At 44.2% G+C, this 72089-nt stretch overlaps 1 protein-coding gene across 2 annotated transcripts; it reads right to left on the bottom strand.

Moving 5' to 3' along the window:
- Positions 1 to 26670: 26670 nt before the first annotated feature.
- LOC118508041 lies at positions 26671 to 40215 on the bottom strand. 2 transcript variants are annotated; one of them, XM_036047445.1, is made up of 9 exons: positions 38889 to 40215; positions 32277 to 32396; positions 31909 to 32144; positions 31533 to 31671; positions 31204 to 31353; positions 30820 to 30963; positions 30387 to 30614; positions 29968 to 30251; positions 26671 to 28345 (listed from the first exon to the last, which is right to left on the bottom strand). In XM_036047445.1, exons 1-9 carry the CDS (start codon positions 38962 to 38964, stop codon positions 27659 to 27661), a joined length of 2064 nt encoding a protein of 687 aa, XP_035903338.1. In that variant the 5' UTR covers positions 38965 to 40215; the 3' UTR covers positions 26671 to 27658. The 2 variants fall into 2 exon arrangements, with proteins under 2 accessions (XP_035903338.1, XP_035903337.1); XM_036047444.1 differs by having other exon boundaries at positions 31909 to 32147; positions 38889 to 40209.
- Between the last annotated feature and the right edge of the window lie 31874 nt (positions 40216 to 72089).

Here is a 72089-nt window from a genome sequence, read left to right as displayed (position 1 = left end):
AGGATAATGATGCCCATTTTTCAGCCCACTTTCTCACACAACCACAGCACGTAGCCTTGGGAAGATGTAGTTGGCACGTTTCGGGTGACGGAGAATAACGACGGGGAAGAAGAAGTGGTGGCGGGCCGGCGAGTTCCTGAAGCCGGCTTGTTTGGCCTTTGGCAGAAACATTATTGCACACCTGGGCCACACCGGAAGGAACGGACACTCACACTGCACCGGAGCATCGTTACCGTTGATGGGGGTAATGGGTTTGAATATATTTAGATTAACAACACACACACACACGCGCTCACTGGTAGGACACGGCTCGTACGAGCGCTCTCACAAACATGCTGCTGGATGGCTATCGGTTGTACTTGGAAATGGGTACTTTTCCCAAAAAAGGAAGGAAAAACGATACACACATTCATAAAGCCAGCCCAGCAGCAGTGGTGGTAGCAGTTTTGCCCGTCCAGTTATGGTCACTCGTTATATCTTAACGAGCCTGCCCGATAAGGCGTGTTTATGTGCCGGGAGATGTAGTTTATGTGGGGCCAAAAATACAGACACCGACGTTTGAGACCGATTCGTTGGACTTGAAACTCTCCGGTATGATAAACACGATTTTTCATCAGTGGTAATCATGGCAGATAATAATAAACCGAGCAGCACAGCCACACAGCTCTAGGCCAGAGAAGAAAAAGGAAAAAAGGTTCAGTAGTAGTTAATTGTGATGTCGCTGTACACGCCGGTGTATGTGCTGACGTGATAAAAACCGTTGTCATGTTTTTGCTCGTCAGTCAACACTGTTCGAAAACTGTGTTTTTTTGCTCTACGAAAATTGATTTCTTGTAACAGTGATTGGTTCCATTCGATTGCTTATCGTCGGCGATGCTTCACTGCTAACAAGCCGTAACAATTTCTGGGCCCAAAACATTCTCGGCCGCATTCCTCTTACCCTTACATATTCGACACGAATGTTTGTGCTGCTTTTTGAGAAAGGATTTTCTAACCTCACACACACAGTCAGGGGGAAAAAATGCTAGAAAAGTGAAAATAGACGATTGAACGATGGCTATTATCGTATCAAAGACGGGTTTACCATTCTATTCACTAGAAGAGCTGCTTCATCGATTGATCTTTAGAAATAGTGTTATCGTGATTGCATTTTTGTTAAAATCCTAACCCTCCCAGGGCGAACGTTTGGAAAGCGCTCTGGATGAAAAGTAAATCCCTAACACTGATGATAAATCTTTGATGAGGGAAGAAGGCATACCGTTTTGTTTACTTCAAAGGTATGCTTGAGACCTTTTAAGCAACGCTGGACCTCGGAAGGTTGGTTGGTTGTGTCCTTAGAAATATCGTTCGAAGGGGTTTTTTTACTGAAGAAGGGATTAATAAAAATTATTGGTAGAAAAAAATGATCTAAATTGTTCAAACCTGAATTCAAATAGTAACTATTAACAAATTAGAGGAGAAATTTTAACATCCAAATTCCCAGCTTGAATAGACATTTTTAAATTAAAAGCTGAGTAAGGAAACAATTAACAATAAAAATATTCAGTATAAGATTTAAATTTTTGATTTTGATTCAAGACTCAGTGATCGAGGTGATGGTGCCGCTGGTCTTCACACAACGTCAGAAATGGCAGGCCAGAACCTTTCGGGATTGTAGAGCCGAATTTGATTTCATAAACAAAGCTAGCTTGTTATCAGTTAATATTCAATTATAACCTTCCTTAACCACCTTAATCCAACAAACCCTAATTGCAACAATTGTTGTCCATATTCCTCAAATCAGCACGACTTTACCGAGCAAACCTCATCAAAATATTACATCCAGCATCGTCTCACCCATTGTCAACCGATGATGATGATCACCGACGTATAGCACCATACGTTAAGCTGTTTGACAAAAATGTCTAGTAAAACATGCTCAACGACCATCATGTACAGGCATCCTCAGTTCGCCAGGTTGCCAGGCACACCCGGGCAGGCCGGGCAAATCGATTCAATATAAATGCAAATGAGCGTGTACAGTGGTACGAGTGGCCAGGCGATGAAGTGTGCTGCCGAAGGCCTGTGCTAGAAAAAGAAGCATCCTTACCTAGGAAGGGCCGGATACTAGCCGGTATCGGATGAGACAAGGGTACTTACGCGCGAACCGTTATCAATCTAAAGTGCTTGCATTAATTTGTGTCACGCTCGAATTTGCCAACACTTATGACCGGGAAAAGGTTCTCATGCATGGGTGTTTTTAAATTGAATATCCTTTTTTTCCTGCCCCGGTTTATTAGTGTGTAGCAATTTTCAGCCCCCTGTACGCTGCTAAATGTGTGCATCTTTATGCTTAATTAGCTTAAGCTTTTAATGGCTCTTTGCTGCATAACGAGAGAGGTTTTGGTTTTTTTTAACACTTTAATAATACTTTAACACCTCAAGTTCAATCTTCTTTATCTTAATGATCATAGTCTGCCAAAGGAATGCTAACAATATCACTCGATGCTATCATCTTCCGAACGATAAATATTGGCTTGAGCAAATTTTCCACCCAAAGTATTGCTCACTTTAAAGTTAGCATCATTAATCATTTCCCCACTTCTACGTTCGTTGGTAGCGTTTGCAGTGGCGCCCGATAATTATAGGTATTTTGTCAACACTAACGAGTTGACGCGAGCTGAGCAACAAAAGCCAATACCTCGCTTAAATTTCGACAAACCCACTTTTCACACAGCGTGACAGCGTGTTTTATCGGTGCCACGTGCTCAACGGGAGTCCAACAAAACGGTCAACGATTGATGCCATCGCGTGGGTTATGGATTTTACTGTTTTCCGACTGCGAAACGATTCAACGCAACGTTCGATCATTATGCGTTCGAGCACGCGTACCGGTGAGGGCCAAGTGCTACTCTTTCAATTACTCCAACGTTCGCTTGTTCGTGAAGGGTCGATGAAAAAGGGCACAACCGCACAACTGCAGAAATGCAAACGATTGGCCTGGCAAGGCCGGAACAGGTTACCGAAGTGCAGGACGGTAACAGGAAAACTTATTTCACCTTAACCACAATCCCAGGACCAGCTGACATGGCCAGCAGCAGTCAGTTGCTCCATTGCGCTTGTTGTGCTGTTTTTCTTTCCCGCTTTCCATTGCTGTCCGGAAAACTTTTGTTTGGTTTCGATGGTAGAGTTTGCCGTTGCCCATTTCACCTTTCGATATGCGGGCGGAGAAAGTTTACATTTGTATCAGTTTGCGGATGTACTGGGGTTTGTATTACAATCATCGCTTTCAATGCAACACTTTACATCCAAACTCTCGTTTTTTGTTTGTGTGTGTGTGGGAAGAAACTTTTTGATGAAACACTTTGCAAGCCTTTGTTTTGTGTACATGGAACGTACTTTTTGTTGTACAGAGAGAAACGAAGGGGGGTGAGATTACACAAATCCGGAATTTTTGAATAATTGATTTCGATGAGTTTCGTTTCGGACAATTTGCTGGATAAAATTGAAGTACAAACTTTTGCTCCTCTAAACTGTGATTTATGAGTAGAAAGTGTGAAATAATCATAAAATATTTTTTATTGAAAATAATCCAAAAATTTATTTGAAAAATCATTTACGTCAATAGTTTCATCTTCTGTGCACCGCTTGCAACACATCAACAACGATAGCCCCGAAAGTTGAGCCGAAATCAAGCTCAACCGTCGGACGATGGACACTGCTCGGTGCACACAGAGCATTTCTTTGCTTGCTCAGTGGTTCGTTAAGGGTACCCCGGAACACCTGTACCCGGGGAACGCAAGTGCCCGGAAGCGCCCGATACGGTTCCTGTGTGCAGAAAAACTTTGAAGCCATTTAGTGGTGTACGGTATCACATTAAATGGGTAGGGCCAACGGGTCGCTCGGCAACTGGAAATGGCTAAGAGCAAGGCAAAAACGTATAGGAAGTTTAGGCTAAAAGTTCTACAGCTTCTACAGCAAGTTGCCTTGCAGTGTCCCCCGTATGGACAGATGGTGCTGGACGCAAGTAGCACCAAACCTTTGTGGCTCGATGTGTGTGTGTGTGTGGCTGACCCGTATTCGAAAAAAAAACCCAACAAAAGGCTTTGGGTTGTGAAAATGAAATTAAGAAAGGTGATGAGAAAAGTGAAAATGCAGCCGAGAAGTCGGTGTTGCGTTTCATACTTTGCGTACCGAAGCTTTTATTAGTTTTTGCAATTGCAGAAGAGATGTACCAGCAGCAGTAGCAGCAGCAGCCGGCTATGATGATCGTGCCTTGATCCTACGAAGCAGCCCCCGTGAACCCGTTCACCTGGAAACCTTTTTGCTGCACGACACAAGAAACGATTCCTTTTCCGTCCGGCACTTGAAACGGTAACTAACGTTAATTGCGGTACGGTCGGTGCAACGGAATATGAGTGAAAAGCTTGAATTACTCATGACAGCAGCAGGTCAAGCTGTTCCCGCCGGTTGGATGGTTTGTTGGATGTAGCCCGCTGGCGGACGATGGTTTGAGAGGTGTGCATTGGTAGGAATGGTCCTTAGATTCCTTAACCATATGATGATTAACAGTGGGTTACAGAAAGTATTCGTCTACTCGTGTTCTGACCCCAGTAATCATGCCAAAGTCAAAACTTACGATAGGGATTCTTGGTTAGTGCATCAACAAACTTTTTTAAATCAAAATCGGCCTTAGTTTTGTATCAAATTATCCATTAGCAATCGTCTATATTCTTCGTGTCGTATTATAACTCTACTCTACTTGCATCCCTACTCCCGCAGATAATCGTGAAAGTATTTTTATGCTTTAGTTTCGATATGAACTCTGCCGTCTGTAACTCCTCAGCCGTTAAACAATTCGCCCATCTTATCCAAATATTTGATATAGCTTTTGTTGATAAAAATACAAAAAAATCTCTTCTTGGCCTTAAGTCATGCCTGCCATTTCTGGCTTACTAGACTTAATGGTTCCAATGGTTGGATAGTCAGTCCTCCCTACAGTTACATTTATGTACATCAAATCTCCTGCAAGCAACTGCTCTATTGTAATCATAATTTAAGCTTCTTTTATTTTATTCCTGATGTGATACGCGATTGCTCCAACCCATCAGGCAACTTGGGACCCCCAGTGGTGGGTCAAGATATTTGGAGGACCCAAGCGGAATGGCAGTTGAGGCCCCTCAAATTGTGATGTTAGAGGGAACCAGCAGGGTTTTTTTCACTGATGGCCTCATCAGTCCCGGGACCTGACCGACAAGGGCCCGGGTGGCCGCTCCTTTCGCTCCTAGGTTCATCCGTCACTGGGGACCCCAAGTCATTCTCTGATAAAGGGTCATTTTGAGACATTAAAGCCATCAATGCATGATTGGACCATTGACACAGAACTCGTAGTCATATTTTGAAATATCATATGATGTTTTGCACAGGTTTTATGAGCGATAAACTTTCTCTGACAAAAGATTCTTTACTCGTTTGTTTGGTTCCATGCATGCTCATTTTGTCCTTCGAATGCTACAAAATAAAAAAAGATCATTATTACTTATTACTATTCAAACTACTATAAATTAACTGAATATGAAGTATTAACAAAGAAAGAACTCGCTGGACTAATTTTCCTTGGCCGTTAGCATTAAAAAACCCCATAGACGAATACTTTTTGGACTCACTGTACATCTCTCCTGCTGAAGCACGGTGATGAGATACTTAAAATGGTTTGCTTATAGTTCTTCTTGAAAGCTTTAATGCCTTTCACTCCATTCCGGGTGCAAAAGTACTTGAAATAATTCACAACCACCAATCGATATAGGCATATTCAAATGCAAAAAGCCCAATAAATAGCTTCACTGCATGAATAATGTTATTTTAACTTAATAACTCATCGGTAACATTTTACAGCCCACTTTTTTATCTCGTCTCTCAGTCCCTAGCTCAGCTGCATCAAGTACAATAAAGCTTTTCAGTCAGCTTCTCCTTTCTCCCTCGCTTCGCTTCCCCTAATGCAGTCCTCTCGGTAAAGAAATTGGACGTTGCTGTAGAAACGCGTCATTAATTGCAGCATACTAAAGGCGTCAGGCAAGCAAACAAAGAAAAAAAAACCCGGATTGGAGTCCAGGGCTGACGTATCAGTCTAGGAGTCCGAGTCGTGGCGCTAACGTACTGAATCGGTGCCAAGCGACCGGACAGGATTAAATGGGAGTCCATAAATAATCACCAGACACCGCTACCTACCAGCCCGAGCTAGGTAACTATCATCAGGCGCAGAAATAAACTCCGTCCAGCAAGGCTGGCCACCATTAGCTGTGCGGATTGGATGCATCGAACAGTGGCCCGGCCGTGGCGCAGCTGCATTCGTTGCCAGTTGTGAAATAAACTACAGAGGGAGAGAATATACGAGAGAGAGAAAGTGATGGCGACGCGGAGAGAAAGAATACAGAATGCACCAGAGAAAACAAACAAACAAACATCGCTGAATACAAAATGCCGCACCGGCACGAAACAACAACAACCTATTGTTAACAGAGTGGGAAATGTGTGTTCCGTACCAGCGCACCTACACATACAAACACACATCCCACAAGCGTTGATGAAGTCGCCCTTCTCCTGAGTGTGTGTGTGTGTGGGTATGTGAGGCTGGGTGTGAAGCCTCCATTACACCAATAAATTTATTTTACTGTGCTCACCTTCTCCTCCAAAGTGTCGCTTTCCCGGACATATCGTACGACGTTTGCATTTTTTATGGGCACAAAATTATTATTATCATAATAAAGTTAACACAGGCGAACACGTTCCACACAGGACAGGAGGAACATCAGCGGCAGCAAAACATTTTCCCACCCAGGGAACCGAACACACATTTACACGTGTGCCATTTAAAAGTGAATGAAAGAAAAATCAATGGCACGTTAGCGTTACTGATTGTGACGTCCGAGGAAAAAGGAACGGCAAAAAAGGAGCTTTATTTTCTCCGAACACATTTTATTTTCTCCATTTTTTTCGTTTAACGTGAGGTTTTTGGAATACAGAAAAACCTGAAACCGTTCAGTGTCGTGGGAATACAGGATGGCCTGTTGATAGTAAAAATCAGTACGTGTACTCACATTGTCACCTTTTTCCGGATGCTTGGCACGATGCTGCTACAGCACTGATTATCGATTTCTGCATTCTATTTGGGGGTTACTGGGAAGATTAATATACTTGCTTTTTTCAGTCTCTCACTTGTCAGTCACAAAATCCTCGTGATGATTGACGCTTCGGCTGTCAGTGAGTCTACCATCAGTTGGACAGCCGGTCTGTCAATCGGTAGGGGAGGGAGACCAATTTTAATTATTCTAATGCATTCGTATGCGTGTGTCACAGCGTACACGTGTTTGATGTTGGCTCAGCTTTGATGCCTGCAGCGTTGATTAAAATTTTGCATTTCTTTCGCTCGAATAGGAGAATAACGACAGTGATGCCCAACGAATAAAAAACCGGGGAGCATCAAATACACCTTAATAACGGACACACACACGCACGCATTCCGGATGAGTTATACCTTCTGCCTGATCAGGTTGATGTACGTAGCTGGGTGTGAAGTGATCGGAATTATTTAATATGTTCATCCCATCAGCTTGCCCACCTATTTGGGCTAACCCGCTCCAATCCAACATCCTTTGTGTGTGCTCAATCGTTCTTCCGGAGTTTTTCTTCTTCTTTTTTCCCCGCCGAAGCTCTCCTCCGCTATACAATATTGATGAGATTTCTGTGTAATCAAAACGGCGTGATTTAGACCGAGTGTGATAAAATCCCGGAGCGCATCACACACACACACACACCATCCCCAGCAAAAAGGGTAGCGCGTGGGTATCTTCCGGGATGGGGTTTTTGAAAGCAGTGCAACGAATCGGGCTAGATTCGATTTTCGAACCGGGGATGCGGACGGTTTTTGGCGTCCGTCCCTGGTGTCGTTTAGCTTTTGTTGGCCACCTATCAATACCTCAGTTGGGCGCACCCGTCAACAGGTCCTTCGGCGAATGGGTTTCTGTGGTAGCTGTCGAAACGCTCGGCGCACAGGTGGTGCTGGAGCTAGCCGGAAACCGGATATTTTGTGGTGCCAGTCCTCCGGTCAGGGTTTGGATGTTTCGGAAGGATGTTGTGGTGTGCCGGGATTGATTGAAATGAGATTTCCATCATCTTATTCTCATATGTCGATGATAAATGGGTATGATTTTGCTGTGCGGAGAAGTTTTTCCTTTTTGCGTTGTTTGTGGTTCGTTTGGTGGGTTTTAACAAGCTCTCCATATCCAGCGGTTTGTTATCGTACAACTCGTTTAGTTAAGGTAATATTGGAATAATTGAGAGTTTAAAGCAAAGGGTTCGATATTCAATCGCACTTTCTTCTACCGAGTGTGCGGTTTAAAGCCTCCGACCAGCAGCTCGGCAAAACACGATTTGCACGGATCATTGAAGTCGCATTATCTACACTACACACAAAGCCACGCATGTAGCAGAAATTGAACAATTTGCTGACGCTCGGCCCGATCAGCAGCAAGCGGTCCTATCGTTTGACGTACGTGAAATACATACATTTCTGACACGCAACGAAAATCCTTCCGGATCCGGAGGCGAATGCGCCTCGACGAGTTAATCCTATTAGGCCGAAACAAATTCCCCCGATCGAAAGCCCAAACCCCTTAAACCGACCTAAACCACCTTGACGGCTTGAACAGTTTCCCTTTCGGCCCGCTTTGGGGAGCTTTCGAGCTTTGCGCCGCACACACACACACACACACAGATTTTCTCTCGCTGGTTTGCAGGAGTTTCAGCCGGCCCAAAAGTTTGCTGCCTATGCGTGGTGGCCACCGTGGCTGCACTTTGTTTGATTACTTTTGCGTTGGTTTAAGAACACACAGCATATATATGTACCGAAGTGTTTGCCCTAGGCTCGGGAAACAAGTGAGCGTTCTGTACGAGGACATTTTTCATCCCGAGTCGCTGAATGCGCCGCGAAGAAAAGTGCAGCCCCCAGTCGGTGGCCAAAACAATCTACCCCCGGGGGAAATGTGGTAGAGATTGTGAATGGAGTTTCGTGCAAGTGGGTTAAAAGTTAAGCGTGTGGTCAACTTTAATTTGTACATTGCTTTCGTGGCCGTTAAATGCTCGGTGGAGTTTGCAGTTTGTTTGAGGAGATTGAGATTTACCCGGAGGATCTCTACCATCCGGTACCAGTTTAATTAAAGCAAAATAAAACTGTGCGTGCTTTGAACATTGAAAGCTATGGTTTGTCGTGGAGTTGCAGGAAAGCATTGTCAAACATAGCTCAAAGTTGGTTGAAGGATTAACTTGATAGGAGTTTTGTTTATTATGTTTGTCATTTTTGTTATGAGATGTTTCCTGAAAATGTTTGTATTTGTGTCAGCTACTAGAGTCCTTAACACAAATAAAAGAACTATTATTTTTATACTCACAAAAATATTTAAAAACAAAAAAGGTACGAAAAATAAAAATAAATTACGTTTATGAAATAAACCACAAAAATAGAAATATGTGTGGTTACTCTTCTTCTTCTTCCTCTTCTTTTTCTTCCTTGGCACTACAACCTCGAGAGGTCTCGGCCTGATATTTCTGGCCATCTGTGACTTAATTTTATCCTTAGTGAAGTATAAAGTTATCGCCTCTACATTAGAGCAAGAACAGGCCGCTCTAAATTATTTTTCAATTCAATTTATTACTCTTTATTTATCATCTAGAGTAGGGTTTTCTAACTATTTGTTATGATATTTAAAAAAATGCGGCTGTACAGATTTCTAAACGGTTTGCAAAACTTGGACTCTCTGCACCATTTTGTCTTTTTTGATCATTTGGCTACCAATTTTCACAATTGTTTTGTCTATGACAAGCAGATAAATGTTAAAAAGATAAGGAAAAAATAAACTAAAGTGCCCAGCCGTTGACTGAGAAGATAGTCCTCAAAGTCCAGCAATTGCTCGGTTTGAAGTTTTCCGGATTTCTGTATGAGTCACGATTAAATTCCTCAACACATTCGGTGGTTAAGCCGTAAGAATTAAAATATAATTTAAAATAAAAAATAAAACACGGCTGTCAAACATTAGCGCAGCTTATACTTCAATTTTCTTAATTGATTGTTTCAAATTCCATTGATATTTATAGAATATTGCTTTAGTTCTCTATTTTTCGCTCTGTTTTGTTCTCTTTTAAGCTCATTATCAGCACATAGTTTTAGCTCAGCAATTTAAAAAAATTTTAAAATAGAACCATTTAATTTTAAATAAATAATGATAGCGCTCTTTAAGTCGAAAGTTATCGGTAAAGTTAATGTTTCACTTCGCAATTATCATCTACATAATGACAATTCTCTTTAAGAGCAATAATTAAAGAAGGAAACCATTGAATTCGATCCACAAAACGCAAAAACCGAACATTCCATCACCTCCTTCCCCCCCCCCCCCCACCCCAAAAAAAAACCAAACGACTGGAACTTTACAAATTAATTGAGTCGGTTTTCGGCGCGTTTTGTACTGCACCACTTGCGGTAAACGCTAAAGTCGAAAATTGTGTTATGAATTTTAATTAGATTTCGTGCTGTGTATTTTTGGCATATTCCTTTTCCGCCGTCAATCATTATCGCGTGACAGTTATTTCAACTCAGTCTTCGAGTTTGGTTAGGAGGAGCATAAGAGCCGAAAACTGTCCACTTGTACAGGGTGAGCTTTTGCTTTGTTGTGTGTGGTTGTAAATTGTGAGTCACACTGGTAATTGAAATGCAGTGCGTTATTGCCCTTAGAAAGCACGCACAAAAAGTTCGTTAGTGTGGTATTTGTGATAGAATATTTCAACTCACACACAAACACACTTAAGAATTTAAGAGTCGAATTCGTAATTAAAACATTCCATTCCTTTGAAGCCGATTCGACACAACTGTTAGGACTTTTTACGTATAAAAACATTTAATTGAGTTTCGTTTTCTTTATGAATCTCTGAGTCGACATGGACTTCAATTCGAGTTAAAAACTTCACGTCTCTGCACTACCTGGAACAAAAGTTCTAAACAATCCACAACAGGAAAAATCAATGCTCAAGTTCAAGTTTCAAGAACAGCTATCTTTCCTTTCGATAGAGCTCTACATAATTCTTCTAAGCTCTCCTATCTCTGGAAAAGAGCAAATTTATGTCTGGCAGCGACTCGAGACTCTCGCCGTTCGTTGCCTCCGACCCAGGCTACTGCAAGCTCTGTCTGCTGCTGCGAAATTGGTTGTTTAGACGGTATGATAAGATTTCTTGATTCATGCTTATCTAGTGCCCGGTACGTTCGCGAATGCTCACCATTCTCTTTCGCCTTTTCCCGTTGGTTTGCCCTTGGGCTGGGAGTCTCTATCATTTGCCAAACAGTTTGTGCCAACTCATCATCGCACGAGCACGGCAAGACGATGGCAATCATCTTAAGATTTCATCACTTATGAATCGTCTATCTCTCAGCTTTGAACTGTACCGTACCGAGTTCAGAGGTGTTTGTCTACCGGGAAGGTAAGCTACAGCACACCCGAAGACCGGATGGCTTCAGTGACTGACTGACACCTCGGCTGAGCTGTCGGATCGACTGGATGGCTGGCTTTTAGGGGTATTATGTTTTTGCATTACTCTCGGCAAGCTGAACTTTAATAGCTTGCTGGTGCCTATGTGCTGTGCCTCATCGATAGGCATCAGCTTTATGGAACTGATTTTTAGCAAATATGAGCATGATGGACATTTTCCGAATTCTGCATTAAATCCTACGATCTCTTATGCCTCGTGGAGTGTAGTGAACTCGAGTCGGTGTACTTCATTTCCACTAAATCAACCGATTTCCCATGAAACAAAAAAAAAATGCAATCGAAATTTTGTGAAGCTCAAAGTCAAGCACCCCGTTTCATCTCAGGCACACTAATCATTGAGCATCTCGTTTCACATTACCTATCACAGTGGACGGGCACTACTCTGCCCCCCCCCCCCCCCCCCAATCCAAAAAGTGCTCAAATTCGGATGATCTGTTTGTTTAATCAACAAGCGCTTCCATTCAGCTGGAAAACAATGCCACCGGCGATGCCTCCGCTAGCTGCGTCTGTTGATGTAGTGCAATTTTTGCCCGTCATCAGTCTGTTTTCAAAACAACCTTCAGCTTTGTGTGCGAAAAAATCAACAATCTCGCTCGCAGGCCCAACCATACGGGCCGACATTCCGCGGCAGATACTGATGCGTTTGCGATAAACGCTACCGCCTACCGGGAGGTTTTCCGATTGGTTTCGGGATATTTTCAACCGTTTGACGAATTTGATTGCTAGTTGAATAAGCGATGGCTGCCACCGCCAGGAGGCCGGGGTTTTCAGCTGGGATGAAATTTCCCACAACAATTGTTTTTTCGGCCGCGGGTTTTAGAAATAGCGTTCCGGGTGGTGCACGATAACGTTGGTGCAGACACAGGCGGACCTTGGAGAGCGAGCCCAGCGGTTTCCCCCATTGTTTGGGGGCTTCGGGGGATTCAATGAGCACGTCGCAGCCAAGTGCAATCTTTACTGACGGATGGCGCCAAACACAGGCATTTCCAATGTTGAAGCTTTCTGGATAAGATAGTTAGTTTTTGGGTGTGTGCGAGTGTTGAGTGTTGAGTGTGATGTATTACCATGTTAATAGAAACGATTGAGTTGCTCCTGTAGTGTTATTTGGAGACGGAAAAATGAGTTTTTGAGGTATCAGAGTGCGTTGCGGACCAGGAAGCAAAATTTGACCAGGAGATCGCAGGTCACGGAAATAACTTCAGACCTTAAGAGATCTGCTATTGGAGTATGGATGTGGATCTGGTCAGTTACCAGCTGGAGTTCCTCTCACGATGAGTTCACTATTTTGCTGAGTTGCTAAATGATCAGTTCAACGAATAACTAGGGATTCCACATAAGGCTATCCGTCAGCTCACGAACAACAACGCATCAGGCCAAGGCACCGACGGAATAGAAGGGATCAAACATTTTGGAGCTGTACTCGATCAGGAAATTCATAAAATTATTACTGAGGTATGGGATAACGAATCGATGCCCTGTGATCGTAGCATTGACCGACCGCACAGGGAATGCCCCATCATCTTCTATCGCATATACAAGAAGATAGATAGGCTTAAGTACAGCAACTACTCGGAGGCTATGCTAACGTCACATGCCAGATAAATGTAGATGGAAAATTATAAGGGCCCTTTGCCACCACCAATGGCCTGCTCCAGAAAAATGGATGTCATCTATCTGGCGCCAGAGAGAGCTTGACTTGCCGAAAGTTGACACTTCGGAGACCATCTTCTATAAGTTAATCTAGATCGTGCCATACGCTGATGATATTGACATTATTTGTTTGAGGCTGGAAAAACTTTAAAGTTCTAGTCCTTACATAACCCTTTGGGACATGGACTCTGTCCAACACTGGCTCAGAAGGATTGTTGGCCACTTACGATTGGAAGGATAATGAAGGAACCTCCACTATGAACTGTGTGATGACCTCACCATCGTGCAGTGAATAAGACTCGCCAGGCTCTGGTGATCTGGTCATGTCATGAGAATGGCACCAAACGACCTACAATTTTCAGTAAAGTACTCGAGATGATCGAGATGAAGTCTATGTATCCGCCAGTAGTATTGAGGATTTTTGCAGCAGGCAAAGACGATTAACAATTTCTAGGGCCCAATAAAAATGTAAAAAGGAAATGTTTAAGTCTTTGATGTTATAAAGAAAAAAAAATTTGATGCTTCGACTCCAACTTTAGATCAGCGATGAAACGTGAAGGTCAATAGTAAGCAAGAATTATGCAAAACCCTTTCGGATGAATCTGTTATCTTCATGTTTCATGAATAAAGCATAGTTGCGCACAGTTTTGCAGCAGCATATTCCAACTATCGAAGGAAGAAAAACTTTTCTCGCTTTATAATTATTACTCCCATCCTGTGCCCTGGAATCTCTACTTATGCACACCCTGCAAAACGTAACAGATCATGCATGCAAAAAAGAAACATTACCTCAAATGCTCCTTTCAACTGTCTGGCATGTCGGTGCCAGTGCCCGAGCCTGAGATTTGAGAACAGCAAAAAAAAAAACCTCCAGCAAAGCACCAGGTGTTGAACGGTACTTGGTTGGAAATATTGAATTAAATTTCCGCAAGCTGCACACTACAATAGGGCTTCCGGCTGGTGGAAATGGTAACATGATGATGAGCAGTTACGCTCGACGAGCTTGGGAAACTTGTGCTGGAAGTTAAGGGGTGGGTACAAAGAAGCTAGGCAAAAGAAAACTAGCCACATCGGGATCAGTGCGGAGCAAAATCTTACGAGCTCCATCCGCAACGGCTACGTCATTCGACCTTTTACAAATTTCTGCTCATTATGTATACCGGCCCGAAGCGTGGAAACAAAGGTACAAAAGCATTTTTCCCTATCCACGATCCACTTTATCTTGCCCCCAAGTCCCTGATAGTTGGTAGTTTTATTTTTATCTTCCCGAGCGGTTTTACTATTTGGTTTCACTGTAATGGCAGCGTTCAGTGAAACAGTCTGCCAGAAAAACTAAAGCACACGCGTGATGGGTTGAAATTTACAAGCACCACGAACTATAGGCCCCATTCAGTTGTCCCGCAAAGCATGTGATGTGGTTTAATTTAGTGTTTCTTTGTTGTTCCCCGTGGAAAGTTTAACTGTCCAACAAAAACCATCGCCCAAAAGCCATCATTTTTCGATCATCATCATCACTTACGAGCGTGTCCGAAGGGAGTCCGATCTTTCGCCGAGATTGTCCTACGGCCAACTGACATGTTTTTGCAAGACAAAAAGTCCCATTTCTGGGCCACATCCCCGTGCGTTGATTCATGTGTGTGTTTGTGGCGCTCAACAGCCCGCGATTGTCGGTATTACTCTCGTGGATATTATCATTACCATCACCATACGCCGTTCCGGGGTTGACACTGATGGAGCAACAAATTTTTCGCCACCGCATATTGCGCTTCCGGCCACAGATATTGCGAAATGTCAGGCACATGATCTTCCGGACGAGTGGACGGCTCTTGACTTGGGTGGGAAAAGAAAATGGCCCAGCTACGCTGCCCTGGCGGCCAAGTAAAAGTCGTTCCAAGCGAACCTATTGTCAATTACGAAACTGATATGCCATTGAGTGCCTGGCAAAAGTCTCAATCCCGGGCAAATCCGGAGCATGGATAGGCGCCAGCAGGCACCAGCGTAATAATGGATGGAATGTAATCAAGTGTAATGCAGCAATCCGGTAATCCTTTCGGCCAGACGGGAGTGTTTACCGCAAGAGTCAGCCACTCCAACCAGGCGCGCAACTCCCGCATACACGCAGACGTCATCAGTGAAGCGCTCGGGCGAAATTTATGTTGAAACGAGCAAGAATCCGGGAACAACAGGACGGACCGCTTTGTTCTCGCTATATCGTGTCAAACAAATACGGGAGAAATACTTTTACCAGTTTTTATGTCAGTCGTTCCATGTAATAAATAGGGTACCCGGGAGGCATACCGCACGATGCAGTCCGGATCCCCCCTACCGTTCCGTGTGCCAATTAGTTATTTATTAAAAAAGGGGTTCAAAACAGCATAAAAAATTCATTAAACACAATTTCGTCTGCAGGAACATTTCATGCCACATTTAAACATGTATGTTTTGTATTTTATGTTTCTGGCATCGTATCGCCCAACAAGCCTCCTTCTTAGCGTGACAGTAACACGGTGGAGTTGTAATTTAATGCCTCTCGCACACAGACTCGGCGAAAAGAATGCAATCTTCACACGCTCATTTGTTTCTAGGTAACAAGGAATGTGTCAGCAGTGAGGTTTTTCTAGCGTACTTGGCTCGATTTTTTTGTTCGTTTTGCTTTAACTCGCCGTAGCTTTAGTCATGCAAAAGGATGCTCGCATAACAGCGGTACGTACCGTGTAGCGCTTGAATGTTTCTTTATGCGCCAACAACTGCGGCAAAAGTGCAAATGTGCACACCCGGATGAGTGCCGGCACAGGTGAGGAAGCAGCTTGTGGCGGTATCCGTTTGGAGTATCGCTCATTTCCATAACAGTCGCGAGCAAACCACATAGTAGTGCAACAAATTCCGTTGCAGAAGTGTTTACGGTCGCACCTGCTTTTCATCACCGTTTACTTAATTACTTAGTTTTATGATTTTCGTTTGGAGTGCTATAAGGATACAGGCAGCGATTCAAAGCTTCTAAATTAAATGTGCTTGAAGGTTCACAGCGCTTCCATCCTGTTATTGTTTATTTACTACTCTTCAGCAGTCAGAAGGAGAAAAACAGTCCCCAACAAATCGAGAATACATTCACTCGCACTGCATAACGAGGTGCATTAAACTTCTGCGAAGGGTTTTGCGCCTTTGTTCCATCAAAACCCCGGTTCATCAATCACCTACCGAGAAGCAACACTGATACGCCTTCGGTAAGACTTTGACGGCCAAGATCATCAGTCAACTGGTTCATCATTAATCCATCGATGGCGAGATAACTGGTACGGGTAGGCCGCTCGCACTGATTTGCCGGTACATTATTCGCCCTCAAACGTACGGCTTTGAATGTTGGGGCGAAACAAAGCCTTGTGCAATCATATCCGATTGGTGTAGGTTGGGAACTGGTGTAGTGTTTTTCTTGGTAGCAATCCTGCTTTGACTCGGACACAATGACGATATTACTTTAGACAATTTTTATCAAATTTTTTCTTATGTGTTTTTGTATCAATATTTTCATAGTTTTTGTAAACAACTTGCTATAAATAGGATTGAATTGTAGCCAGCTACTTAAACAGATGTGCGTCTTTATAAAGTAAAATCCAAAACTGCAGTTCAAAAAGTCACATAAAAAAGCCGACTTGATCTGATATATTTACACAATCGAAACCTTTGTGCGTCCGAAGGTACCATACCCGACATATCGCAGCGCACAAACAACCCGGCCAAACTGCAACATTCGACCCAGTCTTCGCTCCCGCCCTCGGTACGGATACGGTCCGATGACAAATATTGGGATATTTTTCCGGCTCCGATTTGTTCGTACCATTTCGTGCTTATCCATGGAATAAATTACCCTCCGGGAGTGGGTCCAATATGCAATTCAAATAGTGAATCGGCCCCGCTAAAACAATGTTTTGACAGGACAGGACAGTATATAAAAAGTACCCACAAAAGGACACGGGAAGAACACGGGAGCGAAAAGAATAAAAAAACAAAATTTTTGCTCCGAATTTGTTGGTCCACTACAGTATCGGTAACAAACGTATGAGATATTAATGAGAGACTGTTGTAACGTTATGGGAGGATTTTTGTAACAGAACTTTAGGACCGGTGACTTTAAGCATTAATAATGTGGACGTACTTGTGAGGATAATCAAAACGGGGTTAAGAAGTTCATTAGGAGACGGTTAAACATTTTAACTTGACTTTATAAATTACACTAAAGTTAGTAGAGACCAGGCAATTGGCTGAGCAGTAAATGCAGTAAATAACACAAGAGCAGCTGCATACAACTCCTATGCTCTCCCACCTTTTTGAGCGTAAAGTTCATCACCAGACCCTGAAGTGTTGCTTTTTAGAAAGCTGGCTCAGCAAATATGTAGTGGCTACCGAACGGCATCTCAGCAAGAATGGCTCATGGCGTATGAACACGTCAGCTCATCCCGGACGAGATATCCTGGATGTCCAGTCATTATGGTGATGTTTAGTTCTTCACTACGTACTTGATGATAGAACACGGCTACTTCCAGGGTTATCTTGAGCGGATGAGCCTCGTTCAGCGACCCACTTTTTGGAATGTCCAGAACTAAGAGAGCAACTTAAGCTCGTAATGTTTGAGTGCCCTCGCCTCATCGTCCTGAGACGTCGTATGAATAATCAGGTCGAAGAACCTGATGTGCTCCAGTCAAAACATCAGATGCGTTATAGCTGAGAGCGTCACGTAAAGTAAAGTATTTGCATTGAAAGAGGTACGGCTGATAACGGGCCAGCGGCTCAGCAATATGTCAGCAGGGAGAACCATATTCTTAGTGGAGATCCCAGCTCTACACTGTGGCGACAGTTATTATACCTATAGAAGAGCATCCTGCCGCGGCAGGCAGTAGATCACAGTTGAAAGCTGAAAGAGTCTCATTAGCTCCTAGCTGACCAACGGTGATTGTGGAGCTAAGACTGCCGACAATCCTCGCCAAGTTGTCACAGCGCGACGCCATGACGAGTTGTCCTTAGTGACATTCGTCTATACCCCTCATTTCCAATGTGATACTCTCGTTGGTAACCTGGAAATGTTCGACGAAAGGTCCAGGTAGGTTTTAAGTCCGGCAGTACCCAATGGTTGGTTCCATGGGTCTCCATGAAGATTTCCCCAACGGTATGAAAAAGAGAGACAAAAAAGTAATAGAGAAAAAACCTTTAAAAACATTACCAGCATACATGAGCTGGAGCACCTTTGCCGGGAGCCAATTTTCCTTCATTATGTTGTCTTTGACACTTTGTTTGCCCCATTTTGTCAAGTCATCTCGGAAGCATAAAAATGAAGCGTCATGTTAAGACTGGGTGAAAGACTGGACAAAAAAAGACCAACCAACCAACCCAACAAACCACTCGTTCAAATATCTTCTTAGCCGTTGGATACAGCTGAACCATACTGCAGGGTGAGGTGAAAGTGTTTGTATAATTTAATTATGAGCCATTCCCTTCACTCCCGCGGTTGGGAAAGCTGGGGGATCTCTCCACCCAACATCGACAGCATCAAGGGGATTTCCAGCGCACCCGGAACGGGTCCATCACGTTAGGGTCACGAACGAGTTGTCCATTTTGACGGTGCGCGCGTTAAGTATGTGGTCGTAAAATGTTTCATCATCCTTTTTTTATACCTTACAACCAACCTTTTCCCGCAACAAACCCGCCCAATAGGCAGCGTTTCGCTTACGTTGACATCCACTTTGTGCTGGTGGTACTTTTGTGGTTTGGATTTTTTTCCTGTGCTGGTTTGCTGGAAAGATTTTCGTTAGAAAAGAAAACATTTTCCTCTCCCAATACTATCTGACTGACGGACGGTTGGACTGAGGCATCCCATTGTAGAACGGGACGGGCTTGCCAAACCGTTTTAAGAACATTCAAATGACGGAGACGGTTGAGCGGACAATATTAAGCGTTCCCGGCCACCGTTTTCAGCATTTTTTAAGACCCTTGGGCAAGAATCTCAACTGCAAAATAAAAAAAAACACCCCACGGACCAAATGAATGGCTTCGAATGGAATATTTTACGTGAATCTTTTCCACCACTGATATATCTACCTCCATTTGTCATTTGTTTTGCACCCGAAGCTTCTGTCCAGTGGGTGGGTTTTCCCCGGGCTTCCTGGACGAGTTTTATCCCATCCATGTTTTATTTTGCACCACCATTTGCACAGAAGGATACTGGAAGGCAATGAGGGAAAACTTTTGCTTCAACGTTTTTCTGTCTCCATTTTCGTGGCTCCTTTCGGTGGCCGGTTCACCAAAGAGATCTGGGCCGTGTGATAAAAGGCACCAGAATGGGTGACCGAGTGCGGCGGAGGGACGACGGACCAAGAAAGACATCCGAACGTTGCCCATCAACTGTCACAAAATGTTCTCGTGAGGATATTATTAATTTGAAATGAATTCATTCCGGATGAAATTACAAGTTTTAATGAAGCGAATGAATTATCGTTCTAATTGAGTGAATTTGTCACCATGGCCGCATTTGGCGAGCTGGCAGGACGGGAAAATGAAAACAACACGAGGAAAAATGTTGCGCATTCGGTTGTTTTGCTGGTTTTGTATTTTAAACATGAAACAATGGGCTTAATTGACACTTTTCTGCAGGCCTGCTAATGGACAGAGGATGGATCACAACTTTTAGCATATTTTGAAAGGCCTTGAACGTAACATTCCGGTTGACTTGGACAGTAGCAGTTTTAAAGTTTCTATAATTCAAGCAACATTTTTAATAAACCTCTTACTTTGTTCAATTTTACCAGCCATTTGCGTTGTACATGCATCGGGTATCGTTTAATATAATCACGACTAAATGTTCAATATTCATATTGTTTGTACCATTTCCACGAGACACATTTCAGAAACCGAACTGTGCTGCAAACTCCAGTGCCAGTTTCGGACGGCGGAGGTATACGCGCATTTGCATATAAATTGAAGATCCCGAGAGTTGCTGGTGCTAAGTGACCGAAAAGTGTGCGTGTATGTGAGTATTTCGAGCACACGTGCGATTGTGTAATATTCTACGTGTATTTTGCAGCACCACTCAACCAGCCACACGTGTGTGTGTGTATGTGTCGGTCGGTCGGTATTGTTGATGAAAGTTGGCCACTGTACAATTGTTTCTTGATTGTGTTTTTCAAAAAATATCAACGCGAGAGCGAAAACAATGTTCCTCTTCTATACAAACAACACACTCCCGAATCATTTTGTTTTGGGCAATTTTTTTTAAGGGCAATACGTTCGTTTGCTTCCTTTTTATTTGGATGATATGAAAAGTGGAGGGCCCGAAAAAAAATTGTGTAGCAAAAGCCGTTTGACCATTTTTTGGCTGGCGGCTACAAAGATAAGCCATTTCCTGAGGAATTTATATTTTTAAGATACGCAACAACAGAGCAACAAAAAAAAAGAAAGCATCAAAATGCTACAACAAACCACCCAAGAATGTTTTTGGGGCATACTTTTTGCTTGCCAGCCAGTTGGCTGGCCCGTTCCATAAACTACGACAGAGACGCACGGTGTGGCTTTGGTGTGCTTTTTCCTTGGCCAGCAAAGGGAAACGTACGGCTTCTCTGTCGACAGCACCGGGATATGGGAAAGCTCGCAATGGATAACATCAGTGGTAGGAAATTGAATTCTATCCTATCATAATTGTATGCCATAACGGAGCATACTCTGCCCGGGCCGCAGAGTTTTCCCCGAGACGGCTCTGTGCAAGAAATGTGCGTTGAGGGCGCTACAATTGCTTGAAGGACATTCTACAGAACAGCAAACCAACTTTGACTGTTACATATTATCATTACACATAAAAGTAACTCGGTTCCTGAAATTTCAATCTTATTAGGATTTGTTTGAAGCAGGGAATTAATACTTAAATGTGCAAGTCGAGATTTTATTTTTGAAACGACCGTTAATACCTGGACAGAGGTCCCGCAAAGGCTCTGGAGGGTCGAAATTATTGTTAAGATGTTTGCCTGAACTCTATTTAAATTTTAATTTGAAGTGTTTAACAATGCTTATGATTATTTTTGAAATCAAATACGAATGAATGTTTAACGACTTCAGACCAACTAGTACCTCAGGCTAGTGTTCACCTCCTGCCGAGCCCTTGTCAGTATTGTTAGTTCATCCCAAAGTTCATGTATGGTGCGCGCGTTCATTCAGTTTGTTTTACTTAATTATTATTCATTTAATTATAATTATAGAGCAAAATTAAGCAATAAGACCAGGCTTTCCTTCAGGAGCCTAAAACTAGAGACAAATTTAAAGTAAATTCCATCATCATCAGTAAAGCTCGTTAAGAACTACTATCTTCTTATAGGGGCGGTAGATGGTGGTAGATGCGACAGCAGCGCCGATCTACATTCGGCAGGATTGGGGTTCAAATCCCTTCCGGACAGTTCCCTGGTTGTGTGAACTAACGTTCCAACTACGTGGTATCTTTAAGCCTAGTAAGCCAGAAATGGCAGGCATGGACTAAGTGGTCATTAGGCCAAGAAGCGAGGGATTGAGAGAGAGCTAGACAGATAAATAGTAACCTTATAGTCAAATAACCAGTTAACTAAATATATAAGCCTCCTATTAACATCATAAAAAATAGTTGCACTCGTTACACGCCTATGAATATCTTTTATATAACCAGCACATAATCGCTATAAATCCGAAAGGTTCGTTACCTTTTCTATACTAAGCGACATACTATTGAAAATGATTTTGCCCTTAACAAATAAGTAGTTGGAACTTGCCGTTATTCTGATCGATGGCAGTCTTGGCAGGCATTGCATATCGTATCCTATATAGGTGCCAGTCTGTATCTCTTTGTACCCTATTCGTCAAGTATTCTTCAAGAAGTCCATTTAACATTTCAAAAAAATCGTAGTACTATATAACACTCGTTACTCAACTTTTTTTATTACTGTTCGGAGCATAAAAATTCGTTATAAATCATGATTTATGATGGAAAGTCGATTGTGCATGCTTCCATCTTCAGCAAGAGCTTGCAAGCAATCGAACAAACTCTTTCTATTGACGTCACTGATTAAGACACAATAAACAAACTGTTTCGCACATGCCACTTCAACTTCATAATTTCTCTCGGAACCTTCCGAAGCAATATGAACGTCTTGGAACGTAATCAGCAGCAGTCGATTTTCATTCCAGCCAGCCCGCCCCAAAAACACTTCACGCGTTATTTCTTTTGTGCTGCCTTTTTTCCACCCGTGGCGCAAAACGTCTCGAATCACACCTGCGCACCACTGCACAGCCCGGGTGCAGCAAAGAGCAAAGAATAATCTGCTGCCAAACAAACTGTGCTAATAAATTAACACACTTCACCATCGCTGACGGAAAAGCAATTAAAATTAAGCTTTTTGCCTTGAAGCCAGTGGCCCTGCGTGAATGTGCCCCCGTTTCACCTTGGTTACGCCTTTTTGCCGTTTGCCAATAGACTGCGCGCGTGTGTGTGTGTGAGGGGATGAACTCGGGGTGGGTTTTTCTCCCAGCCTTCCCCAGGTAGCTGCGTGAAACTTTAAGAGGTTTCTTGAGATGGAGGCGCGTTCAATCAAATGCGTTTCGTTGCGCAACACACGTTACAGGTAAATATTGAGTCGAAATCAGCTGCAGCGATCCGTTTATCCGAGAAGATGGTTAATACGGTCTCGTTAGACGAACTTTAATAAACAAGATACAGTCGGCAGAAAAGGTATAGCGTTTCTAGTGAAACGTGATTTATTTTCCTGCTCAGTGCAAAATAGAGGAATATATTGCTTTAGAGGGAATCCTTATTTTAAATTATTTGTTTCTTAATGAGGTTCAGCCTTTAATAACTTTAATTAATTTCTAATACACTGTGCCGTCTGCGTAACAATAATCCGGCCCCATTGAAGCGTAAAGTCCCATTATTGTGTTATAATCCGAACCCCATTCCAGATGCTTCGCACGTTAAACCCTTAAAACTGACGCGTAGTACAATTCATTATTTCCTCTCCAGATATGGATTGCTGTTCAAAGCCTGTTTCTTTTTTCTATGCAACAGAACATCTCTCGCCATACACAAAAGAAGTGTCTTCCATTTTTTTTTTTTTTTGTTGGGTAGTTTCAGCTCCAGAAATGATAGAAGTTCCAGCTAATCCGATTATCGGTAGGTAATTAGCTGAACCGGGTGTACCAGGTGTACCATGCATGTTTAGCTATTCACAGAGAGATTTCAGAAATGTTTACTGCCCACTGCAGGTAAGAAAACTAGCGCATATGAGCAGCGGCATATGTGAGGCTTGGCCGAATTTTGAAAGCCCCACATAAACCTCCAGAACGGATGTAGACGATAAGCACGTCCCGGGCCGGAACAGGAAAGCTACGGCACTGATTACGTTGAGGCGGATTTGTCTAATGACAGGAAATTACCTGCAACGTTCGGCCTCCAACGGGGTTTTGCAGTCACTTCTGCCAGCTTGTACTATTGTACCTTGGTCAAGCCTCTTATCGACGCGCATTGAATCAAGAAAATGAGTACATTTTTCAAACCACACTCACTCGCAGTAGGACCGCTCACAGAAATAATGCTTAAAGAAGCACACGTAGCGTCTACTTTAAACACGGAGCACAATACACCGATGATGGTGGTGGCGTACTATTTGAGCAGCTGCTGATGGCGGAAGTTTATCTGGGGACCTATCCGTTTACACTAGTGCTCGCCGGCCGGCAGGACGTTGATTTGCTGTAATGGAAGTGAAGAGGAATTAAACAGACACTCATAATGTGTCGCCTGTGCTGCTCTGGTGTCTTTCCGGCGAGCCACCGAAAGCCATCGGGCGGCGATCCCGGTAACTCTAAATGGATCTTGTCCAAATAACGCTCTGTAACGGGGCGAGATGAAGTGGAATCCCTACCTAGCCCAGTTCTGCCGCCACAACGTGACTCTCGTTGCAGTTGTTTTTCGCCGAAGGGCTTTCGCTTTGCTGGCGGCAGCCGACATCCGGAACTAATCCTAGCGGGACATGTGTTTGTGGCTTCTGTTCAGCTTTTCCGCACACAACCATTTTCGGCTCCCAACAGTTGACATACACATATAGGGAAAAAGGGGCAGTGGTCGGATGCCGGGCGGAGTGTTTGACGAAGGAATGAAGTTCCATTAGCATCAGCATTGTTTACCGTCGGCTCGGCGACTCGGGAGTGCGATGGGAGTGACAGAACTTTTGGCCAGGGGGAGGGGGAGGAGATTATTTTTATTTGATATTGTTTTTGAGTGGGTAAAATAACGCAAAATCCATCCTCTTTTTGTGCGTGCGTGTGCTTCCCAAATCGAACGTCAAAATTAATGGAAGAGATAAAGATGGCGCCGGTCACAACGCTCTTCAATCTGCTCGTGTTTTTGTTCAAGTGAAGCACTAAGCGAGCTTTTAACGGCAAATGTGACGCAGCGTTTTTTTGCTGTGCTCTCAGTATTAAAAATGGGGTATTTTAGTGGTACCCGGTTGAATTTGTGAATTAACTTAGTTGGTTTGTTTTCATACCTTTAGAGTTATTACACGTTGTCATAATTTCTGAAGCATGAAATTAGAAACCATTTGAACCGTGTGACGAATGTAATTGCTTTCGGATCACATATGCAGCTTTTGCTTTGATTTTGAATAATGTATCACTTTTTTAACACCATCTACAGGGTGTTCAAGGTAAATTTGACAGTCATTTACTTACGGAAAAAACCAAAAAGAAGCTTACCATGCTATGTATTCAAAACATCCACCTGCCACATCGATTACAGCCTAGATCTGGCTCCAAAGCCTGGAACAAGTCGTGGCGATCGATTACTTTCAAGTTCAATTGGGCCCTAGAGGTACAATATATTCCAGAGGATTAAGATTAGGCGAGTTAGAAGGCCACGCATTGCAACAGATGCTTCAGCATATTCATTTGTGTCTTCGTGTTTTTCAAACGCTTTATATGACCTATCTCGATAATAGCTGAGCTCGGCGGCGCTTTTACGACGAGTAGCGAACATCGTTCACCGCGTTCTTAACCTTTGCCGGAGCCACACTCGTATAGCGCGCAGACGCTACAATTCAAACCCAATTTCCGAGATCGGCCTCGAAAGTTACTAAAATTTGTCACCTTTTAGTATCTTTTGATTGATCGCTTGTGTTGACATGTCAAGTCAATCACGAACTATAAACAGAACCGTAACTGTCAAATCTATCATGACCACCCTGTATAACTGAAATTACATCTGCAAGCTTACGAGACGCATGTACGAGCAAATTTATTCACGAGGATAAATTCTTTTCCATCGACAGTAATTACATTTTGTACAAAAGTTTATTCGACGATCTGTTTTTATGCCATCCAAACCAGACATAAAGCTCATCCAGATAAAAATGAACGAACTTGGTTAGATAAAAAAATGCATGCAGTTCTTTAAAGCTCTCGGCAACAGAAAGCAAAAACCAACCACCCCAGTGCCGGAGTGCAATCTAACCAAGTGACGTTGGTAACAGGAGACGTGTTCCGGTACGCCACACAGGTCGGAACAACTGCTGCTTCCAGGGCTGCTGCTACAATACTTGGTTGGTGATAGACTGCAACATGACTGTCACTCGGTGTTATGATGAAAAAGAACGTCGTCAAACTCATCGCCGCATGATGCCACCACAGTGGCGGCTTCCGTGCACGTGTGCCTGCGATGGATAAAATGTAAGGAACTGCAGCGACTCAACCGCCCAGCCAGCTACGATAGGGCGTTTCGTCTGAATGGTACAATTCACTGTAAAGGAGTGCAATAGGCTGGCGCCGTTAGAGAATGTCCCTAGCCGAACGCACTCTAGGGGTAGGAAAAAAAGCTGGAGTTCGTTGTTGATAGGGCTTCCTTTTTTATAGTTTTCTAGTCTGCGCTATGCGTGACCCTGCGTGAGCTGAACTGAAAACCGCATGAAAATTGTAGCTGAAATTGCAAAACGGACATGAAAGCCCAACACGGAAACTGCTTTTTAAATTGAATACTGTAACACTTTTTCCTGTACACGGTTAGTTTGATTAAGTCTAATTAATTATGTACCTTTGCACTTCTCGCGTCGCACAGACCGAAACTTAACACGGCAAAAGAAAGTGAGATGCACAAGAAAATGTAAAAATTACATTACACCGTAATTGTATGCAACCATCATTATTGTGCCGTCGCGTTTTGTTGAGCACCCTTAATTAGGTCACTCGCTTAAAAGCACTTTGGCTTAATTAGCAATCGACTAGCTGGCTGGGCCAGTAAAGCATCAAATGAGGTTTGCCGGGTTTTTTAAAGCTCCGCGGGCACTAAAACGGTGACAGTAAACAAGGTGCAGGAAGACATTTGTATTGAAAAATTGCAGTACTTACCGTGCTGTAGCTAAAGTTTAATACAAATTAAAAAAAAAAAGAATGAAGAAGGACCTTTAGTTGAACAGTGATTTAAATTGTATATTTACATTATCTGTGCACATTTGTCTTTACATTTACGATCTCACCTTGGCAGCAGTAGTGGTAAGAATAACCCAGAAAAAGAAGAAGGATGTTTATTACACAACCGAACAGAGGTGCTCGAGTCTCTATCGCTCACGTTATTGCTTTACCGCGAAATTAAACAACAAAACGGGGAATGCATTACCTAACCCGAAACTTTACAGCATCCTGTACTCTGCCGGTTCTATATAATAGAACAAGAGCGGATTATGCTGCGATAATCGCGGTACATCAGCTGGTTTCCAATTTCCAATTTCGAAGAGCTCGAGTTTTGGATGGAGCTTCGGAACGTTCGTCGGTTCATCTCAGCTGAACAGACTGTTTTTCACAACGCGTTTTTCTCACAATCTAAAAAACATAACACCCCTAGAGCTGGAGCCATTTGTACAAGCCACGGTAAAATTCACAATTTGTTACTATGTCGCTAGTGTTACGTTATTTGGTTTTGGTTGTGTTTGTCTTCCGCCATTGCCACTGGGCTGTCTGGAGCCCGGCGGCCTAGAAGGACTTTGCTGCCGTAACCGTAAGATTCGATCCTTCGGCTTCGTTACGGTTTCATTGCGACAAATCGCCGATAAAGTTGTTACGGACGCAACGGGTAAAGCTGTCAAGCTGGCTGTTTGTTTGTAGAAGGGGGAGAGGATGGGTGGGCCTCGGGTGGGTGAGAAACCGCGCTTCTGTAAGCCGAATGTTTGCCGAAAGTATATACATTTGAAGGGGAAAGGGGTAGGAGGGAAGTGGGAAGCGGACCGGAAAACGGGGGGTTGGAAAAGATGATGAAACTGAAACTGAAACGGGGAGCGTGTGCCACACACATACTCACACACAGGTTTGGAGGAAACCCCACACCAATAAAAGGTTTAAAACGCTGCACGATAAACTATCGCACAGGTCGATCTTGACAGCTTTACCCTACAGCTTTACATCAGCCCGATTTTCAAGCCCAGCCATAAAAAAGGATGCGACTGTGCGAGGGTGGCGTTCGTCCCGCCCGTCCCCACCATCCCACCGCACTCGCCCGCACCGGCCCCATCCCCCGAACTGCACCCTTCCAGCAGTTCGCCGCCAGACGCTTTTAATGATTGATTGCGATGATACGGGTGTGACGGTTTGCTCGTGGCCGGATTTTCCACTGCCACTGGCAGCTTTCCACCGTAGAGTGGTGCCGGGCCACCGGCCGAAGGTTGCCAGCCGAGTGCGGTACATTGGCCGCAGGACGCGCTCACACCGTACGGTACGTGCTGCTGTTGCTGGTGCAGATGTTGCGAATAGTACGCAGGGCTGGGCGACTCCACCCGACTCGTGACGGCGTTCGAGCCGCTGCTGCTCGGGATGTCGGTGGCGAGTGTGATGGTGAGATTGTCACCCGGTGGTAACGGTGAGCCAGCGTCCTTGGGCCCGCGCCGGACGCTGGAGAGGGTGCCGGGCAGTGGGCCCGCCATTAGGTAGTTCGGCAGGATGAACATGGTGGTCGATATTTGTGACAGGCTTCCGCGCGGCTCCTGGGCGAACTTGAATGCAGGCAGGATGGTGCCCGTAACCGGCCCGGATGCGGCAACCGGTTGCACAAACGTTTGGGTCGGTGGTGGCGGTGGTAACGACGATTGCTGCAGTGGCGAACGAGAAGGAGAGAGAGAGAGAGAGAGAGAGAGAGAGAAAGAGAGAAGACAAAAAGCATCCAGTGAGCACATGCGGAAAAGTAGAATTAGAGATAAGACTTGCGGGTGTGAGTGAACGAACGACAAGCAAAAAAAAAGTGGGGGCTTTGGGAAAAAGATCGGGCGAATGAATAGGATTTCTTTTCCTGTCGCTTCAACAAAACGAACAGCGACACACACACACGCTGTACTTGCACGCAAAGATACTGCAATGACGTTAAATCGAACGAGAATGGGACATAGACGGTAAAGCGGTCTCTCAGTGATTCAAGTAAGATCGGTAAACCAGGGCGGTTGGGGGAAGGCTTTCGGGCTCAGGTTTGCCCGGGTAGGTAGGCACGGGTAGAAATGTTTGTGTTATGGGCACAGGTGCAATTGAATTGTGTGTAGTCCGTCAGACTACAGTATGATGTATGATTCGGTGTGATAGACGCTCGGAAATGCGTAAGCTTGATTTATACTGGCGCACCAACTAACGCCAACCGTACCAGCAACGATACGTTGCTGAGCGTTGCACGATAGATGGAATAATGGTGTCCTTAAAGTGGTTAAATTATATGTTTTTGTATGGAAAATGATAATGGTTGAGTGGATGGTCGGACCTAATGCCCGATAAGGAAGACGTAGCGTTGATATGTTGGAATTTATAGACTAAATGAGGTGCATGCAGGTTTGAGATTTATGTACAATTTTGTTTACTTAACCAAGCATTACTCAAGGGGGTTTGGGGAACGAATGAATTATAATAGGACGTGTTTGTTCCTATAAATCTTTTCCAAGTTCCCTTTAAGAAGACAAAGAAGCATTAACTCTCTCAAAAAAAATCTATCAAAAGAAAATCTACAACAAGTTATTAACAGAACCTCGTTTTATAAATATAAAGAGGAAACAACCTTCTTGAATGTGATCGACAGAGAAATCCGAGAGATAAGGATTACAAAAGATGCTCACGACCTTTTCAAGGATTAATCCTACGCAAATGATTACTTTAAGTCGAAAAACATCAAATCATCTTTTACACTTTTCATCGTTTTTTGGCACTAAAACCTTGGAAGGTCTATTCCTGCTTTTTAATTTTCAGGCTTTTAGACAAAACTTCTCGAAGCTGGATAGCCATGGCCTGCCGAGTCCATTCTTGGGAACAAATATTGGAATCAGTTGCTCTTTAGTTCGAATTTAAACCTATTTCAATTATTGTGCCTATTCGCTCTTTTCTAATAAACTTTTAATTAGAAACCTAAGTATTGTTCTATAATGTTAGAAATTACCGAGAAAAATAATGCTTCATAGACATGTCGGTACTAAAGGCAATCATTATTTCCACCCTGCACTGCTGTCAACCAGCAGCAAGCTGCTTAGCAATTCCGCTTAAAGTTCACCACTAACTCACGTCATCAGGACGGACCGGTACTGACCTACCAGAAATATGGCCACGCCACACAGATCCACTCCACTATTTAGGCAACAGTTTGAATTAGGTCTACCCGGCACCGGCCAAGTCCTGCCCTGTCCTCAACCCTTCTCCCCCCCCCCCCCCTCCTTCCCCTGAACAAACATTTGCACAAGCTTACCTCGGTCAGCTTCTCCGTTATGGCGTTCGTGTCCGGCATGCATTCAACCAGATCGAAGTCCTCGCTCGGTGCCCGGTAGCTGGACGGTGTCGAATGGCTGTCGCTTGACTCGGAAGCCTTGATGCACCGATTATTGGTTGACTGGAACAGCTTCATCTTGTATGCGAGCAGTGCCCCGAACGACACGCAGACAAAGCAGAAGAACAGTACCGCGACACCGACGATCAGCAGGTTTCCATCATCGAGCAGGGACGAATGGTCCCCGGCGCTGGCACTGTCACCGGCTACAATGATTCCCCCCGCCGCCCGCCCAGTACGCCCAGGAAAGTGTTAATTTGTGACGGTAACGAGCGTCAGCAACACGCCACGCTGACACGTTGCCAGTGTCCCGTCGGCCGGGACTCATCCGTTCAACTTACCGTCTTTGTTGAATGTGACTATATTTTCCGCCTTGACCGCTGACTCGCCGCTGCCGGCGTACTTGTTGTGGTTGGTACCGCCACCCTTGCCGACGGCCGAACCCTCGATCTGGTTCGGGGCCGGCGTCAGTTCCTCGTCGTACAGCTCGTTCGATTCGTACGGACGCTCGTCCAGTTCGTCATCCTCGAGCGGTGTGATGTACCGTTCTCGGAACACATTCCTCGAAACTAAACCCGGCCCCCGCGTGCCAAGTCGGAGTTTTCGGCAGGCACGGTGAATTGTTGTTTGAGTTCCACCAGTGTAAAAGGAGTCGGTCGGGCAACGACAAAGTTTTGCGGGAGTTTTGGGCAGTGTTCCGAGTGCGGATGGAGAAAGAAAACACCTCCGACTGAGGATCACATTTCAAACGCATTCACCCGGCGTGACACTTACCACAGGCGTAGATTACTTTCAGGTAGACCCTGATGTTGTCCGGACAAGGGTTGCCGAATGTGGAACTTTCTACCGCAACTGTGCACTTTCGGCGGCCTTGGCAGATTTCGGTGAGCGTGTGACTCGTGTGCTCCGAAAGACATGCTACCAAAGTTCACAAAGCAATGGCGATGGGGGGACAGAGAGAGAGAGAGAGAAGGAGAGAGACAAAAGAGAAGAGAATACAACAAAAAGAGCAGTTAGTATGGGGACCGGCACGGTTTTAAAGCCGGCGAAATGTCAAAGGTTTGATTGATATACGGTGGTCACCCCCGAAACCGATCGGTGACCCAAACATTGAAGTACCTTGGGCTGTCGGCCAAAGGGAATTCCCTTCCTACTTACTCTGTTCCTTGGAGGCGGCCGTCTGCGAACAGTGCGAGCTTTCGTACGCAGTTCGGCCGTAGGTGGCACTGTAGATCGCTATACGGGTGTATTGACCACACGTCAACCGGACGATGTCCTTTTCGCACGATATCAGGCTCCGAAACTCGACTGGAAGAGAGAAAGGCAGAAATTGAATCCAAGTTGCGTACGTTCGCTTTATTTGTCCAAGCTTTTGAAGAGGCTCGACATAACTTCAAACGAATCGATAGCATTTTTACCCGTGCTCGGGGAGGGAAATGCTGGAAAATGGTGGTGAATTGAAGGAGGGCGTGGGGCCGATCACTTACATGGGCGACATTTGTGATTAACCTCCACCATGCGATGAATGCCGGGGCACGGTGCTGTGGCGAAGTTCTTCGGCGTGGCCTGTATCCGGCAGCGTCGTTTCTTCTGACACGCTTCGACGACGGTCTGCAGGATGGAGTACTGCGTTGGCGAGGAGAAAAAAAGAGTAACGCATGTTCAATCATGGCAAATGTCCACCCTTTGGCGAGTACTTTTGATACGATATCGGTCGTGTTATTTTTTTCGCTCGACCAGTAACACGATATACTAAAGGTACTCGTGTACGCTTTCCATCCGCTATCGAATGACTCAAACCGATGTTGGTCCATTGAGATGCGTCAAGCAGGGCGATACGGAACATGGGATTGTAACACATACCTGCAGCACATAAAGGGGAGTGCATTTGTCTTTTGGACGCTCGACCGAGGCAAGCGTATCGTTCGTGGCCAGCTCGGTGCTCAGCAGCGTCGGTGCCGTGGGTGTATTTGCCGTAGCGTTAACTTGGGCACCGGCTACCGAGAAATCAATCGTGCTGAGGGCGGGCGAGGTGGGCTCGGGAGGGTAATAGGAACTGTCCACTTCACTATACGCGCATTGAACCGTTTCGTTGCTTTCTGCTTGATGGACGATTCAATAATAAAAAAAAACCGAAACACACACATACACATTGACAAAATGATTAAAGTTGTCCATTGTAAGGATGCACCTGGGTGGTGCTGGGGCTGGCTGGCTGTGCGAAAACTTACCTTTGGCACCATATTGGACAAGTTCCACCGAAATGCTGGTACCGATCGGGCACGACAAGCTCAGCAGCTCGTCGTCACAGCAAATGGTACGAAACGCACGCAGAGTGCTGGAAAGAAGCCCTGCAAAAACGGAATGAATGGGCGTGTATGAATGGAAATGCGTAATGAAAATGACAGTAAAAAAGCTTTCTTTTCCGTAACAATAAAGGAAGCTAATAATGAAAATTGCGCTGATATTTGCTTGTTTTCCTAGAACAGAATTCCATTCAATCTTCAAAGGTATTTTATTCATTTTCTTTATCTAGGCGGCCCGCTGATAGAGGTGAAAGTGGTGTCGAGCTTCAAACGACAGGACCAAGGTTCAAATCTCATTACGGTCTGAATGCTCAGGCCCCCCTTAGTGAAAGTCAACCTTCAGCTGCGTGTCATCACGCAGTAAATAAGTAAATACAGTAATTAAGTATATTTTTTAATGTAGTAAGACGAATTCACACCGAATTTGAGGCAATTCTTGTGGTGAGATGGTACAATATTTTCAAGACGTCAGCTTCTTCTTTCTTGGCACTTCCTTGGCACTTCAGCCTTGAGAGGTTTCGGGCTACCATTTCTGGCTTCCTGTGGTTTGATTTTACCCGTAGCTGGATAGTCAGTCTTGCGTGTCCGCTGGGTGGGAATTGATCCCCCTTCCTGCCATGCTAAGACCGGCGCCGCTTTCGCCGGTGCCACTGGACCTCCCCCCCCCCATATTCTCGAGACATTTCTTCATTTTTTAACCCGATATTAGTCAAGCCTAGACAGTGGTAATTTATGTTAATCTCTTATCTTTGTCCAATGTCAAAGACTGTTAAGTGTTTAACTGTTAAGTGAATCTCAAACTGTTCATTATGCTGCCGCCATCAAGAGCTAGTCAAAAGCCATCCGAAATAAAAAAAATTTAATCACAGAATAAAACAGTCAGGCTTCATAAAATTACTTCTTAGACTCACCGGAGATTCTAATTTAAGCTCAAGTTTTGAGGTTATACAAAGATAAAGATGAAAGACAGACCTCAAAGAATATTGTTCAAGCTTGTATTCAAGTACGTCTTCATTTTCTTCTTTGGTCCAACAACCTTCACAGATCATTTCCTGCGATTGTTGGCTTCTTTGACTTGATTATTTTTACAGTTGATAACTGACGAATCTCAAGGACTGTTATGAGGTTATTGGTAGAGAAGCTGAAGGCTTGAGTATTTATTGTTTGGAGACTGTGACATTCGACGGTCAGCTTGACGAAGTAAATGAGCACCGGGACAAAGGATGCTCCCATGAGAGTCAAACTTCGTACCCGTTATCGTATCCGTTCTGTGTTTTATGGCATTTGAAATTTACATATTGTAGTGCTGTTTGAAGTGTCATTCTGAGAATAATAAACGGTGTAAACCAGAATATAAAATCAGAAAAAATACTTTAAAACAATTTTTATTTAAAAGCATTGCTACTAGACAGACGACTGACAAGCTTCCATTATTTTAGAAGAATTCATCTGAAAATGGTGTTCAAATAAACCGCCTATATGCACAATACTTCAAACCGTCGTGTGGAATTTCTAAAAATTCTATCGATAAAATTTATCCCAACCCAAGGTTTTTCCGATGAGCACAGGGTAATGCAAAATGTATGCTTAAAAACAATTAGCAAAAAACTCTGAACAATGTTGCCGATATATTGTGCGATCCCAGTTAAAGCACCTGTTTGTTCACAGCCCGACCCCTCACACGTGGATCGGCGGGAGGTCGCTGAACTTTTGCATCGATCCCATTAAACGCTTGTTGTGCACGATGTCGATCAACGTTGATTGGTCCGTGCGCCCGGCTGTGGAACAATGGACAATTGAAAAACTTTGCCCCCTTTCTGTGGTCGGCCGAACAATGGCCGACACAGCCGCCCCAAATTGAACTCCAACAAAATGGGGATGTTGCTCACAATGTGACCGATCTATCAAAAACCCTGCTCCTGCACTCGCTGGCTGGCAACTCGGGGGGGGTGGGTCTATGAATTTTTCATCCTACTTAAAATTATTTCTTTTCCGAGAGTGCGCATATTTTACTATCGCTTGGAGTGCGGTGCTGGTGGTGCTGCCTGCCGCTTCAAACACAGGAAGCTCGGGATGGATGACGCTCGGCTAGCCTTCATTCTGGCAATATATTATATTTATTTTACGGCCCCCGGTTCGCTCCCGTGTCGCACAGCTCAAGCACGGGCTTGCGGTTTCGGGGTGCGCCCAACCAAAAGCAGTTCCAACTTTCTCGAGACTCCTCGACCGGCTTGAGCCCGGCGAGGAAGTACCGGCGTGGAAAACTTTTCAAATATTTACAGTTTTTTTTTTGTGTGCGTTCTGTTGTTTACTACCCACCGACCGAGAGGACGTGGTGGCATTTTCTTCTGTTTGATCACCACGATACTGGTGCGGCTCGGAGAAAAACGCGCAACTAGCCCGGCCGCGTACAAGTTAGATGAATATATTATTATGCAATCAAGACCACTGGAAATGACATTAGGCCTGTGGCGTGGCGCACTACAGGCGACGATGATCAAATGTAGCGGAGAATGATTTATTACCGGGTAGCCGCCAAGTAAGCAGTTCGCTTGCTGGGTGTGAACGATTTAAAAAGTTGCAGAACAGTCATCGCCATCAATCGTGCGAGCTTGTCGACGGCGGTAAAACGGGCTCGAGCCAAGGGAGCATCGGCTAGCTAATGAGAAAAATATGTTTTTCTGTTTTTAAACGCCAACATTAACGTCACGGGTGGTGGTAATTGAATAATGACCCGCCCCGTTTTTTTTTCCCCGTGCCGATCGTGGTCTTCCAATCGACAAGTCCAAATCGGCCGGAGCGCTTCCTTCGACCGATATGCGTGCGTTCGATCCTGGCACGGGACACGATGATTGGACCGAGGAAGTATGGCAAATTGAGCGCTCGCGCCGAGATTCCGTGTCACCATTCAATTACGGACTTGTAAAATTAGGTCTACTTCCCCGAAACCCCCAGATCCACAGCTAGCAGGCCCGCAGGCAAGCCCGGGACCAATTTATTTCACCGCAAAAGCGACGGCACCACGCGTCATCCACCGTAATACGATCTACGGGCTACGGTTTGACTTATTTCGCGACGGCCACAACCGTTGCCACGCTAACGATGTGATGTAGCGCTGGGGCAAAACGGGAGAATGAGAAAAAAAAAACATCCCCACCGGATACTCGCTCGCTGAGTAGCTACATTTTGATTGATATTTTGATACGATCCTTGTCAACACGATCCATCAGCGGGCAAACGAGATACCATCAACGGAACATTACCTATGCCGTATCATGTTTACGATGGCCCATCGCCATTGTCTCCCGCCAGGGCCAAACTCCCGAGCTCCACCCGGGCAAGGACACAAGGTTCATTTGATTGTACCACTCGGCCCCGTATGTGTTTCCGCAAGGGCTCGGTTGTCAATGTGTGCAGATGCCATTCTTTTTCCCGTTAGTGTGAAGGACATGTTTTTTCCCCGAAAGAAGAAGAGAAAAAAGGTAAACATTTTTGGTATCCACCAAGAAACCCGTTTTCGGCTTCCAACCTAACAAACCGTGACGAAGGAAGGAGAAAGCTAACCAACAAAACAAAACAAACTAAATGCGACCGTGACACAAACGGCTGGCAACACAGTAAATGTAGCGAATCTTCGTGCACGCGTTCGTCTTCCGGCATCGGGCGGGTGGGAAAGCTTGGGTTTCGTTTGGAGAGGTTCAGTAGCAACGTGAGTGCCATAAACATATCTTGCCGGTGGCTTTATTGCTGCCATGGTGAAACCGAACCGAACCGAACCTCCTCCCAGACACCGATTGTTTGACCCGCTAATCGCTCCTTATCATCATCACTTTCGGCAAACAGAGCGTCCCCACGCTACAGGACCTCCCAGCTCCTCACAGCAGCCACCGAAAACCTTGGGTGGAACCGCCGTGTCGTACGTACGCCAGTGGTTTCGTTTGTTTTATGCTGTGCGCAACCGATGCCCTTGGAAAGCAAAAATATCGCCATCCGCACCCGGGCTGGTAAGTGTTTCGAAAAATGTTCTAACGAGCTTCAATACATCATCAATAATGCAATTGCGCTGGGCGAATGTGACAGCTTGGGAAAAATGGATCGGAAGAACAGCTTCCGTGCGGCGGAGGTACGGCAAAAGCTTCTCCGGCCACACCGTAGTACGGCTGTTTGCGGTGTAATATTCAATCTTTCAAACATTTCTCGTCTCCATCTGTGTTCTCGCCCACGCGCCCATGCACACCCCGCTGTCACGCTCGCATATAATAATTCATATGATGAAACAGTATTCGGCATTCAGCGCCCGGTTCGATTGCAAAAAGAAAGAGCCGGAAAAGTATCAAACCACTCCATCATGCTTCATCGCACGCATAGATGAATGCGAGGGATTGGGCGACGGCGACGTCGACGACGAGGACTACTCGAGGTTCGAGGACGAGGACGCAACAAAGAGAACGAGAATAGCTCCCGATACGAAGGGCTTTGGTAAACGATATCCTATCTTTCATTTCCGATACCATTTGGATTCCGCTCGCCTGTCGCTCGATATCATGATTAACGAGACTGAGAGGCCCCGTAAACGCACCGCTGCCAGCCCCTGTAATGCTCGTGGGCCCTATATTTCAATATGGGGCTTTTGGCCAGTGATCAATCGACGGAGGTGGCTGGTGGTGGTTGTGGTCGGGTTGTACCAGACGCTCTGGTGAGGTCTGGTGGGAACATATTGAGCCACAGTTTTGTTTTTAAATCCCCCTTCAGTGCGCACAATTGACTTACTGACAGGTTGGATATATTAAATGTTAGAGCAATGTATCGCCGAACGGAACGGATGTTGGCATGGTTCGTTGTGCACTAGCGGGTTTTGCGATACATTTTGCTGTCAAGTGAGCTTCGATTGGTATCGATTGGCTAATTATTCGGTGAGGGAACATCATAACATATCTATTAAAATCATCATTTGTTAGCATCAACATTTTTTTTTCGGATACTATGGTATTCTTTTTTTCTTATTTGTCATGTTTAAGGCTTAATAAGCCCCAAGGTCATGGAGATGTTACTAGCATATTACTAGATTTATTTATATCACATTGCCTTCCTGAAGGAGAACTGCAAATTTTTGCTTAATACTAATTCAGGTTTAATTAATTTGATAGATTTCATACTTATTTAACAAGGTTTTTCTCCAAAATTTAAGCAGTCCTTAGCTTTTTACGATATCAATAATATCACCGCACTCATAACTTGCTGCAAAGCTACGAGTGTAATCAGGTTAAAAAAGATAGAATTTTCAGGAAAAGTCATCTAGAGGAAGCAGACTAGTGGCTGGGGCGATAACGGTGCTGTTCGTTATACGGCAAGACAGGGGATCGAATCCCATCTGGACTGTTTCCTCCTGACTTACTATTCCAGCTACGGGGAAAATCAAGCCACAGAATGCCAGTAATGACAGAACGAGACCTTTCGAGGTTATAGTGGCAAGGAAAAACACTAGCAGATAAAAAACACGTTTAGAGGTTTTTGTAAAAATAACGCAAAAATCATTGGTCGACATACAAAAAGACTGTATGAATTGATAAAAATAGAAAATGTTTAGGATTACTTATGGAATTTTTATTACGGCTAACAATTCAACAGACCATAGAAGCAGACCATCAGGAGTTTACGAACGGATATTGGAACGCCAGAAAGACTCTCCTAACTAAGTGAATGAATCGTTCCAGAAACTAACTCTCTCTAAGAAAGTCTAGACTAGAATAGTCTTACCAGTCTTTGTCAGTAGTGCACAATTGAACCAATCATCCGATCGTGGGTTAATCCGTCTGCTATCATACTAATTATGTGTAATTCATTTGAGCTTTCAAGCTGGCTTGAGCCAGTTACCGCTAATGCCAACAACTTCTACGAAAGGATATTGTTTGCTGAGTGGAGCAATTGTTTGTATTGCATTCAGATTCGTTTATCTTGGGAAAATTCAGGAGAACTAATCATGTTATGAATACATGACCGATTAACCTAGGTCAATAAATTGCCGTTCATTAGCAGTCATTAGTCGTCAGTATTAACAATGACTCTTCCATGGAAAGCTAAAATTAGTAGCCAATTGAAGTTTTGTACAAACAAGCTTGAAATGGAATGTTTTAGGTAACGAGCTATGTTACAGATAGTGTTTTTTCAATGCATCCAATAATTTTTGGTGAAATAATCATCTTATAAAAATTTTAAGTTATTTAAAAATTCTCAAAGAGAATGTATGTTTATTATCGTTTATAGAAAAATAAGATAGAAAATTTGACGAAACAAAATTTTATGTTAAAATTAATTACATTATTAATAAGTTTCAATTACAACCTATTCATTTGATTGGTTTGATTGTGTATGTTGTGATTGTCAATAATTGTTAATAATGAGAAACACTTGAAAAAGGTTATTTAAATAAAATAACCATGGAGCATCAATGTAACAAAAAAATAATATTGCATTCAGGGAGCGGAAACAATGGCAAGCATTCTCATACATTAATTAACTGTCGAAACCAAATCCTACCTAAATCATCTCCAGCAGCACGTTGAACAATCACTATAAATCCAATGATAATGTGCAGCATTTTGCTATTGATCATATGTACGCTCCTATTATTCCGCTCACTGACATGTTCTCCAACCCACGCACGGCTGACACACGTTCCCGTCACACTCACACGGCACGGTACATAAAACCAACCGCCAACCACTTATCAAAACTCATCACAAGCGGCGCGTTGAGGATGTAGGAGCACCTGTTTCAATAGCAATTTTTCAACCACCAAGTGAGTGGCATTATTACATCGTTGCACGGTGCGGTTGGCCCTTTTTTATTATTTTATTCGTTTCAACCCTGACACTCTGCGTGTGGTACGGTGTGTCGACGATCACATCATGATTTAACACACATACGCCATATCTCACCGAAATAAGAGTCACCGGAATATAACTCACACGGTGAAGCTAACTTTAATTTATGACACTCCATCTGCCAACTTTTCCTTCCCGGCCCGGCCAGGGCTTCGGCTCACTCACTCACCGGGGCCACACACTTACACACACACACTTTCACCTTTCACCGAAAGATCTTACACTTTCCCGAGCGTTCCGATCCGTGCACTCAAGCTGTTAGACGGCTGACAAATAAAAACAACACACTGAGCCGACGCCACAAACAGCGATTCTGTTTTATTTTCATAAGTCGACCCGGGATGGAGACGTCCTACGTGAAGCGTGAATAATCCATTACAGCCATAACTCGGAGCACACGGGTGGCGTCGGTGTTTTGCGCGAAACGCTTGTTCCGGCAAGCCTTTTGCGGCCTGGTGGCGAAGGCCTTTTCGCGATGGAGAGTTTGTTCCGCACAATTTGACGCCTTATGGTACAGAAGTTGAAAACTCATCAATCACTCCGAGCACGGATCGGAAATGCTGGTGCACTTCTTGGCTTTCCCCCTCACTGCGGGTCGTGTCGTCCAAGGTGGCCCGAGGGTCTTAAGAGATTTCGGAGAGGTTAAAACAGTTGATATGACCCATAAAAACGCACGTGGAGCAAAACGAGATTTGCGATGCCCGAACTGGACGACGACCGACACACGAGACACACGAGAAGCGGATTTGTAAACGCACCAAAACACTCTTCCTTGGGGTTTGTGAGCGTTGAATTTTATTACCACTTTTATAGAGCCACGACTACACGGCCTTAAATCGAACCACTATCCATGGCGAGATCCGTCACCCCCGATCGCTCCGTCTGCCCTATACTGGACGGTTTCCGGTGGTCCGAACCCGGCGCTTCCGGAATGCCACTCAACACACAACCGTACACTGCCAAGCACTCCAGACGACTACGCGTACGGGTGTCGTGATGTCCTTGCGACCGGAGCACGTCCTGCAGCGTTCATTCCTCACAGACTCACTCACTCACGGCCACTCACTCTCGCAAGAGCAAATGGTGGGTGAGATGTTCTCTCACCATTACAACGGTTCACGCGAAGCAGAATGTATCCAATCTGCAATCGAAATGAACTTTTGGTGGGTCATTGGGGGAACAAATTGCAGCTTCCGGTGTATGCATCTTCTCAAGGGAACTAGGGAAAGAGGTTGGAAGATGCGTTAGTAGTGGAGTAGCTTGTGGAGCTGATTTATTTCTTTGTGATTTGCTGAACGTTACAAAAAACGGTTAAAAGCTTTTCGGTCCCCGGTTTGGGACCGTACCGAGAGAGCTTCCCCGGAAGCGAATTGTTTTGAGGTCAGAAGCAACAAAAAAATCGAAACAGAAAACTCAGCTGGTGTTGAAAGTGGCAAAGAAAATGAATTATGCTTAGCATATCGATACGAGCTCGGTGTTGGGTGCGTTCCTCGTACACCTAATTACACCGGCCATCGATACAGCAATTTCCAACCATTGCTGCAATCAACGTTCCTTTCTGCTCACTAAACTAAGCAAACCGAATAATTCCACCAGCGCGCTCCAACATTGCTCACCGGCGTGTGCTTTATGGAAGTCCTGCCGTACAAACGCTCGCAAATGTTGATTTAGCAGTCGTCACAGTTAAACATCAAAATGCCACAATTATGTACGATTGCGCCTGGCACCACAGGCAGCAACGGTGTGCCGAATCGCGTGTAAACTATGCGCTCAAACGTTCCCCGGTGCGATCAGGTTTCCAGGTTGCCAATGCCGGGGAGCCCAGCGACCCGGTTGGAGGCGTGCACACTAAACTACGTGCTCGTTAATTGCAGTTGCATCGATGGCGTAAAGTAATTGCTGCCGGATCGGATTACATCATGCAATGCAGCAACGGTGCAATCGGCGAGGCGATCTTTAGAAGTCGGAATCTGCAGTGCAGGACAGGGCGTTCGCCGCTCCAGGGGGTTGCTAAATTCGGGAAAAAGGGTCTGACCTACTCTGGCGGGAGTAAGTTTTCGCCAGACCCACGACCATTCACGGGCTGCAGGATAACGTTTAACACTTCCAAGCGCCTGGCAGGTTCCAATCGCATAAGCCGTTTTGCATCCACCCGAAAACGAATCATGTTACAGGGAGCTTCCACCAGGTAGGGACAGCAGTTTGTAGCCTCCCCATTTCGAAGCTTGCAGCTCGCTATCCCATAAAACCCGGTACGTCTGTCGAATTCGGGAGCAATATTTTATGTTTGCATCATTAAATTACAATCACCGGGAATGTCGGTGATGTCAGGTGCAAGGACAGCTACTACCGTCGTTCGCTCTCTAGCGATGGAAAAGTATGCTCCGGTAATGCCACACATCGCCAGCCAGCTCGACCGAGCCAGCCAGGGAAAGCACGTGTCGCGCCGTGCGTAAAGGAAAGATCACACAAATCTCTCGTCCCCGACGCTGCAAGCCTTTTTTTTGCCAGCCCGGCTTCAAAGGTGGGATAAACTGACGAGCAGTAAATCCACGCCTGGATACAATAATACCCTTGGATAGTCTCGGAACGGAATGAGGGAGGGGGCGAAAAAGGAGGATAAAGAAATGGCCACCAGCGGAACACCGCGTGTGACACCGTTTCCACCGCCCAAACGTGCGAAGCATTAAAGCCAACTACGTGAGGTGATCACCGGGAAATGAATATTGCGGTACTGACGTGGAAGGGTGGGTAGCAAAAGAAAAACAACCAAAAAAGACTCCGGAAATCCAAATCAGGTTTTTGGTGCCTAAAGCCGTCGCGTTCCGGTGCGTTCGCCGCCAGCTCCAGGGCAGGCGTGGAAATAGTCTTGAAGACGGCGACTATTATTTATGCTGAGTGAGGTGTTTTACCTGCCCGTAAAGCGTCGCTGGAACGGGTAATTCGCGTCGAAGAACAACGGAAGGAGCAACCAGTCACAATGCTAGGATTAGAGTGCGGCAAGCGCTCCGAAGCCGCAAGGCGAGAGCTGCGAATTTTCAATTTTCCGCGGTACGAAACTTAAAACCGTGGAACGCGCGAAGCAAGCTAATCTTGTTCGGGCCGTGTATCGTTTCGACATGATTTACCTTCCGGCTAACCGGTTGTCTCGGAAATCGGACTGAAAATCAATCGGCTTGTTGGAGGGCGCCCGCATGTACGGGCCCGCGAAGTTGCGCCTCCGGAATTCAATATATCTGTGTTGATTGAAAATCATGTTCAATGTTCACCCCTCTCGACTCGACGACCCTCGGAGGGCATACCTTCGCCGCGGTCTTCGACCCACTTCGAACAGCAGATTTGGTTAAAGTAATTGATTCTCCCTTTACAGCGGTGCGTTTCAAGACAAGCGAAATTAAATGTACCTCAATTCGGTTTGCTCACATTGCTGGCGGTGGATGTTTTTCCGCGGTTTTGTGGGTCTTGTGTCTGGGGTTACGATCGGGCTTTGATCCTGTTGCACGGAATTCTCGCACGGAAATTTGCTTGTTGTCAATCAGGGCCGGCCCAACACCACACGCACAGCCGTCACGCAATCCCAAGATACATATGACGCGTATGGTGTGTCTTGGGTGTAGGGATCATCGGCAAGGGGGGGGGGGGGGGAGGAACTTGTTGAGCTTCGCGGTTATCGTAGTCGATGTACGCGGAAAGTAGTAAGTGATGGAAAACATGCTCACAAATGTATAAACGTTCATCGTCTCCGTTCCCGGAATGGGCTAATGACTGCCATCGGATATCAAATTAGATTTGATGTTTTGATGCTATCGATGTTTCGGCAACCGGGATGCTGTGGTTGGGTGCGCTGCTAATTTGTAGCTATTTGGTTAAACCTATATTATTCAGCGGAATGTTTCGCGCAGGCGAATAGTCGATTGATGGTGAAATCATACCGATCACATGTACGTTGGACAATTTGTTGGATGTAAATTTTTGACAGCTTCCTCTTCGCATTGTTACTGATACCTTAGGACAAGTTTTTCTAACTTTCCTGGCTGTTTTGCCTGAAATTGAGAGATGGGAATAACTACCGTTTTCAATTAATTAATACACTCTTACTCCTTCACTATCAAGAGTCCTTCACAATTTGAATCAGTAATAATGAAACTCATTCTGGGTGAGTTGCTAGATACCGAAGAGATTCGAATTGATTCGACGATTTTCTTAATGCTTTATGTGCCTGTTGCTGGATTCTTTGCCGGAATTATATCGACGAATTTGAACTTTTAACGTCCAAACATATACCAAGAATAGATGAGAGTTACAGCTATAGTACCAACTTAAGGAAGAATTCTCGCTAAGCAAGCTGGACCTACTGGATATCAGGATTTCTTAGGTTTTCTCCGTTTACGTACTTTCAACCTCAGTGAGTTCCACAAATCACTTCACTACCCATTGTATTTTTTTTGCATCCAATTTCGCACTCAAACCAAATGAGTTATTAATTAAAAATTAAACTGCGAAATTAAACTGTGTATGCCCACATTTTGCCCTTTTCCCCCAAAACAGAATTTAATTCTAATTGATGCAAACATGAAACAAGTTTGCCAAACAGTTTAACACACGGCTCGGTAGCCGGGACCACAATAAACACATGTACTGTTTACCGTAACACCTCATGAATGGATAATTGATTTGCCGATTGCCGAGTGACATCGAATCGAAGGGGGTCATTTCAGCGGGATTAAACACAACAGGATTAGATCGGATCAAGCCGGTGGGAAATCAGTGGCTAAAATTAGAAAGCTTTTAAAAATGGTGTGCATCATTGGCTTTTGCTGGGTGACGGTGTGTGATTTATGTATAATGATTTTTTTTCCATCTCTCTCTCTCTCTCTCTCTCTCTCTCTCTCTCTTGCTTTGCTTTTATTCACCAATCCCCAATGCATCCAAAGTGAATTCATCGGGATGCGGTCGGGATGCGGCTAGTCGCGCGTAAGGATAGTCGAGTGGTACGGTGTTGCTCCGATAGGATCTATCGCTGTCGGGAGGGCTCTCGGTCGGGCATCCCGGCACACACCACCACCACAATGTGATTGAAAAAGCCGGCTTACGGTTGGTTGGGCTAATGTAATCTCTGGCAGAAATTATACCAGCCAAGCATCTTTCGACTAACGAACCTCACCGATGGCATTACTGAAAGCGTCCTGCTCCATGGGATGTGTGTGTGTGTGTGTGTGTGCGTATCTGTGAGCAGACAACGCCAACGGTGAAGGCAACGTTAAGTGGTAAGTGTATTTGAAAGCCGAACGCACTATACCGTCTAATGTAGATGGCAGGGGGTGAGCTTTCCCCGGGGTGAGCTTTGCTGGAATTTAACTACAGAACCCGCACCAAATTACAGACCAAGGTGATCGAAAGCATGAAGAGCTTGGGCTGTGTGAGTGTGTCTATAGGATAGCAACCGAGCAACCTTGTGGCGAACCAGCTCACACAGGTACGTGCCTGGGATTTTGAAGCGCTCACACACACACACACACGGTGTACATGCAAACTTGTCGGCGAACTGCCATTGAATGCGTATTAATTTTTCATCTCATGTTAATTGAAACCAAATACGTCAAGCTATCATTGCTCAGCTCAGCTTGACGGTAGCAGACCAGCGTGTCTGTCGTCTCGCCAACCTCCAACTCGACTAATAGCTCCGGTATCATTTTCCAGATCGAGCCCAACTGATACGGTACACCGGCTGGGAAGAAAATTACGCCAGGATGCGTCATAAAAGTCGTACACACGATTTAACCCCTGACACTTTCTTCTCGCCGCAACTGATGGCAAAACTGCAAATGTTTGTGTCAATTGCCACCGTGATAAAGGTATCCAACACACTACGCCAGCAGTGAAACTGTTATTAGAACGCACGATGAACCTGTCACATCCCATTTCGGGGCGGATGGGCGGTACTGTGGCCGTTGCATAAATATTTTGCAGCTTCATCATGTCAATGATCGGTCGGCGACACCGACCGGTATGATACCGGGCTCATAATTCATTTAACCAACGACAGGAATTGCCTCAATTAATCGGTTGCAGGTTTCGGTGTGCCAGGATTGAACTTCATTTTTTTTTGTATCACTACAACATAGAGAACCAATTGCTCTTTGGGCCGGGGTGTGTGTGTGGGTCGCATTGTCTCGCTTTCAATAACTCGTCTGCTTAAAATTAATTAAAAACTGATTGAAAATTATGATCTATGCTTTTTTCGTAAATTGAGGCCAAGGCTGCAACTGCCGCACGGATGGTTGCACCTGCGTTAAAGTGCTCGTGGCTTTTTTTTGTTTGTTGCTCTCATCGATATGGAATGCAAAACATAAATGGGAGGTAAACGATTTTCATAATAACGGATATGGTGAGTGTGATTAATCGAAGGCAAAAAAATAAATGTAGGACGATGTTTTTAAGTGCTTGCGAGGGAATTATTTTGATATTTAAATCCTACAGAATATTTTTTTTAGAAAATGTGTTGTATAGTATTACGCTGTTCTAACGTGGCAATAATATTCTCTGATTTTTCAACCTCCATCTTATCTGCTTTGTATTACAAATACATAAAGATCTAAATTACGCATAAGCGGGCCCCCCGTCCGCTTCAATAATTCACTCTTTTTTCCCCCTTCTGCTACCTAGGCCGTTCCCTCGTTGTGAGGCAATTCCATTTCCAATTCGATGGCCGGCTTGTCGTAGCAGAGGATGTTAAGCCAAAAAGAAGTAGAAAATCCAGACCATCCCTTCGTAGTAAAGTATAACTACCCAGCTACGAGATAATATAAGTATAAGGTCAGCATGGGTTCTCAGAGTTGCAATCACAGTTTTAAACCACTTCTGGACACCAAAGATTTATAACACTCTTAACAGCTCCAGTCGAAATCTATCCATTGTTAAAGCATTGCATCTACCAACAGGATTCGCTTCCGATTTAAGTATTGTACTGGGGTGGCCCGTTGGTGTAGGTAACAACAGCGCCGGTCCTCTTACGGCAGGGTTCAAATCTAATCCGGACCGTTCCAGAGATAGCAGACAAGACGTCACTCGGCCAAGAAGTGGATCAAATTTTTTTCGAATTAATCTATCATTAGCCGAAATGACTGCGAATACAGCTTGAGCCCAAGGTTTTCTTAAGGTCGATAATTTCTCCAGCCACTCATTGCGGCTACAGAAAGATTCACTTCTGTACAAATGGTTGTTGGTGTCAAAACGTTGTTTAGGACGATAAGGGCACTCCTTCATTGTACCACCTCCGACTAGCTCACTCAAGAATCACAGAACTTTTATACAAATTTCCAGTGCTCCTTATGTTAGGCCAATAAACCATCATCCAAGCGTAAGAGATGTAAAATGGTTTTAAAACGCAATGAATCACATAAAATCAATGCGCTTAAACAGAAGACATAGCATAAATCAGCTCCGTTAATAAAATGAGCTTCAGCTCGCCCGCTTAACCAACCAACCAGCTCTAAGCCCACTGCTCATGAGCTCTTACTACACTCTCATTTCCCAATCGATGTTCCCGACCCTCCGTATGGTGCTGGTATTCAATAATTGAATGCTGAATTTTATTGCCCACCCAGTCTTACCGATCACCGAGTGTCTTGTCGTCATGGCACAACCATGTTTTGTCTACCGAGATGAGGTACCCCGATTTGGATCGACCGCCGCTTAAAATCATTCACCGATATCACAAAGCACCGCACCATAAACGTCGACGACGTTTCAGCACTCAAACCCTCGGAAAATGGGAAAAACTCATAAAATTACCGAAAATAAATAGCAAATAAACAGTGGCAAAAAATGGGCCATAATGTATTCCTGTTTCTTTTTTTTTGCCTTCTCTCTCGCTCTCTTTATTTTGGCTACATTCAAATGACGATGAGAATTGATGTACGACCAGCAGGCCAAGTATGGCATCGTGAAATGGTGTCAATAAATTTCTGCCCCTCAAACTGTGACATTTGTCAACTTGCACACCATGCATTGCCGTGGTGCTTTGTATGTGTGTGTGACAGTTGGCAATGGTTCGCAAGTGCGTGATGAGGCCCTTTTTGCAGTGTGGTTCTGCGACTGCAAAACCAGCCCGCAACGTACACTCGGTGGCTTCGGTGGCATTTCCATTCACAGTCTTCCCAGTTTTATGCTCCGGTTCGATGGAAATTGAAGTCCCAAAATGGAGCATATTTTATTTATGCTGGCACGGCGCTCTTGCGTTGCTGCGTGCGGCAAAAGGAGCCACCGGTTCTTTACGCAGCCCGGTTCAGCTTCAGCCCAAGCACACCATTTATGTCAATTAACGAGAAGTTCTCGGGCATCCTGGCAGTCCGACCAGGGTGACGGCACCCAGGGTTGAAAAATCAATTTCCCGCCCAATATGGATGAGTCGATTGGCAGTCGACGGACGGCCGGCCGGCTGGCCGATCGGAGTGGATTAATTCATAAAAGGACATGTGCTTAAATATGCGCTGACTGCGACACGAGACACGGCCGGGAAGGAATCGATCAAACGCCCCGTACTGTATCAAGCTGCCCGGGATGAGTGACACCGATGGAAAATCCACTTCACCGGTAAGAGATTCCAATCACTCATCTCGAGTGCGAGCACGGTTGAAATTGATTTCCAAACCGTTCCTTGCGTTCCCTTGGGGTTGGCAGCTCCAGCTGACAATGGCGGAACACGCCCGGTACGGCAGTGTATGTTTTCAATCTTCAACCGTTTGGAACAGTGGCGTGGGCTGAAAAGTAGTAGTAGTCGTGGTAGTAGTCGTCGTAGCAGCAGTAGCGACAGTACTGGGAACATTAAATGATGATAAATTACGTTGCTAGTTTTCGATTTAACGGACCTGCCCAGACGGTAGCGCATCGAGAAGTCACATCGTGATTGAGATTTTGGACAACGGCGTATTGTACCGGTCGACCGAGCTCTATTGTTGCGACCGTTCCTTACACGGTAAGATTGTTTCCTATGAGCTGTTGCGACCTTCAGCCAACCAATTCAATCAGTTTTGCCAACCGTTAAGCCGCATCTATTTGAATAATCAATAACAGCGGTGAGCATCGGGATGGACGGACCATCTTCAGCCCGGAATACCAACGGCCTGACATTCCGCGTTTGACGAACGTACTGTGAAGTGAGCGATTTCTGCTCTGATTGCCCTTCGGTTATCATTTATCGAATTTTAGGTCATGCCTTAAGGTTGAGGCAGCAGCCGGGATGCTGGCAAAGATGCTGCTCGCGCGCGCGCTACGAAACGTTTGCAGGCTCGTTTCGTTCATAAATATTTATGAGCCCGGAAATGTGCTGATAATACCAATAATCGGTCAACTTCGACAATTTTGCTTGCCGGCTTCGGTGGCGGATTCCTTGGATTACCGAGGCCAACCATGGGTGAAATAGTATTATATGGCTCCCCGAAACTAGGCAAGCGTTAGGGCCGGCCGAACAGATGTTACCCGGCGAACAGAATGTTTGAAATGGTTTACAAATTCGTGCAGCGTCAAACCAAGTTTTCATGGGGTCCGAAGCGCGGTTGCTTACATTCCCATTGATGGTGAGAAACAATCGAAGAAGAATGTGAAAAATTGGCAAAATCCTGACTATGATTTTCTATAGAGTATTTGGAAAATGTTTTGACTCATGTTTGGTTTCTATATTTTCCGCTATCGAACATCATCTCCTGTGTTAGACGAAGTTACGGCTTTGTAGTTATATTTGTTTAGTTTTTGAGCATAGCAAAACACAAAACTTAAACTTACTATTGAGGCTGTGTGGTAGAAAAGGCTCTCAAACTGCATCGACAACACTCGTACGCAAGCTGATGTGGAAATGCACAGTGGAATGCGAACATGGCGAGTTATGACACAATTATTTGATCTAAACTCTCATTTATTTTTATAAAATAAATATGTAGCCATTATTGGGTGGCCCGGTGGTGGATATGACAGCGACGCCAGTCTTCACACGGCAGCACCGGGGTTCAAATGTCATCTGGGCCGTTATTCCACTATCGAACTATGCGGTATCAATAAGTCTAGAAGGTCAGAAATGGCAGGCATGGCCTTTTGAGGTCGTATGGCCAAAGAAGAAGGAAAGTGAGTTTAAAACTTAGCAAAATAGATGTAGAAAATAATGATAGACTATTTACTCTATGCATTGGAAATAACCTCAAATTTTTTTATTATAAAATTCATTAATTCAATGTCACTAGTTTGATCCTAAAATGCTATGAATAATTTCTCCAATTCCCTTCCAACAAAACTAAACTGCTCAATGAAGCAGGAAAAACAAACACGTGATTTTCATAGTTGAAAGTGATCTAAATAATACAGCCACAGCGTTAAATAACACCACCTAAACCAACAGCGCGATGGCACTTTTGTTACAGATTAGTTTCAATACGAAGCGACCGGGAGACCCAAAAACTCAAGAAATGCCCACAGTATTAACCGATAAAAGGAACGCGTTCGAACCGAATTGTAATTCCCACACCGGTGCTTGAGAAACTTTCTCGCACGGCCCGCCATACATTGCGCAAGAAGCTGTCCGTGCCGTGCCCATCTACGGCCATCCATCCCCCCGGCCATCGGATTAACGGTGCTCCCTGAAACGCCGTCAGTCTCTAGCAAAACCGGCCAACAACCGCATGTCAAACTTTTGCCTGGGCCGGCGAATAATCGTGGTCGGGTAATACCTTGCCCCATGGTTAGGTTGCCCAAAATCTCTAATGCCATCACCGTAACGCAACAAACATTATGAACGAAATGAAGGAAGGACACCCAACGATCAGCATCATCGGTTCAACCGTTCCGTCAGTGTTCCAGCTCTGAAAAACGGTGAACATTTTCCCCCGCACACACACACACACACTCACACACCCACCAACTCAATCTGAATGACGAAAGTTTGACCGTTTCGAATATGACTTTGGACAGCAGCAGCAACACCGACGACCAGTGTAACGACGAATGGTATCAGCAGCTCAGCTAAGCAGCTTATGGTGCAAGATTTCCCTGAGTCGTTTGCCAGATTCGGCCTCGGGAAAAACACTCTCCGCCTAGCACTTGCCAGCGGCGGATGGATGGGCAGAACGGCGGACGAAATCTTATGGCAATTTGATGTATCGGCGAAGTTGTACTGGGCTCGCCGGCTCAGTAATGTTACAGTTTGCTCTACTTGAAGCGAACCTCACGCGCGATGGACGGAGCGTCCCGGTGTGGAAGGCAAGTCGCGTGGGTCGATAAAACAGAAAGCAAATTTATCTTCCTTCTCAGTTCATTACGCTCGTGCTAAGGCACACACAGAATGAGGGCAATAAAAACTCCAATCTAAATACGTGCCACTTTACAGCATACACTCTTATACTCCTGGCAGATGGGAGAAGCAAACAGGAACGACGATTTCCAACACTCGAATCTGTTAGCCCGGGAACCGTTTTCAAACAGCGAATAAGTGAGGGATAGAGATAGGGAGTGTGTGTGTGTGTGTGTAAGATACAAAACCTGACACAACTACTTCAGAACTCGGGTCCAAGAAAAAAGTGCTTCCCAACTCCAAGTCAAGTCATGGCGGGCAGAGGATACATTAGGGACAGGATCAATATTTTATTATAGATTCAATTCAAACATTTAAGCGTAGCTCCCGGACGAACCCGAACCATCCCATAGCTCGGGTTCGGGTCACCTGTGTCACCGGTACGTGCCCTAGTAGGATCCGCATCCGCAGACAAGGATCGACAGCCGGACCTGTATCGCTGGGTAGAACGCTTGGCAACTTTTTCGTTTGTTTCCCTTTTCTCGCCCTGGTACAGACCGAAATGCAGTGCTTAGTTTTGCATGATAAAAGCTCAATGATTCTGTAACGGACTGACTGACGGAGAGTTCAAGTAAGTGGTTCGACAGAAAGAGTTACTACTTGAACCCGACGAACGCCAACAGTGCCAATAGGAGATCAATAATCCGTTTGTTGCAATCGGACCGGGTTGATTGAGTTGGTCCGATGCGAAATATTGATATTTGGGGAAAGAACTTTCTCTCAGACGGTATCCGACAGCCCACCTAAGATATTGTCCCTTCTTCGTGTTGCATGCGCGTGTGTGTGTGAGAGGATCAGTGGAAAAATAAAGATGCCTTTCTAGGGACAGCGAAACAAACGCCACTCTTAAAAGAGATCCAAAGGCAACATGCAAATACGCAGCCGGAGAAGCACGTGAGCATAGAATTATCATAACATCCCGGACCACGACTGTGCAGAGGTAGACGACTTCGCTTACAAAAGCGTGTCGTTTCTCCATAGTTTAGTGTGGGACGTCCTCACTCCTGGACGATCGCTCCGGTGGGAAGTAGAAGCGATTATCTGGTGCGAGGGCTGCTGCTGTTCTGACGCTGTTGGGACACGGGGAAATAAACATAATTTTTCATTGTCACACTACATGGTCCCGCAAGCACGTGCACGGGACACATTTAAAGTAGGGTGGGAATGTGCTTTGTTTGGCTGCACGTGAGTGTGTGATACGTGAAGCGTACTTTAATTTCCGCTTTAAGCTTAATCCGCTCTGAGCTTATCAAAAAAAAAATGTAGCTCCATTCTTTGTTGAAGTAGCGTTGAGTAAATCAGCAAGAAAAATAAGAGTATGGAAGCCAATACGGAGACTTGTTAAAAATAAAAAAATCTTAGCTCGTGTTAAACGTTTTCAGATTTAATTTAAATAAAAAAGAAATCCCGGTTTCTTCCAGAAAACCACAAAAGAATTGCTCCCACTAAACCAGCCACATCGCATTGATCGATAGTAGTGCTCGAAAAACCGGCCAATGTTAATTCAACTATTTTGCTGACTGTGGGGCATTAAGCTTTTGACCACATTGTGTTTGTCCGCTGAACCGAAACGAGGATGCCACATTGCCATGCCAAAAGAAGCATTTTCCCTTGCAATAGCCAGCTTTTTGACCGACGACAGCTATGAGCCTTTCGCCTCCGGTTTGCTAAACACTCTTAACTCGCTCCGAAGCATATTAATTTTCAGCCCAGAAAACCGAACAGCGCCGTAAGATAGCGCCAGCGAAAGGCCAAAAAACGATGTCCAGTACCATCATCTTAACTTATCGATTTCGAAGGCTCTTTTCTGTTTCGGACGCTCCGTGTAGGGAGAGAGAGAGAGAGAGCAAAGGGAACGTTGTTTGGCTTTAAAAAGAGCATCCAGTCAACCGGAAGTGGTAGAACTTTGCACGCACACACACACACGGTAGAACGGCACCGTCCGTAGTTCAGAAGGAGTTTCGAGGAAACCGAACCGAAGGGAAGGATTACAAAACAGTTTGGCATGCACTGGTGTTTTTCGCTTGTCGGTGCACTTTTTTCCTCCCCCTCCGATCGTTGGCCCCAACCGTTGGCGTCGTCCTCGTACAATCCAATTGCCTTTGAGCGGGGTTTGTTTCATATCGCACAGCTGAAAACCACTGTCTGCAGCCGGCGCTGGACGTGAGCCAGCCCAGTCTCAAGAGCTTTAAGCAACAAAAATTAATCATACTGAATGGAGGCCAGAGAAGGCCAACAAAGAACCAACAACAACAAATAAAAACCTTCCATAAAACTGTCAGCCTCAGTCAGTAGCAATCGAGCGAGATTTAACAATGCCATTTTACTTAAAAGCGCCGTGATTACAAAGCAAACATCCGCCAACGACGAAACATCCTTCGAAGCGGGAGCCAAGCAAATTATCTTGCATTGGTTTTTGTTTTTCCCCTCTGAAACAATGAACCGTCCCCGTTCGACAGCGACCGTTTAAGATCACACAAAGAATAATTTAATTATGTTTTGAATTAAATGGTGCTGCATGGCGGTAGTGGGGGGGTGGGGGAGGTCACAACCCACCCGGGCCATTACAGACATTAATATACATGTCGTACATCTTGGCAGTACCACCCATTCGACATGGTAGTTTAACGGGCTCCGTTATTCATAATACAGTCCCTCACAAAGGAAAAGAAATTCCCAGAAGGACGATCAGCGGTGGTAGTAGCAGCTAAAATGAGGCACATGCCAGCCCCAAACGTGTCTGACGGTAAGCATGCGAGATACGTGACCTCGTTAATCCCTGGCGAGCATTCACAGTTATAATTAGAGTTTAAAAGGTCTATACTATGGACACACAAACACACAGGCGGGCGCCGGCCACATGGTACGAATGGGAATGTCCAGCCAGCGTCTAATTGCTTTCGGTGAAAATGTTAATGCATTCTTAATAACGAGGTGTAACCGCGTTGGTTCGTATCGGGCTGGGGCGCAAAATAATGATCCACCGGTAACCATCGAGAGCGTTACACTGTAAAGTAATTTCAAATTAAATGAACCCGTCAACTTTGATGAAGTTATCTGATTGTCGTATCGGGATCCGAGCGCGTTATGGTGCCTGTAGTTCGAATCAAAAAAACAAGTTTCGCTCTGTAACGATCACAATGTAGTGGCGGTTTGGAAAAGTTTAACACACTGGATTGAATTAGCGTTTTGTGTAGGTTATAATTATTTTAACATTTTCACATGGTTGAACAATCGAACCGCTTCGAATCGTTAATGTGTTTCTCTCGATTTTAGTTCTTATCTACACAATTTTATTCCACTCCACTCAAAAGTATAGTTAGCAAACTGTCCGTACCACATTATCCACGGTAAGCGTTTTGCCCACCAACGACATCGGGCCGGTGAAAGTTTGTGCATTCTCCAGCCAAAACGATATTTCCAAACAGCATCCTTTCGAAACGATTCCCATGTCCTGTGGCGAGCTTGGCTCGCTGGCTGTGTATGTGAAGCGTACAGCGCACCCCCGGGTACAAAGCGAACCGTATCGAGCACTCCGGCACAAAGGATCCACACGGTTCGGTCCATTTGTGAGCAAAAGTTGTGGAAAAGTCATTAGTAAGTGCAAGGTTCAGCGTGTTAATTCCAGGTGACATAACCATATTACTTTCTCCATGCCGGTTCCCCTTCACCAACCCATGCATACTCCCTGCCGTTCGGTAAGACTTCATTAGTCATTGACGTTAATTGGTAGTGACATTGTACCTCTATGGAGTATTAGCAGGAAAATGAAATCATTATGGTTTAAATTAAATTCTATCATTCAGCTATCAACGGCCCGCTAGCGAGCGCCCGCTGCGTGTGCAAAAGGTGTGAATAAGGAACTGGGTAAGGCAGAGATAATTGATAGTAGTTTGATGAAGTTTTGCATTGTCTTAGGAAGGTTAGCTTCTTTTTGCTTATCAATTGGTAAAATTTCAATTAAGCAAGTAATTCAACTAACTTCAATTCGTATTCAATAAAATCAATTCAATTCAATTCAATAAAATTTCAAGAATTTTGACAAATACAATTAGGAAATTGTACAAACAACGATGACAAAACGATGCTGATTTATCACAAGACAACTTCAAGGCACAATACTCCCTCAAATGCTTATCCTTACCGCACTCTCGCGTGAGTGTCCTGGGTTGTGGTGAGAATGAGTGCCTCTAGCTGTCGAAAGGATAAAATGAACTCAAACCCGGTTTGTACGACTCAAATGAACGAAGTGGTTTTATCTTCGCTGCCATACGTCTTAAGGATAATAAAAAACACTCAGGGCATCTTCAAACCATAACATTGCGCTAACGAACTTTATGGAAGAAATTCCTCAAAATTACTGCTGATTACGGATCATCTAATTACGGTTCTCATAGACAGTCAATCAAATTTTGTCTCACCACATATCGAATGAATCGGTTTTATGGCTTCGAGTGAGAGAAGTTAGAGACTTAATTCGGTTATTTCGCTTAGAAGGTAGGTGAAAAACGTAAACGTAAAGCATCTGCAAATTCAACCGGTTTCCTTTATCTCGTGGCTGAAAAGGAAATTTGAATACAATTTGAAGAAACTTACATTCGAAATACTTTAGTGATTTCTTTATCACAGATATTCTCAAATTGATTGATTGAGAATCGTTGTCTGCTTATTTATTGTGTCTTAGACTAACACTAGTGGGGCGGTGGCAGAGGCGATAACGTCGCCGGTACTCACACGACAGGCCAACGGTTGTTATACCATCCAGACCGCCTTCCCGTACGTAAGACTGACTACTTTACTACAGGTAAAACAGGTAAAAATAATCTTTTTAATTTATAAAGGACGGCCTGGCTGTATTGAAAGTGCATAAGCAAATAAATTTAATGATAGGGATCTGCTGAGTGTTCTTAGAAAACTTCCTCAAGAAGTGTTGTAAGAAACGTTTGTGCTGCTTGATTGTTCTTTTGTGAGAGTTTTCTTTATTCATGTTCTAGCCTAATTCCAAGTTAACTCCCAACTCCCTCCATCCTAATAATTCAACCGATTTTGACCGCCTTCGGGAATGGCATGCGGATTGCCTACATATTAGGCGCTTACAGGGTCCTTCTAAAATGCTCTAAAATCCATTAAAAACACTACAAGACATCTTTTCTGCTTTAAGCTTTAAGCTGTTGGAATTAATTTTGTCGAAACGGATAGTGAGCCATAATACCGGTTTGTCGATTTAGGGAGCATTTGTCAAACATTCGGGAACCGTGATAACAACTATTGATGCATATAGTTCCTATCAAAGTTTGCTTTTGCTTTCAAGTGCGTAGAATTAGCTGCTGCTAAGTATGCATTTCTGTTTTTTATTACACCAATTTGTCACCACAGTAATCCGCGCTTCGCAAGCGTTTATTAATATGGATCGAATTGTTATCATTTGGCGCTATTAATAAATCTTAACAGCACCACGCACCATCTTTACGGCCACAAAAACCCTCCCCGGAAGCACAAATTAACGCCCCACGAATGATTTGCCCCATTAAAAACTCTTCATCAATCATATCCACCCGGAGGATGGATCACACGCACACAAACACACACACATCAACCGAACAACACAGCGATGACAGTATAATCCACTTATCCCTGTGAGTCCTTCGGTTCACTCTCACGCCGACTAGCTTCCCATCGTTTACTCCTCACGCATCCACAGTAACTGATTAAATCTGTTTTCATGGGTTCCCGGTCGGGTTTTGATGATTCGAATGTATGACAAAATCGGCTTTGTGGTTACCACCACCGCCAATGCCAATGACGGGCAAGTGATATCTTAAATATTTTACTACCCTCAATGTTGTGCTTAAAACAGACGCAAACACACGCACCGGCTTGAAATTGTGCCAGCGCATTAGATCAATTTGTTTGCGTGATGATAATTATTTTACGACGTGCCGTTCCCATTTTGCACTCGTTTGCCACGGGGGGCAATGAATGGGAAAATGGGTGGAGGCTCGGTGTGCCTGTAAGTACAAAACATACATCCGGGGATCCGTGGATTAACATGCCATAAAAATTATCATCATTTTGGCATGGGCTCAGCAAGAACCAGCACTGCGTGGCACACGGTGAATGATGAATGAAACCCGTTTCGGGTGAAACCATCCGAAATGTATGCAAACTGCTGGATGTACGAGGCGGCTACGGATAGCTGGAAGTTTACTTAAGTAAAACGGTTTAAAGTTAGACTGTTACGGATTCAAATGATGATTAAAGTAAGAAAAGTTTAACGGAAAATTTTTAAAATTCAAATCGAAAGCTCCAGTCACCAAAACTCACCACCAAAAAGGGTACAGCAGCATCATCGTGATCGCCTATTGCGGGCACTAGAGTTTTATGCGCCATGCTCTTACCAACCTTAGCCATCCATCATCATATAATATCCGATGTTAAATCTACGCATTATGGTTGTTAATGTTTGGTACTGACGTTTTCAAAGGGGGGGGGGGGGGGAAGGCCGTTGAGTAAATCATCGGCAAGCTCCAAAGTTCGCCCTCGTTGAGCGCGTGTGAAATGCTCGTCAACAAATTGATGGCGCCCCCTATCTTCTGCTGGGGGCATTGGTGATGATGAGTAAAATAGTATCAAAACAGATAGGGTAACGTGCCGATCCGTCCATCATCCGTAACCCTAAAATTACAAGCTCAAAAACAATTTTGAACAGGAGGAATTTTCGGAACCACTTTCAAAACTTATTATTAATGAAAATTCTCAGAATCAGTCGAATGTGTGTCCACGGTTAGCGCTCTTCCCTACGCATTTCGTTCATTAAATTAACCCCCTTTAGAGAGTTTGCAAAATAAAGTTAAAATAGAAGCAATTTTAACAACAATTTCCCGCCTTATCAAAAGCTTCATGCAGCCTCATTGTAAAGGGAAAGCTCCCCGAATACTTGACATGTCGATCAAACCCCGAGTGGATAAAAACTTTCAACATTTAAAGTGTCTTTTTCGGTACACTACCCCTTTTCATTACACACACACACACACACACACACACACACACACACACACTAACAGCTACAGACATTTGTGCGATACAATAGGAATTTCTCTTTATTCTTCTCATTCAACCGAAGCTTCCCTGAAAAGGGTGGTTTTTGCTCGAAGGAGAAGGAGGACCAAAACATTTGCCTATGAATGGCTTTACTTACACTCAAACTTTGGCAAGACGAAGCAAAGGCTCTTTTTTTTTGCCCGTCGCGTTGAGCTGCTTCGGCGAAAATATCAATTCCCACCGCAGCGTTTTACCCGCCCCGCAAACACGCTTTCGGGCACCCCTTTCTTTTGAAGTTCCTACCCTGGGCCCGATCTTTGGAGGATGATTTTTCACTTCTTACGGCTGTGGCTTATCGGTCCGGGAATGGGGATTTTTCTGTTTGCTGGTCGAAGAGGGTGTTCTTTTTCGAATTCATGCTGGCTCGGGTGGCAGTTAGGCATTTTATACCGACGAGGCCTCGGTCTGGTCTTTAGGAGCCGTTCGTATTCCATACTATTACACACACAAAATTTGCATTTACGACTGATCTATTAACATTTTACAGACGTTCGTAAAGGAAAATTAGGTTATGCGGGGTTTTTATTCCAAAGAAAGTATATTAGACAGTCTCGATCCACCATAGTCTTGATGGGTGGTAAATAAAGCTGACCTTAATGTGACATAATGATGAACATTGAAGACGAATGGCTGCATACGCACACGTTGGCAGAAAAGCGCCAAATCATCATGAACTCGTGCTCCATAAAGCTCTCAAGGTTGCAACAGTGTATCCGACTGTTTACCCACGTCCCTGAATAGTTAATTAAAAGCAATCCACCAGTTTGTTTTGAACTGTTTTATAATTCAATTTTATTGTCCCGAAACAAAGCGAGCACAAAAAAAATCATCCCAGCCACTTCCTTGTTGCGAATGGGAATTGAAACATGTACCGAACGGCGAAGCTCGGCTGGGGGACAAAAACAAAACACTAACTACATAATTAACGCACCGTACGTAGTACCGTGGGAGACTACCTGCCAAAGTATAATTTGACGATAGCCACCCTGTTTACGCATGCAGAACACCTAAGCAAGGTTTCAGGAAGGTTTTTCTACCCTAGGGTTTTTTTTTGGATCGGATGAAACATGCAGATAGGATGAAAAATGTGATAAAAAGTAGGTTAGCTTATCGGTTACGCTCTCGCTGAAAATCTGTTCCCAACCGAAAAAAAAAATACATCCCGTGGAAAAGTGCGAAGCACGGAAAACCCCAAGCCGAAGCGTAAAGAGGTTTGAGCAATTTTTTTTTTTTTTGGAAACCCTAGCTGAAGTAGTAGTGTGGTGGTTTAAGGGAAGCGAGAGATCTATTCCCATTTGTCCCATTTGCACGACCCATCCTGTTTCAATTTAATAAAGGCTCCGATGTATCTCGTGGCCCGAAAGCTCTAAAAACGGACGTTCCATTCCGTGCTGCGTCTGAAGGCTGTGTGCCTGGATAAGCAATTTGTGTATGTGTGTGTGTGTGTGGCACAAAAATGGATAATTGAATACACGTGTTAAAAATTCGGTACGAAATGTTTAGTACAAAAATTGTAGCAGTTTCTAATGGGGGGAGAGAGTTTTGAGTAAACAGTAGACAGTATAGTATTGTTATTCGCAGAAGCGCACCTGTACCAGGAACAGCGAGAGTTGATGATGGAAAGAATATTAGAATAAATACACTGAGCGAAGTAAGAGAATAGCATCGCTAAGCTAACGCAGCTTCTGGTTCTATTAGTAACAATTCTTCGGTTTATTGTGTATTGAAAATGTATTTTATTAATTCATAATTTTATTATTTTTTTCTTTTATTTGGGAGTTTTTGAAAAATGTACAGAAGCAAACCTTTTGTGCAGTATAAGTATTTATTTGTAGAAAAAAAAAGAATTGCAAAAGTCCATCTACTTTAATTATCAAAGAATTGCTATTTCAAATGACCACAGGACATGTTTAGCATATTCTGTCAAGCAACGAATACTTCAAACGGCCGAAAAGTCTCGGTTAAACTACCTTTACAAAGAGTCATACCTCGACGGAAGAAATATTGTTCGGCCTTGATTGTTTAGATAATTGGCAACTCTTTCGGCAAGATCTACCGTAGCATCCGATTCTGATATCAATTAGTACATTAATGCTGATAAACTTATAATTTGGGAAGCTTTTCATTTTAAAGGAAAGCTTCCATTGCCATTAATCTAAACGAGACTGCAGAAGGAGGGTGTATTAATGTTAGAAATAGTCTTGCTTTTAGGGGTGACAAGGGTGTAGGTGGTTGAGGCGACAACAGCGTTGGTCTTCATACGGGAGGATCGGGGTTTAAATCCCATCCGGACCGTTCCACCGTAGTGAGGACTGATTATCCAACTACGTGGTATCTTTAAGTCTGGTAAATCAGAAATATCAGGCATGACCTTTAAGAGGTCGTTAGACCAAGAAAAGAGAGAGAGAGAGAGAGAGAGAGAGAGTAAGAGAGAGAGAGTTATGCTTGACTATAGCAAGTCTTATAAGGGCAAAAACTTCGTTTAGCAGCAGGCAAATGGTGTGATTAAAAGTTCTGGACTGACTAAACCATGATTTTCACACAACAATGTGATGGATTTGCAATGGTTAGCATGTTCTACGGACTGTCACTCCTTAATTATACCTTCCTCATTGCAGTTATCAAACTAGCAAACAGTTGAACAGCTTGAACAAGCTGTAACTTTGTACTCCTACACACTGAGAACTGATCGCGGTTTTCCCCTAGAAATCCGTCATTAAATATTGCATGGTGTAGCTTTTTTATTTCACTCAGTGTAGTTACTAAACAAAGAGTGTGGTGTGAAATCGAATCACCGGTAAAAATTAGACATCAGGATCTGTTTTCAGTCCATTTTTCATTCACACATTGAAAGGTTTTCCTCGATCCTTCCTCAGAGCTGATGTGAAACACGGAAATCTTAGTCCTTCGGAAATTAACCTCTATTTTTCAAATCTATTTGATTGTATTGATGGAATGGCTTTCTAATGAAGAGAGGAAGAACAAAACAAACCGTCGATCATTCAACAATAATATTCCAATGCAGGGAAAGAAAATTAAGGGAACCAGAACTATCACTCGTGAGCTTTCATCAATATTTGCGAATGCGAATTTGTAAACTTTTAATGGTGCAAAAACGTATCACCAGTGACCGTGCCATGCAAAAAACAAAAACGAAGATTCATAGAATACTGCATATGCCTTGTTTACTTTTAATAGTTTGTCGTTCGCTCCCAATAAAAAAACCACAAATTCTGTGAATCTAACAGGATGTCCTTTATCTGTGATAGAGTTTTCATCGTTCAGTAAAGCTTTACTGAAAATGCATCGAAAAAAAAGTGTCTCTGTGGTTAGTTATTGTCAGCAATGAAAGCACATGTTTACATTGTGCTTAAATCAATTTTAATAGTATCGCCACTGTTGATTTAACGCGAACAAATGATACTTCTTTCAACTCCCATATGACAACCGTCCACAGACCTCCATCAAAGGATTCCAACCTTTGAAAGGAAAAAAAAACACAATTCACCAGTATGTTAAACTATGAATAACTGAATGTGTTTTTAAGTTTTCGCTACGCTTTGATTTAATGCCGGACCGTCGGGACAACAACCGTACCGTTTGCCACTGCGCCCGACAGATGATTAATGTAAAGAAAACGAGCAAAATCGTAGCGCGGAGCACCGGTAGTGCTTCCGTGACCGTCAGAGAGTTCGCTTCACCACCGAAGACAAATGTAACGAAAGTTTTACTCCCGTAGTTGGTCGTGGTTAGATCGAAATGCAAAGGCAAGACACGAGGCCAGGAAAAATTGCCAGCATGATGTGAAGAAAGCATTCGTAGATCTCGCTCAGGATCAGTTGCAGCATGAGTTTCGTGGTTGGTCGTGTGCTTTTTTTCTTTTTTCCCTGTTTGGTTTTTCGGTTTCCGATACGTCGCTTCCCTGCGTCGTAAGTCGTCCGCCAGGCGGCTTGAAGACAATTGGATTTTTGCGGAAATTTTTCACCCAGCGCAATTAATCATGCAGAAAATCACACCCAGAAGGTTAGTTGGTCGACGATGAATTGGCATCCCTGGGCGATGTGTGCCAGGTTCTCTGTCACCGTCGGGTACGTCACGCCATCGGCATCATCATAATCATCATCCACGACCGATGAGTGTCTATACCAGCGTAATCATCATTGCCTTGGCATCCGAAATGGCCAGCCAGCTCGGCCTCTGGCTCAGGGATCCAGAACCGCTCGCTGGGATTCGAGACGGTTTCGTGTGACGTTGACATATTTCATTCCATTTCATTAATCACGGTCAGTTGTGCTTCGGTTTGACTGTTCATTGGTTCATTCGTGTCCTCCTCTTTTCGCGTATCTGTTACTGCGTTACTGCCGATCATCGTAGACGATTAGTTTAAGGAAGATCAAAATTGTAAAGCAAACGATGAAGAATTCGATGGGGAAATAGGTCGTGCTGGAATGTCCCTTATTTCTATTCTTCTAAGTAGTTACGAAACGATTTTTAAAATTTTAGAAGATCGCAAGGTTTATCGAAAAATAATAATTAGTTCATAGAAGCACGTTTCGATCTGCCATTTTTGGCTAGCTGAGACATGATTGTAGCCTTAGCTATATAGTCAGCCTTGCGTACGCGGAGGTAGTCTTGATGTGATTAGAACCGCTGGCCTGTCGTGTAGATACCGCCTCCGTTATCGTCCTGCCCACTGGACCGCCCCAATCGATTAGAGCTCCTTCTCATAAGTGAAGAAAAAGTTGTTCATATAGTTGCGTTAGGGACTGTTTGAGGAACAGTTCGTTTCGCTCCAAAAGCAAGGAGATCATCATCATCAAATCATGAGCCAATTGGTACAAAACAATTGATATTTGATGAATTATGTTGTCCCAGATGATTCAAATACGTTTCAAATGTACTAATCATATGTTGCTTTAGGAAACCGACGCACGATGCAATTATTTATTAATTGAACCACTCATCAGCTGTGAATGTGTTGTGCTTAAGTGTCAATCATCAAATTACTTCGTAGCAAACTGTTTACAATTGAAAGCTAGTACTACTACCACCACAACTAATCTAGTTTGTTTTTGTAACGTTCACTGTTTTTATGGCATCGTACCAGGGAAGCGCATACCGGAATGTGGTTAAATTATGCGGCAGACATAATTATTTGTCATTGATACTGTTTTATGGTCGTCGCTCAGTATCGTTTTTTCGCTCAGTCATCGTGTCGTGCTGAGCCAGTGATAAACGGACGTGTGGTTATGGGTGTGGATTATTTAGTGGGTTTCAGCGCAAACCAGATGGGATGGCTTTCGGGTACGAAGTTATTTATGATGTTTATAATCTTTTACAGCGAAGGTTTGTCTGGTGCGAGCACAACCAAAAGCAAAAAAAAAACATCCAATTAAACATCATTTCCCCATGTAAATGAGTGTCCGGTTTCATTTATGAATGGTTCATGTGACATTGTGATATTGGATTGATATGTTGTGGTTTTGAAAATACAGCACAAGCTTTAATTTGTATAGGCTTGAAGCTAGTTGCAGCGGTTGTCTACACAAAATCACTCAACCAACCTCAATCAAAATACGTGAGAAATGTATTGAGAAGCCTTTTGTTTGCTAGAACGTTGCTGCAATAAGAACTGCACGCAGTACATTACCACTTTCCGATAAATGTTAGCCAATATTACCACATTTTACTTAGCTCGTAAGTTGACGGATCACCCCTGTTCCATCCCATCCCACGAACGAACCTCTAGCACAAGCGTCTAGCAATATATTTTACACCGCAAATGATTGCATGATGTAATATTCTCCGCACGTTACTCCTCCGGCCGGGTTAGCGTGTGCCACCGGGCGCACTGTGCTTGCTCAAGAAAGCATCTTTAAGCCGGCGGGAGATGAATGAGAACTTTCTCGGCCGTACATGATAGATCATAAATCTGATCGAAGGTCGACGAGGGTATGCGAAGATGCTGTGGTTTAATTTGCAACTTTCGCTCGAACTCTTGCGGGTGCCTGGGTTGACCACTGACAGGCAGTATGCCGGCGGTGCCAGTCTATCGAACGGCTGGCCATTTGCTAGCTAGAACGAAGCGTTGAAGCGTTTGCCTCACAGCAGGAGCAAGAACAACGGACCCGGGCGAGGGACGAAAAATGCCAATTCAACAACGTATCATATTTGTTTCGGTTACATCGATAAAATATTCCATCCGTAGCGTAACGATGAAATTATTCATAACTGGCAGTGGGATAAGCGTCATATATTTACATTCCGAATGCATGCTATTTGCAGACCCGGCTACAAGCAAAAGCAATAAATCGATCTCTCTAAACAGTGAAAGGATTTTCTGGTGAAAAAGAGAGACAGAGAGAGCACCTTTCTTAATGAAACTGTAAAACTTTCGAGAAAGTCGAGAAAAAAGCCCTATTGTAAAAATCTACCATTAAAGAATCAACCGTTAAGAAGAGCCATCCGTCAAAGGGCTAACGAAACGTACCGCACGCTGACCGAAAGCCCTTAGCCCCCATTCTCCAATTTCTTTTAATTACACGTTCGGTAAGGAAAATTAATAGTTCCTCATGGAGGGAAAACTTTTTCCATTTGCTTTTCCATTCTGGCGATCACCTTTTGACCTGGCACCGGCTCTGCCTTTGGTAGAGCTCGCAGATGCGATAGGTTGCGATAGGATGATAGGATGTGTAGCGAGCCAGCAAGCGAACAAGGCAACAAAATGCGCCACCAAGTTCAGCATAATGCATTTGTAATTAGTGCTCAGAGGAAGGAACGAGACCAGCACGCGAAGTACAAGCACGAAACAAGTACAGAGCTACAACAGAGACACGCCTTAAGCGTAGGGGGTCGAAAGCGGTTAAAACCTCTCAGTCCTTATTATCATGCTCGAATGTTCGACAAAAGTTCTCTAAACCGAGAAATTGTTGTTATAGTTGTCTGATTGGCTATCCGTTGGACAGCTGAACATATAAAATTTTATAGTTTTAATTGTGAAGTTTAGAGCTTTTTTGAAGATTTATTTGATGTATGGAGGCAGTCGTGTATGAACTCGTAAACTTTAACATTTATGTATTTATCTTTTTTATATTTTCAAATGAAATATTTGTACAATTAAGCTGTTGGAAGTACTGATGTGACTTTCATCAAATTGTATTGAAATTTCATCCTTCGCCACGAGGTCATTTTTTAAACACCTTCAAACCGAATTCATCTCTCTGACAGCTAGGTTTTTCGCGACTTAAAACTTTGACTTCTCCAACTCGAAGCCATCATACCGACCCACTCGATAAGTGGTTTGACAAGGACTGTTCGAGAGCGTATCCGTTAGAGAACCGTAATTGGCACTCAAGCAAAGCGAGACTTAGAATCTAACGTCAGCGGAATTGCATGAGATTGTAGAAAAATGTCCAGCTCGGTACCAACGATGAAAAGCGAGCGGTTGTAGTGTTAGAGGCCACTCGCCACTACCCGTTTGTAGCCGGGTGTAACGTTTCGAGTGTAAAAGAAACATATAAATAAACCTTGCCTTCACATTCAGTATCGCCTTTCGGTCGACTATTCCGCATCATTACCCTTGAAGAGCGGCCGTCTTTTTTGCTTGTTTGCCGTTGTTTTGGCTTTTGGTTTTCATCCGTTCCTTTACGAACGTTATGATTTAAATCTCGAGAGGTTCGGAACAGAAGGAAGAATAGGCCAAAGCGGCACAAAGGGTAATTATGTCTGAGGGTTGTTGAAACATAAGGATTTTTTATCTAACTAAACAAATGAAACATAGTGCTGAATATACTTTAGTTAAATATTATTTTAATAGAACCCAGCGAAACGTGCAACAAAATAAATCAGATCTTGTATTGCGGTTGACAAGGAAAAGTTTTGCCCCGACAACAACGCACCGCTTACAAAGTTCAGCAGCATCAAATAACTCATCGTACGCTCACAGCCAGGGTCCGAAATGGGTTGGGCGGCTTAGTTTGACGATCTTTAGGTTTAATGTTGATAAATGGGCATGTCCTTTCACCGTTCGAGCCTGGTGGCCGTTCTGTGCTGCTCGTGCCACCGAATCTCGTCTCGGTCACGTAAGGGGCCCTAGCAAAGGGCCCTCATTTTTGAAGAATGTATATGAGATTCTAACAACACTAAAGTATGCCATTATTAGAAATGCTTCCTGTTGTGTTGTACCGAGCGTGCTGCAGTCAAAATTAGTTTTCAACCGAGAAAGTGTAAGCGTACCAAGGGGTTGCGATAAATTTGATGAACTTTACAATATTTCCCAAATTTTGCCCGGAAAAAAGCCAAGTTAGAAAACTTGACAGGTTCAAAGATTCGTGGTAAATTTTAATATGGTTTGTTCAGAAACCACAACCGTTTCCTGTTATGTGAAATTTTAAATGCGAATAAATCCATTTTCCAGATCTCATTCGAACAATAAATCTGAATTTTCACAGCACAACGTCTCCCTTAAAGCAAACTTGCTCCTCAATTACAGCTCAATCGACGGGTCACCAACGCTATTTGGACGACGACAAAAAGCACAGACATCCTTGTTCATGAACTGTTTACTCTTTTATTTGGTGAACCGAATTCCAACACTACGACTCTGGTATGCCGAGTGCCGGTGCTTTTTATAAAATTAAATCGATTGAACAAACGCATTTCCCGGTTACGGTTGCTCGAGTACATTACAGAAAGCCGTTGCCGCACAGTGATGCTTTTAAAACACATCGTCCCCCGCTCCGCAGCAAAACACAACTGTAAGCCGATAAAAATACTTCAATTAGACCATAATCAGCAACTTAACGTCAGGATACTGCGGTACGTACGGATACTCCTGTTGGCCAGATGGTTAACCACGCTATCTATACCCCGGACTGCTGCCAGTAACCGTCTCCCTCGGCACCGTACATGTACCAAGTTTAACTTTATCCGACCGGAGCGGAAACCCATCTTTAGCTGATCCCCTTTTTGGCCAGACCCGCTTCCTTTAGCTGAAGAATCTTAGCGCCCCCACCCCACCCTCCGAAAGTCCAAAACAACGGTTCGCCGTGGCGTTTCCAAGCGGAGAATCTGTTTAGAGAGGATTATTTAATTGCCATATTTACGAGCTCATCGAGAGCTTACGACCGGTGGCAGAAGTTTCCCGTGCATTTTATGTGCAAATGAACCACCAACTGTCGGCCAGGGAATACTTACGGGCTGTACAATCACTACACCCTTTGCGCGCGCTTTTTTTCTCCCCCTTTCTCTTTCTTCCTTCGTTGAGCATCCCTAGGACGTTGCTCCTCGATGAAAGTTGCTCTCTCTCTCTGTGTGTTTGCCGGTGAAGGAGCGTTTTTTGTAGCTTTTTTGGTGTGCGTGTGTCCCACATTCACCGCTGTGGAAGGTTAGATAAATTAATCTGTTGTGGAAGTGTAAGCTGAAGCTAAGACCATCTTGAAGAAGATTGGACCAAACTTAAACGACGCCATATGGCCGTATTAAAGTGTTATCTGTATCTTCGGAGAAACATCTATAAGCTCGCCGGAGTTAAGGGCAAACTTTGTTATAAATGATGGTAATCCAGCAAAAAACAAGAGAGTTGATTAAAATTTGTATACCACCGATACTGTAGCTTGCTAACACGCTTCGAGGTCTTGACCAGCAGCAATAAATCCTCGATACCGCTCACAGTTTAGCGCCGTCGTCTGCCAATCATTTACTCCATCTCCGAATTGCCTACCATACTGCCTCTGTTCATCTGGACGGCATTAAAGGGCTCTACAGGCTGGGTCGTCCAGTGTCATTCTCATGACATGACCAACAATTCGTACTGTCGTCATTTAAGCGTCTCCTTCATTATCCTACCACACATATGGGGCCGCCCGGTGGTAAATGCGACTTCAAAGCTGCGGTCGGCTATCTGTACATCACCTCTGCGTTAGTCAGTGTTTGTTAGCAATAACATAAACATAATAAGCGAACCTCTCTGGAAGCATGTTGGCCCTCCATAGCTCCCGTTGACTTCACCAACTAACACGAGGATATAGTTTAAATATCCCGCAAGCTTCCACAATGAAAAACGGACCCAATTACAATAAAGATTTTTCTCGGAACACTACCTCTGTGTAATAAATGTTGCTTGATGGCAACGCTCCTGGTACGGTTTCGCCCATTAGCCTTTGCTGCACAATTGTCCACCCGTGCGCTAGAAATAAAAATTATTTATTTACCGACGGCCATAGGAAGAAAAAATCCCTTCCCTTCCAGCGCGAAACGCGATAATCCATCTTCCTTCACCGAAAGAAACACCTGTTCCATGGTGACGAAATGCTTGTGAAAGCATTCGCCTCGTGACAAAACCCACGGTGATGGTCACTCATTCAGGCGGGTTTTTGGCCCGGGTTGTCAGCCCGTTTGTCCCAAGTTTTGTCTCTCCACATCCAACATTGCCCGGAGGGTTTACCGGCTGCGCTTTGTGTCCAGCCATGGTTCGAGCACCAGCATTTCGGGCACAATTCTATGTTGGTGGGTGTGGTTGTAGTATTGCTTGTATTTTTTCCTACGCTGTGTTGTACATGCACCCATTTCATTGTAAGTGAAGCAAGACAATCATTGTCCTACCGGCTAGCATTATGGTTGTAAAACCTGGATCTGCCGTTTTTCCGCGGTCCCGGGGTTCATTTGAGCATTGTGGTATTACTACCTTCAGTCTACCTTTCCCTACCCGGTGAATGTTGGGGATTTTCCACTACCTTTTTCTTTGAATTCTTTCCTTTTTAGGCACACACTCTCACATTGCCAAACCTGGTGCCTTAGTATGGGCTCCGTTTGAATTTCTGGCCGGCTGTGAGCGTATGTGTGTGTGTGGACGGTTGGTGAAAATGCCACGGCAACGTGTTTGTCGCTCGCTCCCATAAAACTCCCATTAGGAGGACCTACCGTGGGAAAACGGCACACCAGTCGGTGTGGTGGGCCTTCCCCAGCTTCCACCGGGCAGGTGTGGTCGAGCATAGTAGTGTAGTAGTTATAAATCTTCCCCACGCTGAAGATATATGGCGCACAGTTTGCTGACGATCGGAGATTATTTCCTTCTGTTCGCACGGTGAGCACGGTGGGGATTGGTGTCTTTTGTTTTATTTTTCTTTACGCCATTAAAAAAGGTTGCATTTTCCTGGAAGGATGATTGGATGCCGGTGGATACGTGAAGTTGTGTTTTACATAAATAAGGTACAGTATGTCTATTAAAAGAGGTTCAAAGGTTGCATTTGCTGCAAAGTGGAGTTCAATTTGAATGTTATTTATTATTTACGTGGAAAGGATTTTGATAGTGAGGGAGCATCTGAGAGGTAAAGAACTTCCTTTACTATCTATCAGCAGATCACGTTGAACTTATGCGGCTCAAGTGCTTTATATATCACTACAATTTGTATGAACAAAATTTTTTACTTGTATGGCCCAAATTCAGATCCCACATCACCAACTTCGTCATCCCCTTCCATTAGTACCCAGCTGGAGTGTGGTTCCAACAATATCCCAGAGGCATCTACCCTGTCACAGCCAGAAATAGCAATTTAAACAAACATTGCACAACCATCGAAATATCTTCATTCATCCTCATTGCGGAAAGTAATACCAAACAGCAATTAAAGATCCTTCACCGATTCCACCAAACTTATCGTCAATGTCGACTGTCAGAAAACATTGAACTCCAATTTGATTAACACGTTTCTATTATTGAATATTGTGCTCAACCAACCGCACGCTAATTCAATTACAAAGTTAGATCCTTAAGAAATTCGAAGAAAATTAAGCTGCTTACTACAATTGCTCCTCGGGAGTCGTTATTGGAATGCGACCGCCCCGGGTTAAAGACACCCGTTCGAACCCGATCACCCGTCGTTGCGTTCGAGTTGGCCAACTCGAAACCCAAACTTTTCCCCTCAAAAAGTGACTGCCTGCAGGTTTTCCCGTTGGTGGTGACGCTTATGATTCGCTATCCTTCGGTTGAAGCTGAGCGGTCCATACGTTCTTTTTGGCCACGGTTCGATCGCTTTGAATGGGTTGTTTTTTAAGCTGTTACGGTAGGTTGGCTGAGCGATAAGAGGAGGGCGCTGGAGTTCATATTTTCTGTTTATGTTTTGAACCGATTCTTCAAACCCAGCACCCCGAAAATACTCAAACCCTGGGCGGCTGCTGCTGCCTAAAGCAACAGAACGTGAACCACCAACCTAAAACAAAAGGGTTTATTGCGAGTGTTCCTAGAAGTGCGCCCTTTTCTTTCGAAATACAACAGAGTTTTAAGGGAGGAAAAACGATGGAGAGCAAATAATCCTGTTGAAGAATAAAAATCAATATGAATTATGAAAGCCTGGAAAAAGAGAATGGAAGGATGAATAATAAGGCACAGAAGGTAGGTGAATGATAGGACTCACACAATTAAAACACGAGGTAACGAGGGTTACACCCGGTCCGAAATCATAAAACTGTCCATTTTTAAAATGACAGTTTTAACCGAACGACAACAAAAAACACACACCTCCAAGACCATCAGGTAATTTCGAAAGCATTTCGCCAAAGGAAAGGGTAATTATCGTTGTTGGGGTTTTTTGTTTTGTTCGGTGTTGTTGCGGTCCAGTTCTACACCCTCAATCAACCGAACACTTTTTGGGGTGTTTTTGGATCGGAGTTTTTGTTGTTGCTGGTACAAGCTTGTACTTCTGCTGGCTGATCAGTCCTGCTTCCGCACCCTTGCGTAAGCGGTTGGTGTGGTGATTCTAAATTAAATCCGGAACCGAAGCACAACCGGATCACCAGGTGATCCATACTGTTGCCCAGCTGTAACTGGTACCGAAGACGGTACCAGTACCGTACGAGGTCCGTTTTTCAGGTTTGCATTCCTTTCAGAGCAATCCTTTTGATCACGGCGTGGAAGCATTGTACTGCCGCAAGCGGCACGCAGGAAATCATGATTTAATTAAGCACAATCACGAACGATGGCGGTGGAAAACATTTCCCCAAATTGATTCCTTGTTTGTGCTGGGCATTTTTTTTTCTTTTTTTTTTGTTGCTCTCATTTTCAACTGACGTGCCGCACATGCTCTTCAACGCCAGCCCGAAACCTTCATCAAACTGGAGGAAGGAACGCTTCAAATGGCGCTACATCACTCGTTCCCGGGTGGTAAATTGATTCATTCATTCGAGGCACGAAGATTTGGTTGATTTCCAAACGGATCGGGTGGTTTGTTGGGACTGACCGTCCGTTTTTTGGCAAGCGTCTCGGATGCGGGCGTGTGTGGTGTTCGCTTGTCGAATTGGTGCAAAATTTCCCGTGCCCCGAATCAGTATCAGCCTTTTTGTTCAATGAAGTTTGCGCTCGCTTAAAGACGTAGGTCAATCGAAGGACTTGGATGGATCAAAATCCAGTCCCGCCGCACCGTCGGGCTGGGTGCTGTGATGGGCTGTAAAAACGACAATCCGAATTCCATTTTCAATCCTGACCAGTTTTGGGGGTTGAAATAGCAACAAAAAACCACACACACACAGAAGGGTAGCACCACAGATGCTTTTGGCCCGTTCTTTAAGGGTAATCAGCTATTCACTAACGCAGTCTTCCTTCACTGATAACGTAAAGTTTTCACCACTTTACCACAACAATAGGGTTATTTGGAGTTGGTTTTATTTTTAGGTTCGATTTTTTTTTTCTTTTTCTTCCCCTGGTGGAGTTCGTTCGATCCTTCGCATTTCTCCGCATCGGTTCGATTCATTATCGGGGAGGTTTTTTGTTGCGTTCGTGTGCGTGTCTTTTTTGGGGGGTTTTATATTTCTCATTTAAGGGTGAAGTAAGTTAATCAACAAAGTGTGTCTGGTAACCACTTCCGTTTTGGGGTAGGATTTTTTTTCTCAATTCGGTGGAAGATGCTTGAAACTGATGCCTTTTGATTATTGGGCATCTAAACTTGATTGTCTGTAATTGGTTGGTTGTTTATGGTGTTTTTTGAGCTGTTACAAATGGAACAGCTCAACACACTTTTAGTTTATTTATTATTTTAAATGAAATTTGTCATATCCTGAGCAGCCTTCATAAGTATTTGCATTTTCAGTTGAACAGTAGAACAGAGTGGAACAAAGAACTACTAGGATCTACAGTACTATTCAGAAGATTGCAGGTATAGATCAATTGGAAAAGTGATTCATTAAAATCAAAATATTTTAATCCGAATTCCTTTTCAAATAATGGCTGGGGACTTAGTTACCTTCCAGGCGCCTGATAGTTTCATATGCCATCAATGTACGGTGTGTCCATTAATCTGCTAGTCAGTTTATGACACAAAAGACACTGAGCCGTCATTCGTCCAGCAGATTCTGAAAAGATTCCAGTCTGTCAAATTCGGTATTGTTGTGAAGTGGCCCGATGTATTGCATGCAAATTCAAGT

This window comes from Anopheles stephensi, chromosome 2, assembly GCF_013141755.1.
Source record: "Anopheles stephensi strain Indian chromosome 2, UCI_ANSTEP_V1.0, whole genome shotgun sequence".
In the NCBI taxonomy this organism is placed as follows: domain Eukaryota; kingdom Metazoa; phylum Arthropoda; class Insecta; order Diptera; family Culicidae; genus Anopheles; species Anopheles stephensi.
Note: the sequence above shows the minus strand (reverse complement) of the source record. Positions and strands in the feature narration are given on the sequence as shown.

Bases quoted from the DNA above. Each gene is read 5' to 3' on its own strand.
- LOC118508041 (XM_036047444.1), bottom strand. From the start codon at position 38,964: ATGATCAATAGCAAAATGCTGCACATTATCATTGGATTTATAGTGATT. The intron at 31,672-31,908 runs GTATGTGTTACA...TCGCCAACGCAG, and splicing joins CTCCCCTTTATGTGCTGCAG to TACTCCATCCTGCAGACCGT. The intron at 30,615-30,819 runs GTAAGTGTCACG...GGCCGGGTTTAG, and splicing joins GAAAGTAATCTACGCCTGTG to TTTCGAGGAATGTGTTCCGA.